The following is a 56,533-nucleotide window of genomic DNA, read 5'->3' on the forward strand; positions in this document are numbered from 1 at the left end:
TTCTCTCATTGACTCCATTATTATGTTTGTTAAAGGGATAGTTCACCCTTCAGAATGACTTCTTTTTTTTTTCGATTAGTCACCCCATGGAGACTTAAATGGAGATCTTTTTGGTTTTGTCGCATTCCTAAGCCAATAATTTGATGGCAGCTATGGTTTGATTTGATGGCTAATGTCATTAGCATCTTTCCGCCGGTCATCAACAAATGCCAGGTTAGTATCACACAACCCATTAACTGTATATTGTTGTCCTGAATTAAGCTCTTTTCTAAAACACCTTTACTGGATACACCAGGGGTCTTCAGTGAGTGTGAAGCTGATTTCCAGACATTTAACCATGCTCTAAAAACAATACTTAGTAAACCTGACCTTTCACTCTGTACTTAGTCTGCTCTTTTTTCCCCCTACACCAACCTACTTTGCCGAAAACAGCAGATCTACAAGCATCCTACAAGCACCTACAAACTTTAGCCAAAAAATAGCAGATCTACAAGCGTCCTACAAGCATCCTACAAGCACCTACAAACTTTAGCCAAAAATAGCAGATCTACCAGCGCACAACGCTTCGCAGCGCGAGGCGTTGTGTGCTTGTAGATCCGCTATTTTGGCGAAAGTTCTCCTCAGAATACGGATGCTTGGTTCAAGTGGTTAATGTAAAAATCACAAAGATTTGGCGGACCCCCTGTAGTAACTCTGAGGACCCCCTAGGGGTCCCGGACCCCCTGTTGAAGACCCCTGGGATACATATTTGTTTTCTTAAGCCCTAGGCGCTGGGGGCGTGTCTTCTCCTCCGCGTCATCAGTGCCCATACCCTAGGTGGGGTTGGTGAAAGGGCCTACTCTGTGTGGAGTTTGCATGTTCTCCCCGTGTCTCCTAGGGTAGTTAATACCCTCACAAAAACATGTAGTAATCCTGGTCGCTATACCGCCTCCCCATGATAGTATATAGTGTTCCAGTTCCAATTGTGTCTGCTCATTTCTTTATGTCATCACTTCCAATTTCACTTGTATCCTGACTGAGTTCTCTATCCTAATTGGATAAAATTGGTATCCAGATCTGATCATGCATTTTCTGTTTAATAAAGAGCTGAAGAGACATGGATACTCCTGTATACAACAAACATTCTATAGCAATGAGTATAGAGCTAGTTAACACTTATTTTAACCAAAGAAAATCACGTACCCTATCTTTTTGAAGTGAGTGCAATTATTATGATTAACTCATTTTGCTGGGGAGGCCCTAGAATCTGGAATCACCTCAAGGACCCCTGGTGGTCCCCGGACCCCACTTTGAGAAGCACTGCACTACAACTACAGTAGTCGGAGGATAACTATGTCAATATTGATGGTGCAGAAAGGTCATGGAACTCCCTGACCCATGGTTCTGTATTATGCCTATAGCTCCAGGCAACAGCCAGCCGCTACATAAGAATCAATACAAACCTTGTATCTCCATATTTTTTAATTTGTTATGCTTTTTTCATAAATGAATGCCCAACTTCTTCATATACAGTGTCACACAAGAGTAGCAAAAAATAGCCGATGTACAAGCTCAGTCATAATTAATATTATTATTAGTATTAATTAGTACCAAAAGTAAAAGCACTCATGCATTGCAGAACTTCCCATTTCAAGTTTTCAAATGTAAACAAATTATTTGAAAATAGCAGATCTACAAGCTCATTGTGAGCTTGTAGATCTGCTATTTTCAGATGGCTGAAATGTATATAGGGCTGAAGTGGTTAATGTATATTTTGTAATAATAATCCAAATCTACAAAGTAACTAGTAACTAAAGTTTTCAAATAATTGTAGTGGAGTACAAGTATAATATTTGCCTCTGAGATGTAGTGGAGTAGAAGTTAAAGTACTGAAAATTAGGCACTACTACATTTCAGATTGGGGTCTGCGGCCAAATTCATATCAATTTGCGGGTCCTTGACATGAAAATGTTTGAGAACCACTGTAGGCTATTGTTTGAAAGGGCAGCCATAAGGAAGCTTAATTATATGACCATTCACAGAGCTCCCGGCTTAAATTTCATTCCTTTTCCAGCCAACCAAAAAAATCCCCCTTCTTTTCCCTTCATTTTCCTTCCGCATTTCTTGCCAATGAAATTGGCCCCTCGTTTTCCTTCCGCATTTCTAGCCAATGAAATCTTCCCCTCTGCTCATTTGCCCATTAGCCAATGAAAACCCGACCCTCACCCCTTTCCCCAGCCAATCAATGTGATGTTTACCCGCCCCCTCCCTGCACTCTGAGCTCCTCAACGGCGGCCATTGTTGTTTACATGGAGGCTGAAACTCTATGCTACTCTAATATGCCACTAAATTAATTATAGGCACGGCAAGAAAATAATGACTGTCTCTTGGTGCCGGTTAGACCCCAATAACATTTCGATTTTATGTTTTATATGTTTTTGATGACATTAAGACCTGGATTTTTATCTGTCTCACTGACTGTGACAGCATAGGCCATTATGCTACAGTAGTCACACAGCACTAGCAGCAGCAGCATACAGGTAAAAGTGCCTTTTATTTTCCACAGAAACGCCACTAAACACATGTAACATTGTGTGTTAAAACTGCCTGATTTTTTTTGGTCAGCTTTCATCGGGGTGCTCCTTCCATTCCGATCGCGCCACTCCGACTAGTGGCTTCCGCGTGCGGTTAGGGTTAGGGTTAGGTATAGGGTTCGTTAACGTCGGAAAGGCGACATGTCGGAAAGGCGAAATGCACCCGCTTTCATCAAGGTAGGACCATGATAACGAAATTTAGTGCGTTAGCATCGTCTATTTAAATCAGGGTTTAAAGGCTCTGTGAGGCAGTTTATAACATGATAAAGCAAACAATTTTATGCTCAAATAACCTGGTGAGTTGGTGAATACAGTGGATTCGTTTTTAGATCGATCTGGGATTGTATAATTGTTTACTGGGCTGTCTGCAGCTTGGGCTTAAAGCTAACATCAGTTCATGCTAGACAAAATGTAATGATTCATAAATATTCTCACTGATCACTATCATGCTCCTTAGAGTGTTTAGCTTAGTTTAAGGGTATGATTTGTTGAAAATAGCTGATCAACAAGCTTGTAGATCAGCTATTTTCAAATAGCTGATGTATAGGGTTTATAGTAGTTGATGCTATATAAAACATAGAAAAATAAAGTCTGGGTCCCCGGACCCCAGTCTGAGAATAACTTTGCTATTGTATAGTCTAGTGTGATTACAGGTCAATCAGTAAACACCAAAGGAGAGCTGTGTTGATAAAGCCAGGTTATTCATATCTTTTCATACATTTCCATGCAAGTACAGTATGGACATATGGTGTCAACATGGCAAAAAAGCACTGGTAGTCGGTACTCCTGATTTCTGCTGGAAACAGGGTTCGATTCCCTGCAGCGCTGTGCTTACTGTTTCACCTTTGTCCTGGTGTGTATGTTTACATTAAATGTTAGCACTCAATTCATTGATTCTACCTGAATGCACTTTTATTATAATATATCAAGCAGATAGCCCTGTGATTACCTGTGATTACATCTTTAGCACATACTCCTATGTCATGGTGTATAGAGCGTGCCAAAAGTCCTGAAGGGGGTGTCAACAAGTGCCTTTTGGTAGCGGCGGACATCTTTGAGGGGTAAAAACCAGGTTGACTTAACATTGCCCAATGCCACGCCCCCCCCCCGTGGTGACGACACGTTGGCACGCTCTATTAGTCGGCACAGTGGATTAATATTTTGATCGATCTGGGATGTTAAAATTGTGCAAAACTGTGGTCAATGAATTGCCTTTTCAGCTAGATTAAACGGTAGTCACTGTTGAGACTCCTAGAGCTTAAAGCCGTGTTGACATGGATAGCTTAGTGTCTAATAACATCTCTGTGTTATAATGAATGGAGTATGAGAATTATGTCATACAGTGCAGATTGTAGATCGGCTCCATGTTCAAATCCCAGTCATTCTATGGTTCATTGCTTTTCAACTTTACTAACTGAAGGCTGACATATAAACACTTCAAGAGTACGAAGAGACATATGATGGGAGTGGCTGACAGATGGTGTAGTGGTCTAAAGATCAGACTCTCAGCGTTGAGATAACATGTTCAAGTCCCAGTCATTCGGATTTAACTTTCGTTTCGGTAGTGACAAACTTTCGTTTCGGTAGTGACACAATGGTGAAAAAAAAATGTTACACTACAAAGTACTACCAATCAACTCTAAATTGCCTGAAACGTACTCCTAACAGGTTTTTGGGGGGACGATTTTGGCATCCACACTTAGTGCTTTTTTCGGATTTAACTTTCGTTTCGGTAGTGACAAACTTTCGTTTCGGTAGTGACAAACTTTCGTTTCGGTAGTGACACAATGGTGAAAAAAAATGTTACACTACAAAGTACTACCAATCAACTCTAAATTGCCTGAAACGTACTCCTAACAGGTTTTTGGGGGGACGATTTTTTTTTTGGCCTCCACACTTAGTGCTTTTTTCGGATTTAACTTTCGTTTCGGTAGTGACAAACTTTCGTTTCGGTAGTGACGCAATGGTGAAAAAAAAAAAGTCACTACAAAGTACTACCAATCACCAGCATGACAAAAATGACATTTTTCGTCATTTTTCGTCACCAGCATTTTTCGTCACCAGCATTTTTCGTCATTTTTCGTCACCAGCATTTTTCGTCACCAGCATTTTTCGTCATTTTTCGTCACCAGCATTTTTTCGTCACCAGCATTTTTCGTCATTTTTCGTCACCAGCATTTTTCGTCACCAGCATTTTTCGTCACCAGCATTTTTCGGCATTTTTCGTCATTTTTTTTTTTCGTCACCAGCATTTTTTCGTCACCAGCATTTTTCGTCATTTTTCGTCACCAGCATTTTTCGTCATTTTTCGTCACCAGCATTTTTTCGTCACCAGCATTTTTCGTCATTTTTCGTCACCAGCATTTTTTCGTCACCAGCATTTTTCGTCACCAGCATTTTTTCGTCACCAGCATTTTTCGTCATTTTTCGTCACCAGCATTTTTCGTCACCAGCATTTTTCGTCACCAGCATTTTTCGTCACCAGCATTTTTCGTCACCAGCATTTTTCGTAATTTTTCGTCACCAGCATTTTTCGTCATTTTTCGTCACCAGCATTTTTTCGTCACCAGCATTTTTCGTCATTTTTCGTCACCAGCATTTTTTCGTCACCAGCATTTTTCGTCATTTTTCGTCACCAGCATTTTTCGTAATTTTTCGTCACCAGCATTTTTTCGTCACCAGCATTTTTCGGCATTTTTCGGCATTTTTTCGTCACCAGCATTTTTCGTCATTTTTCGTCACCAGCATATTTCGTCATTTTTCGTCACCAGCATTTTTCGGCATTTTTCGTCACCAGCATTTTTCGTAATTTTTCGTCACCAGCATTTTTTCGTCACCAGCATTTTTTCGTCACCAGCATTTTTCGTCATTTTTCGTCACCAGCATTTTTTCGTCACCAGCATTTTTCGTCATTTTTCGTCACCAGCATTTTTTCGTCACCAGCATTTTTCGTAATTTTTCGTCACCAGCATTTTTCGTCATTTTTCGTCACCAGCATTTTTTCGTCACCAGCATTTTTCGTCACCAGCATATTTCGTCATTTTTCGTCACCAGCATTTTCGGCATTTTTCGTCACCAGCATTTTTCGTCATTTTTCGTCACCAGCATTTTTCGTCATTTTTCGTCACCAGCATTTTTTCGTCACCAGCATTTTTCGTCATTTTTCGTCACCAGCATTTTTCGGCATTTTTCGTCACCAGCATTTTTCGTAATTTTTCGTCACCAGCATTTTTTCGTCACCAGCATTTTTCGTCATTTTTCGTCACCAGCATATTTCGTCATTTTTCGGCATTTTTCGTCACCAGCATTTTTCGTAATTTTTCGTCACCAGCATTTTTTCGTCACCAGCATTTTTCGTCATTTTTCGTCACCAGCATTTTTTCGTCACCAGCATTTTTCGTCATTTTTCGTCACCAGCATTTTTCGTCATTTTTCGTCACCAGCATTTTTTGTCACCATCATTTTTCGTCATTTTTCGTCATTTTTTCGTCACCAGCATTTTTCGTCATTTTTCGTCACCAGCATTTTTTCGTCACCAGCATTTTTCGTCATTTTTCGTCACCAGCATATTTCGTCATTTTCCGTCACCAGCATTTTTCGGCATTTTTCGTCACCAGCATTTTTCGTAATTTTTCGTCACCAGCATTTTTTCGTCACCAGCATTTTTCGTCATTTTCGTCACCAGCATTTTTTCGTCACCAGCATTTTTCGTCATTTTTCGTCACCAGCATTTTTTCGTCACCAGCATTTTTCGTCATTTTTCGTCACCAGCATTTTTCGTCATTTTTCGTCACCAGCATTTTTTCGTCACCAGCATTTTTCGGCATTTTTTTTTTTTCGTCACCAGCATTTTTTCGTCACCAGCATTTTTCGTCATTTTTCGTCACCAGCATTTTTTCGTCACCAGTATTTTTCGTCATTTTTCGTCACCAGCATTTTTCGTCATTTTTCGTCACCAGCATTTTTCGTCATTTTTCGTCACCAGCATTTTTTCGTCACCAGCATTTTTCGTCATTTTTCGTCACCAGCATTTTTCGTCACCAGCATTTTTCGTCACCAGCATTTTTCGTCACCAGCATTTTTCGTCACCAGCATTTTTCGTAATTTTTCGTCACCAGCATTTTTCGTAATTTTTCGTCACCAGCATTTTTTCGTCACCAGCATTTTTCGTCATTTTTCGTCATTTTTCGTCACCAGCATTTTTCGTAATTTTTCGTCACCAGCATTTTTTCGTCACCAGCATTTTTCGGCATTTTTCGGCATTTTTTCGTCACCAGCATTTTTCGTCATTTTTCGTCACCAGCATATTTCGTCATTTTTCGTCACCAGCATTTTTCGGCATTTTTCGTCACCAGCATTTTTCGTAATTTTTCGTCACCAGCATTTTTTCGTCACCAGCATTTTTTCGTCACCAGCATTTTTCGTCATTTTTCGTCACCAGCATTTTTTCGTCACCAGCATTTTTCGTCATTTTTCGTCACCAGCATTTTTTCGTCACCAGCATTTTTCGTCATTTTTCGTCACCAGCATTTTTCGTCATTTTTCGTCACCAGCATTTTTTCGTCACCAGCATTTTTCGTCACCAGCATATTTCGTCATTTTTCGTCACCAGCATTTTCGGCATTTTTCGTCACCAGCATTTTTCGTCATTTTTCGTCACCAGCATTTTTCGTCATTTTTCGTCACCAGCATTTTTTCGTCACCAGCATTTTTCGTCATTTTTCGTCACCAGCATTTTTCGGCATTTTTCGTCACCAGCATTTTTCGTAATTTTTCGTCACCAGCATTTTTTCGTCACCAGCATTTTTCGTCATTTTTCGTCACCAGCATATTTCGTCATTTTTCGGCATTTTTCGTCACCAGCATTTTTCGTAATTTTTCGTCACCAGCATTTTTTCGTCACCAGCATTTTTCGTCATTTTTCGTCACCAGCATTTTTTCGTCACCAGCATTTTTCGTCATTTTTCGTCACCAGCATTTTTCTAGGGGTGTCACGATTCACTTACCTCACGATTCGATTCAAAATCGATTCCTAGGGTGCCGATTCGATTAAAATTGCGATTCTGCGATTAATTGATATTCAATTCGATTCTGCGATTTATTGCGATTTTCTAGGGTGCCGATTCGATTAAAATTGCGATTCTGCGATTTATTGCGATTTTCTAGGGTGCCGATTCGATTAAAATTGCGATTCTGCGATTAATTGATATTCGATTCTGCGATTTATTGCGATTTTATAAAAAAAAAAAAAAAAAATTAAAAAAAAAAAAAAAAAAAAAAAATTAAAAAAAATTAAAAAAATCGATTTTAATATTTTGAATCGATTTTTAAAATCGTGGCATTAAGAATCGCGATTTATTCATGAATCGATTTTTTTTGACAGCCCTACATTTTTCGTCATTTTTCGTCACCAGCATTTTTTGTCACCATCATTTTTCGTCATTTTTCGGCATTTTTTCGTCACCAGCATTTTTCGTCATTTTTCGTCACCAGCATTTTTTCGTCACCAGCATTTTTCGTCATTTTTCGTCACCAGCATATTTCGTCATTTTCCGTCACCAGCATTTTTCGGCATTTTTCGTCACCAGCATTTTTCGTAATTTTTCGTCACCAGCATTTTTTCGTCACCAGCATTTTTCGTCATTTTCGTCACCAGCATTTTTTCGTCACCAGCATTTTTCGTCATTTTTCGTCACCAGCATTTTTTCGTCACCAGCATTTTTCGTCATTTTTCGTCACCAGCATTTTTCGTCATTTTTCGTCACCAGCATTTTTTCGTCACCAGCATTTTTCGGCATTTTTTTTTTTTCGTCACCAGCATTTTTTCGTCACCAGCATTTTTCGTCATTTTTCGTCACCAGCATTTTTTCGTCACCAGCATTTTTTCGTCACCAGCATTTTTCGTCATTTTTCGTCACCAGCATTTTTCGTCATTTTTCGTCACCAGCATTTTTTCGTCACCAGCATTTTTCGTCATTTTTCGTCACCAGCATTTTTCGTCATTTTTCGTCACCAGCATTTTTTCGTCACCAGCATTTTTCGTCATTTTTCGTCACCAGCATTTTTTCGTCACCAGCATTTTTCGTCATTTTTCGTCACCAGCATTTTTCGTCATTTTTCGTCACCAGCATTTATTTGTCACCAGCATTTTTCGTCATTTTTCTTCGTCACCAGCATTTTTCGACATTTTTCGTCACCAGCATTTTTTCGTCACCAGCATTTTTCGTCATTTTTCGTCACCAGCATTTTTCGTCACCAGCATTTTTTCGTCACCAGCATTTTTCGTAATTTTTCGTCACCAGCATTTTTTCGTCACCAGCATTTTTCGTCATTTTTCGTCACCAGCATTTTTCGTCATTTTTCGTCACCAGCATTTTTTCGTCACCAGCATTTTTCGTCATTTTTCGTCACCAGCATTTTTTCGTCACCAGCATTTTTCGTCATTTTTCGTCACCAGCATTTTTTCGTCACCAGCATTTTTCGTCATTTTTCGTCACCAGCATTTTTTCGTCACCAGCATTTTTCGTCATTTTTCGTCACCAGCATTTTTTCGTCACCAGCATTTTTCGTCATTTTTCGTCACCAGCATTTTTTCGTCACCAGCATTTTTCGTCATTTTTCGTCACCAGCATTTTTCGTCACCAGCATTTTTCGTCATTTTTCGTCACCAGCATTTTTTCGTCACCAGCATTTTTCGTCATTTTTCGTCACCAGCATTTTTCGTCACCAGCATTTTTTCGTCACCAGCATTTTTCGTCATTTTTCGTCACCAGCATTTTTTCGTCACCAGCATTTTTCGTCATTTTTCGTCACCAGCATTTTTTCGTCACCAGCATTTTTCGTCATTTTTCGTCACCAGCATTTTTTCGTCACCAGCATTTTTCGTCATTTTTCGTCACCAGCATTTTTTCGTCACCAGCATTTTTCGTCATTTTTCGTCACCAGCATTTTTTCGTCACCAGCATTTTTCGTCATTTTTCGTCACCAGCATTTTTCGTCATTTTTGGTCACCAGCATTTTTCGTCATTTTTCGTCACCAGCATTTTTTCGTCACCAGCATTTTTCGTCATTTTTCGTCACCAGCATTTTTCGTCATTTTTCGTCACCAGCATTTTTCGTCATTTTTCGTCACCAGCATTTTTTCGTCACCAGCATTTTTCGTCATTTTTCGTCACCAGCATTTTTCAACTCTAAATTGCCTGAAACGTACTCCTAACAAGTTTTTGGGGGGACGATTTTTTATTTTGGCCTCCACACTTAGTGATTTTTTCGGATTTAACTTCGTTTCGGTAGTGACACAATAGTGGTGACACAATAGTGTCACTACCGAAACGAAAAAAAAATTACTAAGTCCAGAGCTCAATGAATGTTAGGGACCAAAAAAAAAGTCACTACCAATCAACTTTAAATTGCCTGAAACGTACTCCTAACAGGTTTTTGGGGGAACATTTTTTTTTTTGGCCTCCACACTTAGTGATTTTTTCGGATTTAACTTTCGTTTCGGTTAGGGTTGTCCGATATTGGCTTTTTTACCGATAACCGATATACCGATATTGTCCAACTCTTAATTACCGATACCGATATCAACCGATACCGATATATGCGGGGATTATTGTGATTAGGGTAAGCTCAAATTTCATATCACACACACCATATACAGTAAGAACTCCTGTAACTTATTTATAAAGCAAAAAAAAAAAAAAAAAAAAAAAATTTTTTTTTTCAAAAACCGATACCGATATTTTCCCGATATCAATTTTTATGCTAATATCGGCCGATAATATCGGGAGGCCGATAAAATCGGACATCCCTAGTTTCGGTAGTGATACAATGGTGTCACTACCGAAACGAAAAAAAAATTACAAAGTCCAGAGCTCGATGAATGTTAGGGACCAAAAAAAAAGTCACTACCAATCAACTTTAAATTGCCTGAAACATACTCCTAACAGGTTTTTGGGGGAACAATTTTGGCCTCCACACTTAGTGATTTTTTCGGATTTAACTTCGTTTCGGTAGTGACACAATGGTGTCACTACTGAAACGAAAAAAAAATTACTAAGTCCAGAGCTCGATGAATGTTAGGAACCAAAAAAAAAGTCACTACCAATCAACTTTAAATTGCCTGAAACGTACTCCTAACAGGTTTTTGGGGGATTTTTTTTTTCTTTTCGTTTCGGTAGTGTCACTACCGAAACGGAAAAAAATGTACTAAGTCCAGAGCTCGATGAATGTTAGGGACCAAAAAAAAAGTCACTACCAATCAACTTTAAATTGCCTGAAACGTACTCCTAACAGGTTTTTGGGGGAACCATTTTTTTTTCGTTTCGGTAGTGTCACTACCGAAACGGAAAAATAATTACTAAGTCCAGAGCTCGATGAATGTTAGGGACCAAAAAAAAGTCACTACAAAGTACTACCAATCAACTCTAAATTGCCTGAAACGTACTCCTAACAGGTTTTTGGGGGGACGATTTTTTTTTTGGCCTCCACACTTAGTGCTTTTTTCGGATTTAACTTTCGTTTCGGTAGTGACAAACTTTCGTTTCGGTAGTGACACAATGGTGAAAAAAAATGTTACACTACAAAGTACTACCAATCAACTCTAAATTGCCTGAAACGTACTCCTAACAGGTTTTTGGGGGGACGATTTTGGCATCCACACTTAGTGCTTTTTTCGGATTTAACTTTCGTTTCGGTAGTGACAAACTTTCGTTTCGGTAGTGACACAATGGTGAAAAAAAATGTTACACTACACAGTACTACCAATCAACTCTAAATTGCCTGAAACGTACTCCTAACAGGTTTTTGGGGGGACGATTTTGGCCTCCACGCTTTTTTTGGATTTAACTTTTGTTTCGGTGGTGACCAACTTTCGTTTCGGTAGTTTGATTACAAAATGTAAGTTGTGTAAAAAATAATCTGACTATACTAAGTTGTTATTTGTTTGTTTAAGTCAGGCTATACTCTAGTCAGAGTCATAAGTTTACAAAATGTACTAAAGTACAGTGAACGTCTGTGCGGTTTGTCTTCATCACTGAAAATAACGTACATGTAAACTGATGTCATGTGCAGTTGGGGTGAAGAAACACAACCATTTCACTCCTAATAATACCTATTTGATTTGACATCCAGACTTGCTGCTGTAGCTGAGGCTTGAACCTGTTACCTGCGGCTCACTAGTCAGTGACTCTATCCATTCACCTACAGCTGTTTCCTTGGAATCTGCGGTTCTGAAACGTTTTGTTGTCAACCCCCCAAATTGACATGTATTTGGGCAGTGGACCCCAATGTGAATAGATGTAGTGTCAGGGCCCCCCATGAAAAAGATTTATATTTATGCTGTAACACATTTTTTTAAAGTTATTTGTCTTGTTTGTTGTTCAAGTCAAAGCACCAGGAAGGCTGTACTTGTCAGCCATCTGTTAGCTCAATGGGTTGAGACGCAGTATTCATGATCCAGAGGCCATGAGTTCAAATCCCATTGATGTCTTTCCTATGATTCTTTCTTTTGCAGACTGGCTTCCAGAAGATCAACTGAAAACTACCAGGAAGGCTAAATTTGTCATCCAACTGTTAGCTCAATGGGTTGAGACGCAGTATACATGATCCAGAGGCCATGAGTTCAAATCCCATTGATGTCTTTCCTATGATTCTTTCCTTTGCAGACTGGCTTCCAGAAGATCAACTGAAAACTACCAGGAAGGCTGTACTTGTCAGCCATCTGTTAGCTCAATGGGTTGAGACGCAGTATTCATGATCCAGAGGCCATGAGTTCAAATCCCATTGATGTCTTTCCTATGATTCTTTCCTTTGCAGACTGGCTTCCAGAAGATCAACTGAAAACTACCAGGAAGGCTGTACTTGTCAGCCATCTGTTAGCTCAATGGGTTGAGACGCAGTATTCATGATCCAGAGGCCATGAGTTCAAATCCCATTGATGTCTTTCCTATGATTCTTTCCTTTGCAGACTGGCTTCCAGAAGATCAACTGAAAACTACCAGGAAGGCTGTATTTGTCATCCAACTGTTAGCTCAATGGGTTGAGACGCAGTATACATGATCCAGAGGCCATGAGTTCAAATCCCATTGATGTCTTTCCTATGATTCTTTCCTTTGCAGACTGGCTTCCAGAAGATCAACTGAAAACTACCAGGAAGGCTGTACTTGTCAGCCATCTGTTAGCTCAATGGGTTGAGACGCAGTATTCATGATCCAGAGGCCATGAGTTCAAATCCCATTGATGTCTTTCCTTTGCAGACTGGCTTCCAGAAGATCAACTGAAAACTACCAGGAAGGCTGTACTTGTCAGCCATCTGTTAACTCAATGGGTTGAGACGCAGTATACATGATCCAGAGGCCATGAGTTCAAATCCCACTGGTGTCTTTACTGTGATGCTTCCCTTTGCAGACTAACTTCTAGAAAAACAAGTTAAAACCACCAGAAAACCTGTAACTCTCAGCCAACAGCATAGCTCAACTGGTAGAGCGTCTGTCCAATGACTTGACTTGACTTGAGTGGGTTCGATTCCCACTCCAGTCAAGTGTCCCCGGTAACTTGGGGCAACGGATAAATTGACTGATATCCTTAGTGATGCTTCCCTTTGCAGACTAACTTCTAGAAAAACAAGTTAAAACCACCAGGAAACCTGTAACTCTCAGCCAACAGAATAGCTCGACTGGTAGAGCGTCTGTCCAATAACATGACTTGACTTGACTTGACTTGAGTGGGTTCGATTCCCACTTGAGTCAAGTGTCCCAGGTAACTTGGGGCAACGGATAAATTGAGTGTGTGCTGGTTCAGTTTGCTGGTTCAAATCATTTGAACCAGCACGCTCCTACAAGTTATTCTACGGATATCAGTCAATTTATCCGTTGCCCCAAGTTACCTGGGACACTTGACTCGAGTGGGAATCGAACCCACTCAAGTCAAGTCAAGTCATGTTATTGGACAGACGCTCTACCAGTCGAGCTATTCTGTTGGCTGAGAGTTACAGGTTTCCTGGTGGTTTTAACTTGTTTTCTAGAAGTTAGTCTGCAAAGGGAAGCATCACTAAGGATATCAGTCAATTTATCCGTTGCCCCAAGATACCGGGGACACTTGACTCAAGTGGGAATCGAACCCACTCAAGTCAAGTCAAGTCAAGTCATGTTATTGGACAGACGCTCTACCAGTCGAGCTATGCTGTAGGCTGAGAGTTACAGGTTTCCTGGTGGTTTTAACTTGTTTTTCTAGAAGTTAGTCTGCAAAGGGAAGCATCACTAAGGATATCAGTCAATTTATCCGTTGCCCCAAGTTACCGGGGACACTTGACTGGAGTGGGAATCGAACCCACTCAAGTCAAGTCAAGTCATTGGACAGACGCTCTACCAGTTGAGCTATGCTGTTGGCTGAGAGTTACAGGTTTTCTGGTGGTTTTAACTTGTTTTTCTAGAAGTTAGTCTGCAAAGGGAAGCATCACAGTAAAGACACCAGTGGGATTTGAACTCATGGCCTCTGGATCATGTATACTGCGTCTCAACCCATTGAGTTAACAGATGGCTGACAAGTACAGCCTTCCTGGTAGTTTTCAGTTGATCTTCTGGAAGCCAGTCTGCAAAGGAAAGACATCAATGGGATTTGAACTCATGGCCTCTGGATCATGAATACTGCGTCTCAACCCATTGAGCTAACAGATGGCTGACAAGTACAGCCTTCCTGGTAGTTTTCAGTTGATCTTCTGGAAGCCAGTCTGCAAAGGAAAGAATCATAGGAAAGACATCAATGGGATTTGAACTCATGGCCTCTGGATCATGTATACTGCGTCTCAACCCATTGAGCTAACAGTTGGATGACAAATACAGCCTTCCTGGTAGTTTTCAGTTGATCTTCTGGAAGCCAGTCTGCAAAGGAAAGAATCATAGGAAAGACATCAATGGGATTTGAACTCATGGCCTCTGGATCATGAATACTGCGTCTCAACCCATTGAGCTAACAGATGGCTTACAAGTACAGCCTTCCTGGTAGTTTTCAGTTGATCTTCTGGAAGCCAGTCTGCAAAGGAAAGAATCATAGGAAAGACATCAATGGGATTTGAACTCATGGCCTCTGGATCATGAATACTGTGTCTCAACCCATTGAGCTAACAGATGGCTGACAAGTACAGCCTTCCTGGTAGTTTTCAGTTGATCTTCTGGAAGCCAGTCTGCAAAGGAAAGAATCATAGGAAAGACATCAATGGGATTTGAACTCATGGCCTCTGGATCATGTATACTGCGTCTCAACCCATTGAGCTAACAGTTGGATGACAAATATAGCCTTCCTGGTAGTTTTCAGTTGATCTTCTGGAAGCCAGTCTGCAAAGGAAAGAATCATAGGAAAGACATCAATGGGATTTGAACTCATGGCCTCTGGATCATGAATACTGCATCTCAACCCATTGAGCTAACAGATGGCTGACAAGTACAGCCTTCCTGGTGCTTTGACTTGAACAACAAACAAGACAAATAACTTTAAAAAAAATGTGTTACAGCATAAATATAAATCTTTTTCATGGGGGGCCCTGACACTACATCTTTTCACATTGGGGTCCACTGCCCAAATACATGTCAATTTGGGGGGTTGACAACAAAACGTTTCAGAACCGCAGATTCAGGAAACAGCTGTAGGTGTGTAGGTGAATGGATAGAGTCACTGACTAGTGAGCCGCAGGTAACAGGTTCAAGCCTCAGCTACAGCAGCAAGTCAGGATGTCAAATCAAATAGGTATTATTAGGAGTGAAATGGTTGTGTTTCTTCACCCCAACTGCACATGACATCAGTTTACATGTACGTTATTTTCAGTGATGAAGACAAACCGCACAGACGTTCACTGTACTTTAGTACATTTTGTAAACTTATGACTCTGAGTAGAGTATAGCCTGACTTAAACAAACAAATAACAACTTAGTAAAGTCAGACTATTTTTTACACAACTTACATTTTGTAATCAAACTACCGAAACGAAAGTTGGTCACCACCGAAACGAAAGTTAAATCCGAAATAATCAGTGTGGAGGCCAAAATCGTCCCCCCAAAAACCTGTTAGGAGTACGTTTCAGGCAATTTAGAGTTGATTGGTAGTACTTTGTAGTGACTTTTTTGGTCCCTAACACCACAAATGGTTTACATACTCTTTACGAATGTCTTACGCATCATTTGCTTAACATGAATGATAATTCTAGTAATTGTTTGGTGTCTGCATTCATGAAAGCCAGGTAGTTTGCAACAGGTAAGGAGAAAGTCCACATTAACAGACAGTCATAAATGATGAACTGTCTTCACTTTACTGTAGGGCACATAATAACATGTACAAAGGATTTATAGATATTTTAGGAATGTTTTACAAAGCATGTTAAACATGAACAAACACATTAACAGACAGTTGTAAATGATGAACTGTCTTCACTTTACTATAGGGCACATAATAACATGTACTAAGGATTTACAGATACTTTAGGAATGTTTAACAAAGCATATGTTAAACATGAACAAGCTACCAATAGCTTGTATATATTATGTAACATCAGTTACAAATGATTTAATAATCATTTACAGATATATTATACATGGCTTATTCATGAATAGTTACTAATACCTTTATAGATGATTTGTAACCGTAGTTATAAAGGTTTTAGTAATCATTTACGAATGTCAATAAACAGGTTGTTAATGATTTGTTAATAGTCTACAAACTGCTTATAAACGTTTATAAATGCTTTAGAATGGGTCGTTACAAATGATTTAATAATCTTTTACAGATGTATATAAATGGCTTATTCATGAATAGTTCACTACTTACTAATACTTTACAAATGATTTGTAACTGTAGTTATAAAGGTTTTAGTAATCATTTACGAATGTCAACAAACAGGTTGTTAATGATTTGTTAATAGTTTACAAACTACTTATAAACGTTTATAAATGCTTTATAACGGGTCATTATTGTAAAGTGCTACCGAATCGGTAAAATGTTGCATAGTTTTAGAATTGTACTCCTACGCGGATGGAAGGTGAGGTTAAGGGACCTCAAAAAAGCGTCCTTGCATAGTCTAAACCAGTTGTGCATGATTGGCCAATACGCTTGTGCAAGGACGCGCTGTGATTGGCCAGTAGCCACTTTGAGTGACAGTTGGGGCAAACGCTCTCACCAAAACATTATTTACTATTCTGTCCCAATCGGTACATAACTCGAACGGCGCTGAGTCGACTGGCAGACCATTGGCCGGTCGTCGCGGGCACTCGCGCCTGGAGGCGCTTGGGGGGGACTCCTCGGCCTCAAGGTCTGTATACTTTAACGGCGAAATAAAGCCCCAACTACATACAAAAAGGCTGTTCGCGTTGTAGGCAGAGGCACTTCCGCGTTGGCCACAGAAGGGGCCACGTTTATAGCACAACTGGTTTAGACTTTGTAATGTCGCCGAATTTGTGACAAGATGTAGATCTGTAGATCTGTTCATTTTGGTAGCCATAGCAAAAAAAAGGGTTATTTAGAATCAAACTAGCATATTATTTGCCAATTGCCAAATTAAGTAAATAAGTTTGGATGAATGTTGTCATGATAATAATAATAATAATAATAATAATAATAATAATACATGCTTGTTTTTATTATTATTATTATTATTATTATTATTATTATTATTATTATTATTACTACAAGGAGTGGAGCAGTCCAAATGTCCCATAGCCTATTTATATGGTATGTCCCACTCCCAGCCACCCCGCCCCCACCCCGGCCATAGCAAAACTAGCAGATCGACAACAAAAAAACAAGACTCTCCCGACTAAAATCGGCAAGACACACCATTGTGTGTGTGTGTGTGTGTGTGTGTGTGTGTGTGTGTGTGTGTGTGTGTGTGTGTGTGTGTGTGTGTGTGTGTGTGTGTGTGTGTGTGTGTGTGTGTGCGCGCGCGCGCGATGCACATGCTGGGGGGTAGGGGTTGCCAGTTAATTGAATGCCGGTTTGCATTACACAGATGACTGAGTTGTACCAGGCCTGATTGCTTTGCATTCATGGTGCACATACAGTACAGAACAGAACAGTACAGTGTGTATGCAGTACAACCTGCTAGATCATACATGTGCTGTACACTGTGTCGACATGAAAGGTTCATATGACCTAGGGGCGTAAGGTTTGCTCTTTGCTGTGAGGTAAGAATATAAAGAAGGGAGAAGGAGATGTCTTTATAACATATCGTTGCTGTTGGGCAGAAACCTCTTATCTCCACATTCCAACTTTTGGTGTTTTTTTGTAAATTAACGCGCGACTTGATCATACTACAGCGTCACACAAAGGCATCAAAAGTATCAGATCTAACAAGCGCGAAATGACACGTTTTGAGCTTGTAGATCTGCTACTTTTACCATTTTTGAATTTGAATCCTGAAAAGTTACCGTTTTGGAGATATGAGGTTTCCACCCGGCAGAGCAGTTTTAAAACCCTGAATTGTAATGTAACTCTGAGTGTAAAAATGGTACGTACAGGTCCATTTGGTTCCATTTGTACACTCTCAGAGTTACAGACCCATAAGGGTCCATTCGGTTCCCCTTGTATACTCTTTTTACTTTATGCTCACTGGACTAGTAAGTAAGTTGAAAAGATGGAAAAGTGTACAGTAATGTTTAATAAGATGTACAGTACACTGTATTATAGGTCATTGTGATGATTTGATACGTTTATTTGTCATTGTTTACATACAGTGCACACCAACAACCGATGCCATGTAAATAATGACAGGATAAGGACATTACCCGCATATTATCAAACATAAATAATACAATTCACATCCCTGGGGGGCTTTTTCATTATAACTAGATTGAGTATTTATATTGATAATAACCTTGCTGAATGAGATAAGCTGCACCGTTAGCAGTCGGTTTACTCCCTGTGCACATCTGAATTATACATTCAGGGACATTAAGGCTTAATTAATGTACCAGATGTGTGATGAATTTCCTCTTAATATGTAAATGTTAAAGCCAATATAATTAATTTGTAATTGCAATTGCCAATTTATGGTAATATGCCACGTGCTTGTTGCAGAATGTTGACACTGTAGAGAGGTAATTCTAGTTTGTACACAATGCCCTGGTAGCTAACAAACTAGTACAGTGGTCCTGTAACCAGTTTGATACTGGTTTGATACTGGTTTGAATACTGTCAAAATGTTCAAAGGTTCCTTATTTCCCTGACTCTCTTCTGTAAGGAATTACGCAGTTTGCAACCATGTCGTCCAGCTCTCAGAGCTAAATTTAACACTGAGCATTTTACTGTGACACAGTCCTGTCATGAATGCAAGAGAAATCCCCAAACATTCTTAGAAACACCATTGGATAAAGCAATCATTGGGAAAAACAACACAAAGCTAAAGATTAATGTACAAACGTATAGAACAAATATTTAAAAAAAAGGAAGTTCTCCCTGAATAGATGAATGAATGTAAACAGCTCTAACATTTTACATGGGAAGATTGTTATTATTGCATTGTCACAGACAGTGGTGGAAAGTAACTAAGTACATTTACTTAAGTGCTGTACTTAAGTACAATTTGGAGTTATTTGTACTTTCAAAAGATTTTGTATACATTTGAAAACTTGAAATGGGATATTCTGCATAATGAGTACTTGAATTTTGGTACTTTAAGTACATTTTGATGCCAATACTTTTGTACTTTTACTCAAGTACATTTTATATTCCGGAATTTTACTTGTACCAGAGTATTTCTATATTGCAGTATTGATACTTTTACTTGAGTAAGAATTTTCAGTACTTTTTCCACCACTGGTCACAGATTGGTGAAAGTCATCAATCCAGTGACATCAACCAGCACCCGGACTGTCGGACAGCATCGTGATTGGTCAAGGTTCTCCATGTGATGTCATCACCAGTCATCGACTGTTGCCTCCCACGATGTTCAAATGTTTCCGTCTTACAGTCTGGCAACGGAAGCTCTGAAAATGATCAGAGGATATAAGGCGGATGTGACGTCTAGTCCTCGGAGTCCTCGCTGCCTCCGTTTCGTCTTTACAGTTGCGCAAATTTGTCCTAATATAAATCGAAATGATCTAAGCTTGCAGTATATCTTGCTGCTTTGCCGAAATAAAAAGGCTAAAATAAAATGTAAAGATATTCAAAAGTATATTTTCGTGAACGGAAATGACGAGCAGATGACAACTTCCGTTCTCCGATTTCAGTGTACTGTACAATTTTGAGGTATTTTTTCTTTAGTATTTCAAATTGTCAGTACTTTTACTTCTACTCCACTACATCTCAGAGACAAATATAGTACTGTTACTCCACTACAATTATTTGAAAACTTTAGTTACTTTATAGATGTTGATAATTAGTACAAAACATACTGTACATTAACCACTTCAGCCCTGTTTAAACTTTGGCGGCTATTTAAAAATAGCCGATCTACAAGCTCACAACGTGTCGCATCGCAACGCGTTGCAAGCTTGTAGATCTGCTATTTTCAAACGATTTTGTATACATTTTAGTCATATAACTTCTGAAACGGGACATCCTGCATAATGAGTACTTTTACTTTTGGTACTTTGGTAAGTATATTTTGATACCTATACTTTTGCACTTTTACTGAAGTAAATTTTGATTACCAGACTTACTTGTATTGATACTTTTACTTAAAGAAAAAATCACACCCTGTGTGAAGAGAGTGGTGCCTTTGATGAGCCCCGTATTGATGTTGATATTGTCATCAATGTTTGTTTTTTGGACATACGGACGGACACACAGACAAAGTCAGATATAGGAGTGGTTGGCACCACTCAAAAAGTGTGAGTACCTTTTCCACCACTGGGTGTAGTCCCAGACTCTATATATATAGCATTCAGAGATTGTGTGGATAGTTGTCTGGCTACGCAAGACCACCGTTCGTCAGACACCGGTGGCCTCCATCATCATCTTCTCGTTCATTTCGGCGTCGCTCCTGGGCGACTTCTGCCGTCCCTTAAAGACGTTCACGTCACACAGGGTCAGGATGGGTCGGTGTGGCCACGCCTGACGCAGGTCACTGGATGGAGTGGTCATACCGTTAGGATTCTGAAAGAAAACCCAATCCTGTTAAAAAAAAACACTCAATGCGGGAAAGCATCTGTGTCATTTTAGCCATATATATATAAATAAATATATAAATATATAAATAAATAAATATTATCTATATATCTATATATATCTCTATATATATATATATATAAATAAATATATAAATATATAAATAAATAAATATTATCTATATATCTATATATATATATATATATATATATATCTATATATATATATATATATATATATATATAGCAACATACGTTTTTCAGAAAACTCAAAAATAGAAGAAGAAAAAAAAGTTTGAGAATCACTGATTTAGAAGACATTTTGTAGAATCGGCCTCAGGTCTTAAAGGTAATAATAACAAAACAACACATACTGCGCGCGCACACACACACACACACACACACGCACACGCACACGCACACGCACACACGCACACGCACACACGCACACGCACACAAATTGAAATTCAGCACTGGGACGGCTACCAACTTGTCATATTGTGATGCTTGCTCAGGTACATTTGGAGTCTGAATGGGATGCCCTTTCACGTCTCAGGTCGGCGAGGACAGAATAAGAGTGGGAATCACTTGGGGGGGGGGGGGGGGGCACCTCTCTCAAGCCGGCATCTGACGGCGTGCCTTCCTTTCAAAGTTTTTAACTTGTTTTCAAAGTTGTTAATGGCAACATTGCCCTTTTCTTGATAGGGTTGCGTATTGTTTGTTTTTACTCAATACTTTTATTCGATAATGTAGCGATAGTGGTCTCCAGTGGGGGTGTGTTAAAACCCATTTAGACCTGGAACACCAGGTAACTATACCTTTCAATCCGGGAACCCCTTTTGGTGTAGTTGTCGCTGTATACAGTATATAACAACATAATTTCTTTTTTTAATTTGAATACAATTTTTTTTTTAAACAGAAAGCTTAAGTCAGGATTTAGAAGGCGTTTGTAGAATTGGTCTCAGGTCTAAATGGGTTAACCCATTAAGAATTAAAACACTTTCGCAATTTTTTCAAAAATGTTCAAAAATAGCAGATGTACAAGCTTGCAGCTTGCAGTTCTATTTTTGATCTAAATCCTAAGAGTTTTTTTTTTTTTAAACTTATGTTGCTATGCATAGCTAAAATCTAAAATGACACGGATGCTTTCCCGATTTGAATGGGTTTTAAACTGTGCAGTAGCATCATTTAAAGTGAGGTTCACTCACCCGCCACAGCGCTACAAATATATATATAGGGATGCACATCAAGGGGACGATGATGAGGATGGAGCAGAGCGAGGTGGTGAAGACCCCGGGGACGTAGTCGTACACCGTCAGAGGTTGTTGGATCGCCAGGTCATACATCATGGTCACCTATACAGGGAACAGAGGTCATACATCATGGTCATACGTACATCAGGGTCACCTACTGTATACAGGGAACCAGTGGTGGAAAGTAACTAAGTACATTGTACTTTACTTGAGTATTTCCAATTTCCAATACTTTTACTTCTACTCCACTACATCTCAGAGGCAAATATTGGTACTTTTACTCCACTACAATTATTTGAACATTTTAGTTACTAGTTACTTTTCAGATATAAACTATGATATAATGAAAAATACATTAACCATTTTAGCCCTCTTTTATACAGGCTATTTGAAAATAGCAGATCTACAAGCTCACAACGCGACGCGTTGTGAGCTTGTAGATCGGCTATTTTCAAATATTTAGTACTTTTACTTTTGGTAACTTAAGTACATTTTGATGCCAATACTTTTGTACTTTTACTCAAGTCAATTTTTAATTTTCGACTTTTACTTGTAACAGAGTATTTTTATGTTGCAGTATTGGTACTTTTACTTAAGTAAAGAATTTGAGTACTTTTTCCACCACAGGGAACAGAGGACAGTCATGTTGACAGGCATTTGGCAGACGCTCTTATCCAGAGCGACTTACAGTAAGCAAGGTAAATGATCACATGCATAGAGTTAGTGCCACAGGAAACTATAGGAAGACGGGTAAACCAAGAACCTATATAGCATCAGTATAAGTAAGTACTGTATATACAGTATACGGCTTAATCCATTAAGACCGGGAACGCATCTGTGTCATTTTAGATGTATTTCTATTCAAAAATAGCAGATATACAAGCTCATACGGTAGCTACGAGCTTGTAGATCTGCATTTTTTATTTTATTTTATCGTGAACAAATCTTTCAATATAAACTCAAATTGAACTCAAATCTTTGCTTCTGGGGGGGGTCCCTGGAACATGTCATGGGTTCCTGGACATGAAAAAAGTTTCTGGGGGGGGGCGGGGTTGCAACACGGGTCTATTCTACAAAGTATGTCGGATGGAAACCTCATTATGTCAAAAACTGTTACTTTTCAGGATTCAAATTCAAAAACAGCCAAAGCAGCAGATCTGTAAGCTCGAAAAACGTGCTACTTTTCGAGCTCGTAGATGTGCTACTTTTGATGCTTTTTGTGCGACGCAGTAGTATGATCAAGTAGGGCATCGGTACTCAAAGTGGGGTCCGGGGTCCAGGGGTACTAACGGGTCCATTTGGTTCCATTTGTACACTATCAGAGTTAAATTAACATTGATTTTACAATATAAATTGGGGTCCCAGGGATAGAAATGCCATTAAATGAGGATCCGTAGCCTAATGCATGTCAAACTGGGGGTCCTTGAAACTAAAATGGTTGAGAATCACTGCTAGAGAGCCGTAAAAATCTTCTCTTATGGGGGTCCCTGGCATATCTTTTCGAATGGGGGTCCGCGGGCTAATAAGTGTCAATTTGGGGGTCCTTGACATGAAAAAGTTTGAGAACCACTGAAGTAGGGCGTTAAAAATATGGAGATAGGAGGTTTCTGCCCAACAGCAACGATAGAAGGTTTAAGTGGTTGACCCCCCCCCCCCCCCTTCTCTTTCTCTTACTGTCATTTTTCTCTCTGTTTCTCTCCTCTGGCCACTCCCACATTCTTTGTCCACCAGCCAGAGAGAAGGTAGAGATGAAAAGCAAAATGTCCATATACTTTATGGTCTCAAATCCACACGGGAGCAGTGGTGGAAAGTAACTAAGTACATTTACTTAAGTACTGTACTTTTTGAGGTATTTGTACTTTACTGGAGTATTTCCAATTTCCAATACTTTTACTTCTACTCCACTACATCTCAGAGGCAAATATTGTACTTTTACTCCACTACAATTATTTGAAAACTTTAGTTACTAGTTACTTTTCAGATATAAATTATTATATTATAAAACATGCATTAACCACGTTAGCCCTATTTTATACCTACAGTAGGCTATTTGAAAATAGCAGATCTACAAGCTCACAACGCGTCGCAGCGCGACGCGTTGTGAGCTTGTAGATCGGCTATTTTCAAATATTTAGTACTTTTACTTTTGGTACTTTAAGTACATTTTGATGCCAATACTTTTGTAATTTTACTCAAGTAATTTTTTAATTCTGGACTTTTACTTGTAACAGAGTATTTTCATATTGCAGTATTGGTACTTTTACTTAAGTAAAGAATTTGAGTACTTTTTCCACCACTGCACGGGAGGTTAGGAAAGTGCTCCACCTTGCAGTCAGCAGAAGTACTGCACACCAGTGTTGCAAGATTTTGCAAGAGAAACAACTAACCACCAGGTCTTTGAAAACGAGTCCAAAAGAAGCTACCACAGGCCACAATGAGCATTCGCTTATTATTTGAAATAGCCGATCAACAAGCTCACAATTGTGACATGAAAATATGAGAGAATCACTGGTTCAAACAAAATAAGGAAACAATCCCAAATAAGCATTTGGAACTTTGGAAACAAGCCCCAAAGACCGCGACTTAACAGAAAAACAAGCCCAAAGTCGCTTTTAATAAGCAGACATGGCAACACTGCTGGACATCCATGTTCCCGTTGCATCATTGTGTATTATAGCAGTTAACATTGTTTATTGGACATGTCCTCAGTTTCTACAAATAACATAACATCTGCAATCTGGCAATACAGACTGATCACAGAATGTACACAGGATCTGAAAACAAACGATGTTCACATGGGATAGACCTCGCCCAATTCGGAGACCGTCACTACTTAGTAAACTTGACCTTTCACTCTGCACTTGGTGTGATCTTTTTTCCCTCTGCACCAAACCAAATCTACAAGCTTGTAGATCTGCTATTCTCAGCGATGCGACGCGTTGTGAGCTTGTAGATCTGCTATTTTCAAAAGATAAATGTTATACATACAGTATAATACCTTGTGAAACGGGACATTCTGCATAATGAGCACTTTTACTTTTGGTACTTCAAGTATTGATATTTTGATGCCAATACTGTGTTTCTACATGGCAATATTGATACTTTTACTTAAGTAAAAAAAAAAAGAAAAGCACTTTTTCCATCACTAATAATAATAAATAATAATAACACATCAGATTTATATAGCGCTTTTCTTAGTACTCAACGTCGCTTTACAACAAAACAAAACAAAATAAACAAACTGCGTTTGAGTCCAGCTCTCCTGAAGCACAACGTGACTCGTAGTTAGAGCAGCACTAATTAAGATTTGGCGAAGAGACGGGTGAATCTGACTTGATCCAAATGAGATAGGCTCCTTCATTGGTCCGACGCCCACCGCGGTAGAGAGCCGGTCAAATTACTGGAAGCATGAACGGGTCAGGAAATCAATGGTGGAGTCAGTAAATGAGTGAGCCTGCACAGAGTTTCGACAACAATGCATCCTTCAGGGCTTAATGAAACAGAGAGAGAGAGGAACTGGCAAACAGAGTTCAGAGCAGTAAAGAACACTATACTTTCCACCCCAAGTCTTTAACTTAGAGACGATAATCACTGACGTGGCATGATGCCATACACTCAGCATGTCTGAAGAAAAACTAGAAAATAGAAGGTTTGGAAGAGATGTGTAGGCCTACGTGAGGAGATTAAAAAGTCTCCTTTAGACTTTGCAAGAATTAGATACAGTACAAAAGATGTGCCACAAAACAAATCCCACTTAAAAAAAAAAAAAAAAGTAAAAATGTTATTAATAGGCTACTTATCGCAGTATACAATATTTCCTAGTTGAATATATCCGCACTAAACCGTAAGAAAAAGAAAAGGTGACATTTTTTAAGTTTGAATCACGTTTCTAGCTCAAACTATGTGTGGTCACAAAAACAATTGGTCAGAATAAATAAATAATACAAAACAAAGATAACGAGTGTTAGTGAGAGAAAAGGGGGGGAGGGTACAAATGAACTCAGAAAAGAGGAGAACAGTCAGTCAGTGTGTGTATGTGTGTGTGTGTGTGTGTGTGTGTGTGTGTGTGTGTGTGTGTGTGTGTGTGTGTGTGTGTGTGTGTGTGTGTGTGTGTGTGTGTGTGTGTGTGTGTGCGCGTGTGCGTGCGTGCCTCACCCCACAGATGAGCGGTGTGACAAACAGCCAGCAGTACTTCAGCACGGGGAACGGCCGGTACCCTATCATGTCCTCGATGTTGTCATAGAAACGGTCCGCGCCTGTGAAGTCACCACCACAACGTTTAGACATCACACAGTCAATCTGTCTATTTTCATATAGGGCATAGGGCCCCCTAGATTGGCTAAAGTGGTTAAACGTCTGAAAATACACATTGACATGAATCCAACAGTGCCGACAGTGCTGTCAAACAAGTCTATGAAGCTACGGTATCTATGAAATCTATGAAAAAGTTCTTCAACACAATGTCATACAATATGTTGTGGGGGTCCCTGCTTCATCTCTCTCTCAGCTAAGGGGTCCTTGGCCTGAAAAACGTTGCGGACCCCTGGGTTAGATCACTCAGTCAATGTGTCTATTTTCATACTGTATAGGGAACACCCTCAAACTGATGGACAGATGCTCTGGGACGGTCAGTGGTGTGCACAGACATTTTGAGGGGCAGGTGCTCAAGTAAATGATACTTTTTTTTGTTGACTTGGTCTGCTCTTTTTTCCCTCTACACCTATACCTCTTTGCCAAAAATAGCCGATCTACAAGCCCACAACGCCTCGCAGCGCGAGGCGTTGTGGGCTTGTAGATCTGCTATTTTTGGCTAAAGTTCTCCTCAGAACTAGGTTTCGAGTGGTGATGGTAAAAAGAAAAATCATATCACATAAAGAATTGGCGGACCCCCTGTAGTAACTCTGAGGACCCCCTAGGGGTCCCGGACCCCCTGTTGAAGACCCCTGCTGTAAACTGGAGGAAAAAAACGTTTTTTTCTCCTTTTTTTCAAAAGGGCACTTCTGGTCAAGAGGGCAAAGGGCAGTAGCTCTAACACCACCTAGAGTCTATCTGTGCACGTCCCTGGGGCCGGTGGTACAAAGGTCCTGAATTCTCTCCTGCTGTGGCAGAGACGTGATCTCAGTGTTGTGAATTGCCAATGAGCGTATATATATATATATATCTGCAGTACTGATTTGTCTGTGGCTTTCCTGGTTGGAGTGTTTCTCTGCAAATTGGACTGTTGAGGATTGGCCCTGCTGCTGCGTTCACACTGCAGCTACAAAAGATACAAAGCTACAAAACAAAGCAGCATAATGTGTCGCAGAGTCGCTGTTTATTTGTTGCTCAACAAGCTCGTTGACGTCATCAAGACCATTAAACCAGAAATGCCCCCCCACACCCAACTGTTTACTGTACATATATGTTTTATTGCTACTAGTGTTGATGATGTCTTTTGAGATGTAGTGGAGTAGAAGTAAAAGTATAGAAAATGGGAAATGCTCCAGTAAAGTAAAAGTACCTCAAAATTGTACTTAAGTACAGTACTTGAGTGCATAATTAATTTCCACCACTGCCAATGTACTTCGGGAAAAATGTCTGTGGGACTAATGGAACAGCACCTTGTTGACTGACTGACTGCAGAGTACACAAACAGCCATATTAAATTACTGTAGAAACTGATTCCTTGAATATTGCTCCATGATACTTAATCCCTTTTTTGTTGATTTTCACTCCTTTGGTATTTCCTTTGGGAAAGTAAACCTGGAATGTTGAGAGGAAACGGAAATCCCTTAATACCAACAGAACTCTAAACTAAACTAGCCCCGGCTTATCCAAGATCCACTTTGGGGATCTTGGCCAATACTATACTCTCAACTAAAACGTACATAATGTGGCTTCAAATGATAAGAAAAGCCATTGTTTACAATTTATATATTAATATTATTTCTAATATTAATAAATATTTGTTTAACTCCTCAAGTGGCTTGCCATAATGCCTCTATCCTAGCTCTATTTAAAGGACAACTTTGTTTTTGTTTTTACAACAAGGGTTATTTTATGAGTTTATAATAACAAAGAAATGAGAGTTAAAATGTATTCATCTATTGATTTTGGGTAATTGGTAAATATGTCATTTTTTTACACAATAAGCCGGCTATTTTTGTATGAAATATGAAACATCTGACAGCCCCGTCTTGATCACATGACTACAGAGATAATGTGTAGCGATTTGCATGATGTTAGGATAAAATCTGCCCTGGCCTCCATGCCTTTGGCCTCGCAAAGACAAAAATAGCCAGCTATTTATAAATAAAACGGCATATTTACCAATTTACCAATAAATTAATACATTTTAACACATCTTTTAATTATTAACATTACAAAAAAAAAAAAAAGTTGTCCTTTGTCTACTCTTTCTAGAACTTCTAACTGCTGAGTAACTTGTCTGACAGTAAAAAAACAGTCAGTCTGTCTGTCTGTCTGTCTGTCTGTCTGTCTGTCTGTCTGTCTGTCTGTCTGGCGGATGTTTTCCTGCTGCCAGCTGAAAAGAACAAATATTGAATTGGTTTACAAACCACTGGAGGGTTACAAACTGGAGGGGGAAGTCGGCTACACCACGTGTGTTGCAGTCAGTGAGTGCCAGTGGTGGAAAGTAACAAAGTACATTTACTCAAGTGCTGTACGTAAGTACACTTTTGAGGTATTTTTACCGGAGTATTTACTTACTACAAATTGACTAATTATTAGTCAATTTGTAGATTTTGATTATTATTACAAAACATGCATTAACCACTTAAACCCTATATATACTCCGGCTATTTGAAAATCACCAAGCTCACAACGCGTCCCAAGGCGGTGCATTGTGAGCTTGTAGATTTTCAAAAGACTTTATACTTTTTGAAAACTTGTGAAATGGGTCATTATGCATAATGAGTACTTCGGTAGGAGACTCAAATGCAGGTCAATTGAGTCACTCCGCCGGTCATCAAATTATTGGCTTAGGAATGCGACAAAAACAAAAAAATCTCTATGAATTAAAGGCTTCATGGGATGTGCAATTGATACAAAATAAGTCATTTTTTGGGTGAACTACACCTTTAAGTATATTTTGATGCCAATACGTTTGTACTTTTACTCAAGTAAAATTTGAATACCGGACTTTCACTTGTAACATCGTTTCTACATTGCAGTATTGATACTTTTACTTAAGTCAAATATTTGAGTACTTCTTCCATCACTGCTCATTCAGCAGAGGGAAGTAGGCTACACCACAGTGTTGCAGTCAGTGAGTGCAGTGAAAAAAGAAAAGAAGAGGGAGTGTATAACAGCCGGTGGTGACAGAACGTACCGTACACCCAGGCGATGACGACAGTCTCAAAACAGGCTATGAAGAGCAGGCTGGTTCCACTGGGACCGTAGGTGTCAATCAGAGAAAAGATCAGAATCCCGCCCTATAACAGACAGACACACAGAGGCATAGAACTGAATGAGCAAACCCTGGGTGGGAATTTAAATCTGTTGGTACATACAAATACATACTGTTTGGCAGATGGAAAGTGGATTGTAACTGTCTTAACCACTTGAATTTATATACCCAGGTATATATTGACCTGGGTCTCCAAAGGTTCCTACTCTCAATACTTTATACTTCTACTGCACTACATCTCAAAGGCAAATATGTACTTTTACTCCAACATAATTATTTGAAAACTTTAATTATTAGTTCCCCTCCTTTTTTCTCTCAACACAAATTGCACCAAAGCTGATCTACAGGTTCACAACGCGTACATCGGCTATTTTTGCCTTTTTATTATGACCAACAGTGGCCAAAAACATATTAATTCTGGGGTCCTTGACATGAAAAGGTTTGAGAACCAGTGGTCTATACTGTATAAAGTGTCTTCCCAGATATCTCACAACCGTTCGCCTGTTGCCTTGACTTTAATGACTTTAAACATCCCGTAATGTTTGTTGAGTAGTGCTTAAACCCTTCTTCTTCCTCTCTGTCTATAGAGACCAATTATTTGTTTACCAACATTGAGACTGGACGCACAGGTGATTGTTTCATGCAATCAATTCCCAGCATATTGTTTCGGGGTGCGCTGGTTTCAGTACATTCAACCTCCTCTTGTGTGTTGGCTAGTGGGGTGCGCCCTAGCAAGACATGACAAAATGGGTTTCATTTGGTGCCGGCCTGCGAGTGCATACTGGTTCTTATCAGTGTGACGTTGTCTGTTAAAGGAAGACTTCACCGATTTTCAACCTATCTTCATATAATTGGTCCTCACTAATACTCATGATAAAATGGTACCATTTTTTTCTACTTGGTCTGTGTCTCATAGGAGGGCTGTGGACAGTCCAAAAACCCGTCTGCCAGTGACATCATCGTTAGGCATGATTTATTTTTCCAACAAGATTTCACATTTATTATTTAGATTTTTATTAACACGAGAACAATGGCTTCTTTTATTAAATTGCAACTTTCCAGGAATAGAAAGCCTGCAGTTTCTATTAGCTTGGATTCCCCATTGATGATGTCACTGGTAGACGGGACTCTGACTGTCCACAGCCCTCCTCTGAGACGCAGACCAAGTAGAAAAAAATTGTACCATTTTATCATGAGTATTAGTGAGGACCAATTTTATGAAGATAGGTTGAAAATCGGTGAAGTCGTCTTTTAAGGGGTCTAATTGTACCCATGCTGGGGCAAGACCTAGCCGGTTGAGTGTCTAAACAGAAGTACCGGAATTTGCCGGAAGTCCCGCCCAAGGAAATTCAATACAATACGTTGACGCTTCACAAAACTGTTTACATTCCCTGTGAATGAAACGAGTCTTGTGATTGGTCGAAATAGATCGTTTCCGGGGAAATACATGCGACGGGAGTCCCGCCCCTAATAGACACTCTCTACATTATGTCGTGACCAGGCTTTTCTCTTCACAGATGAGTAAGGCTGGGAACGAGGCTAATGTGTTACCAGTGGTGGAAAGTAACTAAGCACATTTACTCAAGTACTGTACTTAATTACAATTTTGAGGTATTTGTACTTTACTTTATTTCCAATTTCCAATACTTTTACTTCTACTCTACTACATCTCAGAGGCAAATATTGTACTTTTACTCCACTACAATTATTTGACAACTTTAGTTACTAGTTACTTTTCAGATATAAATTATGATATTATGAAACATACATTAACCACTTTAGCCCTATTTTATACATAGGCAATTTGAAAATAGCAGATCTACGATCACAACGCGTCGCATCGCGACGCGTTGTGAGCTTGTAGATCTGCTATTTTCAAATATGTTAGTACTTTTACTTTTGGTACTTTAAGTACATTTTGATGCCAATACTTCTGTACTTTTACTCAAGTCAATTTTGAATTCTGGACTTTTACTTGTAACAGAGTATTTTTATATTGCAGTACTGGTACTTTTACTTAAGTAAAGAATTTGAGTACTTTTTCCACCACTGTGTGTTACCTGGCTGACGAGGGGCAGCCCCACCAGGAAGCATGACACGGCGATGGCGAGCACCAGGAGCTCTCTGCGTCCGGGTCCCCGCAGCACGGCTGGGAACATGTCTGTGACGGCGGTCGCAAAGCTCTCCACGCACACAAACTGACGGAAGGAAACAGCAGCGTTCATGTTATTATTATGTAGCAAGCTTCAGGTGACGTAAAAATATATATATTGATACACATGACCCTAACGGGGACTTTAACGAGTTGTTCAACCTGGTGTCCCTGTGTTGGTGCATGCCATTATATCATAACATTTTCAGATTTTTTGAACGAATGTCAAAATAATTCTAAAATAATTCTAAACTTTTCAAAAATGTTCAAAAGTTTCAGAATTTTCAAAAATAGCAGATCTAATAAGCTCACAATTTCAACATGCTGCATCTCAACGTGCTGTGAACACACGCATGCACGCGTGCGCACACACGCACGCACGCACGCGCACGGACACGCACACACACACACACACACACACACACACACACACACACACACACACACACACACACACACACACACACACACACACACACACACACACACACACACACACACACACACACACACACACACCTGGCTGTCCAGGCCCAGCAGAACGAGCATGAAGAAGAAGAGGACAGCCCAGAAGTTGGCACCAGGCAGCATGGACAGAACCCTTGGGTAGGCGATGAAGGCCAGCCCGGTCCCTGTGGTCAGGAGACACAGTGAACACAATCCCATCAAGACTACAAATGTCTTCTAAATACAGTTTCCTGAAAACTCTACAAGCTCATAGCGCGGCACGAAGTGACGCACTATGTATATCTGCTATTTGTGAATAGCCAACGTCTCCAATCTAAAATGACACAGGCGCTTTCCCGGTTTTAATGGGTTAACGGTTAACCCATTAAGACCTGAAGCCAATTCTCCTAAATCTCAACAGTATTCTGAAAAACGTATGTTTCTATATCAGTGGTGCTCAATCTTTTTGATGTCAAGGACCCCCAAAATGATATGTATTTGGCCGCGGACCCCCATCAAAATATTTTGTTCCAGGGACCCCCAGAAGCAACGATTTGAGTTAAAAATGTTCGCTTTAAAAAAAAATATATATATGCAAAGATTTGCACGCATTTTCACCGTACTCGGTGCCGCGCTATGAGCTTGTAGATATGCTATTTTTGAATAGCCCAAAGTGTAAAATAATGCTTTTTAGCTCAAATCTAAAAATGACACACTTCCAGGTCTTAATGGGTTAAGATCTGAGGCCGATGCTACACTTTTGGGAATATTATATATATATATATAAATATATATATATATATATTCTCTGTGTTCCCACAATTCCCATGATGCTTTTCATGGACAAACACCGGCAGAGCACGCTACAGTTACACCCCACTTTCCATCTGCCATACGGTATTTGTTTGTATGTACCAACAGAGTTCAGTTCCTACCCATGCAGGGTTTGCTCATTCAGTTCTATGCCTCTGTGTTTCTGTTATAGGGCGGGGCTCTGATCTTTACTCTGATTGACACCTACGGTCCCAGTGGAACCAGGCCGCCATTATATTACATTACATCACAATTCATATCTTCTAAAGCAGGGGTCTTCAACAGGGGATCCGGGACCCCTAGGGGGTCCTCAGAGTTACTACAGGGGGTCCGCCAAATCTTTGTGTGATTTTTACATTAACCACTTTAACCAAGCATCCCTATTCTGAGGAGAACTTTCGCCAAAAAAGCGCACAACGCGAGGCGTTGTGCGCTTGTAAATCTGCTATTTTTGGCTAAAGTTTGTAGGTGCTTGTAGGATGCTTGTAGATCTGCTATTTTCGGCAAAGTAGTTTGGTGTAGGGGGAAAAAAGAGCAGACTAAGTACAGAGTGAAAGGTCAGGTTTACTAAGTATTGTTTTTAGAGCATGGTTAAATGTCTGGAAATACACATTAACATGAATCCAACATGATAGTGCTGTGAAACAAGTCTATGAAGTTGCCGATGAAATCTATGAACAAATAAATATTTTATACAATATATAGTGGGGGTCCCTGATTTATCGCGCTCTCAGCCAAGGGGTCCTTGGCCTGAAAACGTTGAAGACCCCTGTTCTAAAGTCAAGACCGCTTTGTTTGTTGTTGCCATAAACAGCGAACGAGGACGATGTCACAACCACCAAGGGTATGTGCTACAAACTTGTGTTGTAGTTTTCACATTCATGGATTATGTAACCTGCGGGCTGGTATTAATGATTCAACACAAATTAACTCTACCATAAATATATATAGATAATGGTGAGAATCATAATAGCTTTCGTTCAAACAGACACTAGAGTATTAAAACACGTGTGAATAATATTGGCACTAAATCATCTCCATACTAGAGAGCAAGTAAAACGTATGTGCTAAACTGTGTACATGAGGTGCCATCTGCTGGACATTGGTTGACATAGCAGTTGCACTTATTGCCCATACAGAATGCATGCAAGTGAGATGAGAAAGAAAGAAATTAATTAATTTAGAACACACAAGTGCTACAGCATATAGTTACCTTTAAAGCTGTGTAATCTTGTCATTGTAACCTCGGAGTGACAAATACAGCAGTAAAAAAGTCAACACTTTGTAAACACAAAAGTCTTGTGTTGTGATGCAAGGACCCATGCCTTTAAATCGTGAACATTTGCTCAAATCTTTCGATACATATATGTTTTAAAGCAAAAATGTTTTACTCTGATCTTTTGGGGGTCCCTGGAACAACATATTTTGAGATGGGGGTCCGCGGCCAAATACATATCATTTTGGGGGTCCTTGACATGGAAAAGTTGGAGAAAAGTTGGAGCACCACCGATATAGCAACATACTGTTAGTATTTAGAAAACATGTTTAGATAATATGTATTTGACCCCCCCATCTCAAAATGTGTTGTTCCAGGGACCCCCGCCCACCCACCCAGAAGAAAAGATTTGAGTTACAAATGTTCGCTTTAAGAAAATATACATTCAAAGATTTGCAAAAATGTTCACGATCAGAAAAAAAAAATAGAAGATCTACAAGCTCACTCAGTGCCACGCTATGAGCTTGTATATCTGCTATGAATGAATATTTAAGTGACACAGATGCGTTCCCGAATTGAATGGGCTAAGTCAGGGGTCTTCAACCTTTTGAGGCCAAGGACCCCCTAGCTGAGAGAGAGATAAAGCAGGGACCCCAACTCTATATTGTATAAAATTGTGTTTCAGATTATTTTCATTTGTTTTACTTAGTCCGCCCTTTTTTCCCTCTACGCCTATAGCCTCTTTGCCAAAAAATAGCCGATCTACAAGCTCTCAACGCCTCGCAGCGCGAGGCGTTGAGAGCTTGTAGATCGGCTATTTTTGGCAAAAAGTCCTCCTCAGAAAAGGGTATGCTAGGGTTCAGAGCGGTTAATGTAAAAAAAAAAAGAAATATCACAAAAAGATTTGGCGGACCCCCCCTGTAGTAGCTCTGAGGACCCCCTAGGGGTCCCGGACCCCCTGTTGAAGACCCCCGGGCTAAGTAGAGAAGGAAAGAAACTCACCAGAAGATGCGACGTCATGAACCTCCACGCCCAGCTCATGAGCCATGTATCCCAGAGCAGAGAACACGGCGAAACCGGCAAAGATGCTGGTGGCGCTGTTCAGGCAGCACAGCGCTACACAGTCCCTGCAACCGCGAAACAAGTCGTCTCTGTCATTTGTACACCTCATTATGTCCAAAACTGTTACTTTTCCAGGGTTCAAATTCAAAAGTAGCAGAAAGACAAGCTCAAAACGCGTCGCTTGCGTCGCACGTTCTAACAAAAAGTTAGAATATGGAGATAAGAGGTTTCTGCCCGACACTGTACCGTAAGTCATCACACAGGTGTGTGTGTGTGTGTGTGTGTGGGGGGGGGCGGTTGCTACCACTGACCTATAGCAGTTGTTGTTGTATTTGTTGTAACTTCCCAGGGCTGTTAACACTCCCTGACAGACCGCGTAGGAGAAGAACACCTGAGTCCCTGCATCACGCCATATCTAGAGAGAGGCAGAGAGAGGCAGAGAGAGGCAGAGAGAGAGAGAGAGAGAGAGAGAGAGAGAGAGAGAGAGAGAGAGAGAGAGAGAGAGAGAGAGAGAGAGAGAGAGAGAGAGAGAGAGAGAGAGAGAGAGAGAGAGAGAGAGAGAGAGAGAGAGAGAGAGAGAGAGAGAGAGAGAGGGAGAGGCAAATAGACAAGAGATAAAAGACATTTTAAGATTTCAAAGCCAACAGTCCCACACTGGGAGAGTGAAACGTTTCGCCTGGTGAGGAGGATAAACGGTAACCTGGAAACCAGACAAATCTGCCATTGCAAAAAAGAGTTGCCCTAATATCTACTCAGTGATATTAGTCAGGCCATGCCAGGCTAGATAAACGGCAGCATCTGGTTGCCATTAAGTTATTTTCTTCTAATAAAAAGCCATTAGTCTCATGTCAACAGCACCATTAAATAAAGCCTGCTTCATGCCAACATAAACAATCACACTTCCCCCTGCTCTGCTGTGTGTGTGTGTGTGTGTGTGTGTGTGTGTGTGTGTGTGTGTGTGTGTGTGTGTGTGTGTGTGTGTGTGTGTGTGTGTGTGTGTGTGTGTGTGTGTGTGTGTGTGTGTGTGAATTGGGTAGCACTATTCGTGTTCGTAGTAAAATCCTCATTGTTTAATTAACATGTGTAGAAATGTAACCACGTGGATCCTTTATGGATAACATCTGTACACTCAGAAATCCAGTACATTAACACTAAGGTGTGTGTGTGTGTGTGTGTGTGTGTGTGTGTGTGTGTGTGTGTGTGTGTGTGTGTGTGTGTGTGTGTGTGTGTGTGTGTGTGTGTGTGTGTGTGTGTGTGTGTGTGTGTGTGTGTGTGTGTGTGTATGTGTGTGTGTGTGTGTGTGTGTATGTGTGTGCGTGTGTTTAGGTGTTGCTGGGTGGTTCCTTTTGGTTTGAAGGTGTTTGTCTACAGACTTTTGGCAGCATCTGGTTAACATTAGCAAAGCACCGGAGCACCCTGTGGTGCTAGACCCCACATAAGGTGGTAAGTAACTAAGTACATTTACTCAAGTACAATTTTGAGGTACTTTTACTTTACTGGAGTATTTCCAATTTTAAATACTTTTACTTCTACTCCACTACATCTCAGAGACAAATATTGTACTTTTACTCCACTACAATTATTTGAAAATAAACAATTTAGCTTGTAGATTTTGATTAATATTACAAAACATACATTGCCCACTTCAGCCCTATATACATTTCGGCATTTGAAAATAGCCGATCTACAAGCTCATATAACATATAAATGGATAAGGTTGTTAAAATGATTGTGATGCTATATTAACTACTTTAGCTGGGGACCCCCTGGAACAACCCCCCCGCCCCCCCCCCCCACTTTGAGATCCGCTGATCCAGACAACACAAGAAGCAGATTGTTCCGACTCAGATTTGAGTTTTTTGATTTTGAGCAGAGCTGTCCCAAATCCATCTCCCCACACACACAAAGTAACCCCTTTCAACCGGACTAGAGCCCACTTCCTTTGAAAAGAAAATAAAGACACTAGCACGCTCTCAGTCTCATTTGAACCAGATTTGAACTGCAGTGCCTGGGCATTACGTAACCTTGACCTGTGACCCCCACAGCTGCTTTCACTGTGAACTTTTTCCCCCAAGCAAAAACAAAAAGAAGACATTCTCACAACTTCCTGACTGTGTGCTCATCTGGCTTATAATTGCAGCAGAGCTGCTACACTCCTCGCCAGTGTTGCCCTGTCTTTTTATTGTAAGCGACGTTGGGCTTGTTTTTCTGTGAAGTTGCTGGTAAATATTGGTAGTTGTGGGTTGCGGTTTTTGGGCTTGTTTCTAAAGTGTAGTTGCTTTTCTGGTCGTGTCTCCCAAATGTTATTTAAACCAGTGGTTCTCAAAAATGTTCTGGTGAAGGACACCCCAAATGAATATGTATTCCCCCCCCCAAAATTAATATGTATTCCATATTAATCTACAAGCTCACAACGCGTCACGGTGCGACACGTTGTGAACTTGTAGATCGGCTATTTTCAAATAGCCAATGTATATAGGTTTAAAGTGCCTATAGTTGCTTCTTTTGGGCTTGTTTTCATAGACCTGGATACTTATTTCTCTCATAAAATCTGGCAACACTGGTCCTCGCACCCTCGTGTAGTAGAGGAAACGCATTCCCAAGATGCTTCAGAGCAGTTCTCTGACTGCCCCCTTTGTTCAAAGATACAATGCATCTTTATTGACTTAAAGAGTAAAAAAAAAATGTGATGATCGGCGTAGCCTCCGGTAGGAGACTTGCAGAGTCTCCTATTGACCATTGACCCGGTCATCAAATTCAAGGCTTCATGGGGTGTGCAATTGATAGAAAATAAGTCATTTTTGGGGGTGAATTACTCCTCTAAGACTGCAGCAGCCAGAATGAATCTTCCACTAAAATGTAAGTCAGATTAATAGATTCCTCAGATATTCGAGTTGTTTTGAAAAAGGCAGTCATGTACCCCGCAGCCCCGCTCTTAAAACACACAAATCCTATAGTTCAGTGGTTCTCAAACTTTTTCATGTCAAGGACCCCCAAATTGATATGTACGTGGACCCCCATCTCAAAAATAGTTTGTGCCAGCGACCTACAGAAGATGATGTGTCTGCTGTGAGGAGACAGACAGACAGACAGACAGACAGACAGACAGACAGACAGACAGACAGACACTTGTATTACTGTCAAAAAATATTTGAATATCTAATTATATTATTAATATATTTAATAAATAAAATGTTTTTGCGGTTTTCATATTGTTTGACACAGAATCAGAGCCTGCCCTCGACGGCTTGGTTCCAGGCTTAAAATAATTAATATAAATATCTGTGGGAAAAATGACCAGCTTTCTATCTGTGGAACGACACAATGGCCAGCACTGCTACAGTATGCCCTATTAATCCCAGAAGAGCGAATCTGTGAATCTCTCTCCAACTTAACTCAACTAGCTAAATGTTGTCCCCATGTCACCATGTTGTTTCAGACACCGCGGAGAGAGCTGCTTTTATTAAGGTGTTGATGTTATGGGGACCCTCACAGGGGCCAAGCTTCCTTTCATAAACTCTGTTACTGAAAAAAAGGTTCCTGGTTTGTTTTTCTTTGTAAGACTGCAGTGCCCCCCCCCCCCCCCCCCCCCTCGGGGAATCTGGAAACCAGTGTTGCCAGATTTTGTGAGAGAAATAAGCAACCAGTTCTATAGGGAAACAATCCCAAAAGAAGCGACCAGGCCACATGAGCACTTTAAACCTATATGCATTTGATATTTGAAAACAGCCGATCTACAAGCTCACAACGCGTCGCAATATTGAAATATTGGAAAATTTTAACAACAAAAATCTTGTATGGGAGGTCCCTGGCACAAGATATTTTCAGATGGGGGGGTGGTCCGTGGACAATTACATATTAAAACAATGTAGGAACAACTGGTTTAAACAACATTTAGGAAGCAAGCCCAAATAAGTACTGTAACAACACTTTAGAAACAAGCCCCAAAAAAACGCAACCAATATTTACAAGCAACTTTACAGAAAAACAAGCCCAAAGTTGCTTATAATAAGCAGACATGGCAACACTGCTGGAGACAGCTATAGAGAGAAGACAAGGAGAGGGTCTTATCTTCACAGAATGTGAGGCTAATAAACTCAAGTTCTGTGAGAAAATACAGATAATGGAGGTTGAGGCTGAGTGGGAGTCAGGAGCATGCAGTGGTGGAAAAAGTACTCAAAAGTATCAATACCATCATGTAAAAATACTCTGTTACAAGTAAAAGTCCAGTATTCAAAATGTAGTTAAGTAAAAGTACAGAAATATGGGCATAAAGATATACTTATAGTATCAAAAGTGAAAGTACACATTATGCAGAATGACAGGACGTTTTTTAAATGTATGAAAATCCTTTGAAAATAGCAGATCTACAAGTTCACAACGCGTGCTGAAGTGGTTAATGTATGTTTTGTAATGTTAATCAAAATCTACAAAGTAACTAGTAACTAAAGTTTTCAAATAATTGTAGTGGAGTAAAAGGTACAATATTTGCCTCTGAGATGTAGTGGAGTAGAAGTAAAAGTATTGAAATGTTTAAATACTCCAGTAAAGTAAAAAGACATGGAAAGTGTACTTAAGTACAGTACTTGAGTACATGTACTTGGTTACTTTCCACTGCTGGTCGGGAGTTGTTCAATCATTTCCACTGGCAGAGTATCAACTCTTTCAGCCGCTTGTTTACTTTGGTTACACAATCACTTTAACTCTAAAACTTTGAAATAGCACCAACATATATGACTTGCCTATTCTTTATAGTTGTCTATTATGTCTCCGATCTAATCCAAATTAGTATTACTTATTGAGGGCCCTCTAAACTTAATAGCAATAAAACAGCAGTGGGTCTCAAACTCTTTCATGTCAAGGACCTCCAAAATCATATGTATTGGCTACAGCATATCTAGAAGCTCAAAGCGCGGCACGAAGTGACGCGCTATGAGCTTGTAGATCTGCTATTTTTGAATAGCCGAAGTACAAAATATTGTTAAAGTGGTTAAAATGATTGTGACGCTATATAACTAATTTTGCTGGGGACCCCCTGGTACCCCCCCAAGGATCCCTGGGGGGTCCCCGGACCCCACTTTGAGAAAGAATGCTCTACAGCACACACCCAGCTGCATTTGCCCATAGGTGGCACCACAAATGCGAAATGTTGAACTGTATGTATACTAACCATTGTGTTTCCTGCACTGCATCTGTACAGAGTAGACCTCTGACATAGACCTACTGCACATGTAAGCGGAGCTAATAGTCTACCTTTAAACACATTTTAAATCGGAGGCTTTTTTTGTATACTATTTAAATAGTTTTGGGACAAATGTTGCCTATTGTCCCAAAAGTGACAGCAAAAGATTGCTGCTATTTGTTTCAAAAAGCTTTATACCCTGTATATAACATGTATATAACATGTATATAATGTAACATAGCTCTGTTTAACACAATGCTGTACGCCCACCAACTGTATATACGGTACTTTACTTATTTTTTTCTGAAGTTGTTTTTATTATGTTTTGACACTTGCTTTGGCAACGTAAACGTAAGTTTTTTCATGCCAATAAAGCTCCTTTGAATTGAAAAATCACACCCTGTGTGAAGGTAACGGCGCCTTTGATACATTTTGTCATCGATATGTGTTTATAATGTGTTTATAGCCACGTGTCACGTGAAGCTTGACCAATCACTTTGTTGACGTGTCTGACCAATCAGAGCGTTGACGTGTCTGACCAATCAGAGCGTTGACGTGTCTGACCAATCAGAACCTCGACGGGCCTGACCAATCAGAACGTTGACGGACCTGACCAATCAGAACCTTGGCGGGCCTGACCAATCAGAACGTTGACAGACCTGACCAATCAGAACGTTGACGGAAAAGCCAGGTATAGAGCAGGACCAGCGCCAGCGCCGCTAAAAATGTAATTGAATGTATGTCGTAGAGATGCTGCCTCCAACCCCCCCCCCCCCCGCAGCTTCCTCTTGTTCTGATGGCTGCACCCCTCGACTGACACAGCCCTGGTTAGGCCGCCTGGCCTGGCGGAGATCTGCTCTCCTCAGAATGCCCCTGTTGTAGTTCATTGAATTCTCTCTTATCTCCTCAAACTCTGGTTAATTTAGCGCAAGGATGGTCTTACCGTGGGGTCGGCGATCTTGGAGAGGTCAGGGTAGAGGTAGTATTTGAGGCCCATGGCTGCTCCAGGAAGTGTCACCCCACGGATGAAAAGGATGAACAGCATGAGGTACGGGAACGTCGCCGTGAAATACACCACCTGGAAACCCACGCACGCACGCACAAAATGTACATTAAAATAATGTCATGATACACAGTGGTGTAAAGTACATTTACTCAAGTACTGCACTTAAGTACAATTTTGGGGTATATTTTACTCTACTTCCACTCTCAGAGACATTTTTTTTACTTTTACTCCAATACAATTATTTGAAAACTTTAGTTCCTAGTTACTTTGTAGATTTTCATTATTATTACAAAACATACACATTAACCTCTTCAGCCATATGCACTCCGACTATTTGAGAATAGACAATCTACAAGCTCACAACACGTTGCATCGCAATGCGTTGTGACTTGTGAGCTTAGTCACAACATCTAAATATCTAAAAGTAAATCTATTTTCAAAAGATTTGTATACATTTTGAAAACTTAAAATGGAACATTCTGCATATTAGGAGAACTTTTACATTTGGTACTTTAAGTACAAACTTCAGTTGTAACAGACCATTTCTACAATTGGGTATGGGGATACTTTTACTTAAGTAAAACATGTGAGTACCTCCTTTCTATGGGAATAGAACACTCCCCTTGTGGTCTCTTGGTAGAATATTTTTCAGGACAATTTTGAAAGAAATGGATGGTGTCCTCACCTTGCCTGTGGACTTGATTCCCTTCCAGATACAGAAGTAACATATGACCCACGCTATGGCCAGACAGATGGCCAGGTCCCAGTGGATGTACCCAATAGACATGTCGTCTGACATCCTCAACACACGGCGCCTGAAGAGGAGGAGGAAGAGGAGAAGGAGAAGAAAAATAAACTTGTTTTGAACACCACCTTCCATATCGTCGCTGTCGGGCACAAACCTCCTATCTCCACTCTAACTTTTGTTTTGTTTTTTTCATAAATGAACGCCCCTACTTGATCATACTACAGCATCACACGAAAGAGCTTGTGGATCTGCTATTTTTGATACTTTTGAATTTGAATCCTGTGAAAAGTAACAGTTTTGGACATTTCCACGTTTCCACCCGACAGAGACAATATGCAAAATACAGTGCACAGTGAGTACTGTACGTACTGTAGAAACACTATGGGGGACAAGGCCTTCTGCTCAGCTGCTCCTCGGCTCCTCGGCTGTGGAATGCCCTCCCTGACCATCTGAGAGCACCACAGGCCATTGACGCTTTTAAAAGGGGACTAAAAACCTTTCTTTTTAACAAGGCATGTGCCTAGATGGACGTATTGATGCCTTGTGTGTTTTATTCGCTGTGTATAGTTGACCATTGATCTGAATTTGATTCATTTCACTGTTTATTTTATTTATTTATTTATTTATTTATTTATTTCTCTTGCTATGTAGCACTTTGAGATTTGGTTCAAATACAAAGTGCGTTACAAATAACATTCAACAGGTCATGTGTTAAAGGCACATGACGCTCCCTGACTAACATGGAATTCTGTACCAGTTGCAGTATGTAGGATCAGTACACTTTCAGAGTTAAATTAGCACTCTACACCAGTGGTTCAGGCTGTGACCCCCCCAAAATAATCATAATTGAACTGGAGCCCCCGCCCCCCACTCACACACACACCCTGACAAGCACTTGGAGTTGAAGCATTAACATTTAGTTTGCCTCGGTTCCACAGATAAATATTGTGAAAATACAATCTCACAACGCCTTGCAACGCATTGTGTCCAGGGGCAAACGTCTAATTTCTCTGGGAAAACCGCTCTACGCTGTAAAATAAAAATCAAAAAGATTTTCTTCTGCAACATACAGCACAAAATAAATCTAACATTCTACAAATCCATCATAGCAAGACAGCATGGCGGGGGGGGCATATTCAAACCATTTTCCCCTTTCATTGTGTCCATATGGACTCCCTCCTCAAATGCAGAAAGTGTCCGCAAACATCTGCACCATCTGCACCATAAATACAGATGTTTCTGTCCGCCTACAGTTTACTTTAGCCAGCTTCAGTTTAAACTTTAAGAGCTGAGAGAGAGAGAGAGAGAGAGAGAGAGAGAGAGAGAGAGAGAGAGAGAGAGAGAGAGAGAGAGAGAGAAAGAACACATATTGTTCTCATCTGTAATGGGCAGCGCAGAGTAAAGTTCTCCTCTGATTTCCCAACATCTGAGCCTCAAAAGAAACCAGGAATTCATTACGTGGAGAGTATGCACCCAACGTTACAAAAGCCCCCTGACATTTTGATCCTGTCAAGTTCAAACCTGATGGAATTTGCATAATATTGCACTGTAATGGAGATGTTTTGGGACTCCCTCTGGTGCCGAAACAGAATAATCTTGATGTTGTTTTGCAGTGATTGTGAGATGTAAACGAGAAGAAACCCCTGTTGTTGTGTGGGAAACATCACTGAAGAAGATTGCTTCCATGAACCAATGATCCGGCAGCACCAGCTACACCACTGGGGCTGAGAGTATTGAACTGTGATTCATGAGGGGACTCCCTCTTCCTTTGGTGTGGCGCCCAGATGGCGCCTAAACCCTAACCTTTAACTTTACAAAAACTATGCCTAAACCTAACCTTAAGCCTAACCTTACAAAACACTATACCTAACCCTAACCTTAACCTCACAAACACTATGCCTAAACCTTAACTTATCCATAACCTCACAGAAACTATGCCTAAACCTAGCCTAACCTAACAAACACTATGCCTAAACCTTAACTTAACCATAACCTCACAGAAACTATGCCTAAACCTAACCCTAACCTAACAAACACTATGCCTAAACCTTAACTTATCCATAACCTCACAGAAACTATGCCTAAACCTAACCCTAACCCTAACCTAACAAACACTATGCCTAAACCTTAACTTAACCATAACCTCACAGAAACTATGCCTAAACCTAACCCTAACCCTAACCTCAAAAACACTATGCCTAACCCTAACCTTAACCTTAACCCTAAGCCAACAGAAACTATGCCTAAACCTAACCCTAACCCTAACCTCAAAAACACTATGCCTAACCCTAACCTTAACCTTAACCCTAAGCCAACAGAAACCATGCCTAAAACCACGTTGACCTGGGCGAAACACCGGGAAAAGACAGAATCCGGACTTATGAGCCTGTTGAGCATGCGTGTGAGCGTGTGTGCGTACATACGTGCGTGGGTGTGCGTTGTCACTTACATCCAAAACTCCTCCTCGGGAGACGTGGTCGCGTTGGTCGGGTTGCTGAAAAATATTAAAACAATTTGTTATATATATATATCGCTGTTGTCGGGCAGAAACCTCTTATCTCCACATTTTAATTAACACCCAAATACTTTATCATACTACAGCGTCACACAAAAGTATCAAAAGTAGCAGATCCACCGTTTTGTTCCGCGGCACAAAATCTTTTCAGATGGGAGTCCGCGGCCAAATACACATTCATTTAGCGGTCCTTGAAATGAAAAAGTTTGAGAACTGGTGTAGGCAAGCACCTGTTGCAGGCTACGCACAATGTTTATATGGTAAAAATTGCTGATATTTCAGTTCCTTATGAATCTTTCTCAGTTCTCTGTCTGCTGGAAAGGTCTAGACAAAATGATTTGTGGTTTGTCAGAAAGTGCCTTTCCACGTTCCCTTTCTTCACCATCACTGCATAGTTGTTGCGCAAATAATTAGTTTTAAGGGAGTAGTTCACCCACCAAAGAATTACTTATTTTCTATCAATTACACACCCCATGAAGCCTTGAATTCATGGAGATTTGTTTTGTTTTGGCGCATTCCTAAGCCAATAATTTGATGAGCGGCGGAGTCTCCGGTACGAGACTTAATACAATCTTAACCAGACCTGACAGGGTTACTGGGGAATAATCTTACTGATTTAACAAGTGTTATTGTTAATCTTTCCCACGCACAGGCCTGTAGCCTTCATTACAGAAGGTCAGAAAATGACCTCTTCCTCCTAAATCAACATAATGGGTGTGTGAGAATATACGCAGACCAGTACAAATGCTTAATTTCTTGTAATACCCACAAATCACGACCTATCCACAAACCTTTCAACACGACCTAGCAATCCAACACACGCAGCAGGTCAGGTCACTATGTGCAGCAGCACCATTAGATCCATGTATCATGTTTAATTCCTCTTTAACTGCTACAGATGAATGTTGAAACCACTTAAAGCTGCAATGCATAACTTCTTTTTAATGTTATTTGTTAATGAATCAACATGTTAGAGTGAGTTAATTCATTAAAACCGGGAAAGCTGCTATATTTTTCAGAAAACTCTGAGGATTTAGAACAGTGGTTTAGATTTAGAACAGTGGCTCAAAAAAAATTGCAGATATACAAGCTCACAGCAAGTCACTTGTACATCTTCAATTTTTGAACATTTTTGAAAAATCTTGAAAGTGTTTTGAAAGATTTTGAATAATTTTGGCACAAAACATTTTCAAATTGGGGTTCCGCAGACAAATACAGCTCAATCGGTCTCAGGTCTTAATGGGTTTATAGGCCTGTTACAACTGTGGTGGTTGTACTTGGTCTACATGCTCTTCTATTGAGACATTAGATCCTAATAGGAACCCTATTGGTTGACAAGAGGTATCAATGAAAATCGAAGGGAAATATCTCACCTTCCCAAACAGGCTCTCCGTTACAGCTCAGTTTTCAACGGTTTTGCACTGCGAAAATAGTCGATCTACAAGCTCAGAGCAATTTTTTGCTATTCTTCAAATATTTGGAAGTGTTTGGAGATTTTCGCCTATAACAACATGCCCAAATAGGGGTGCCAGGTTGAAGACAGTGTTGCCAAATCCGCGTATTATAAGCGACTTTCGGCTTGGTTTTTTTAGGGGGCTTTTGTTGACAAAGTGTAGTTGCTTATTTGGGCTTGCTGTCTAATGTTGTTTAAACAAGTGGTTCTCAAACATTTTTATGTCAAATTAATATGTATAAACGTGAGCCCTAATCACAGCTGGTCTTACATGTCACTGAAGTCATCAGAGTCGTAGTACCACGGCGTGGTGTTGTTGCTTAGGAAGGACCAGCTGGAGTCTGTGCTGAACATGTGGGGGTTGGCGTAGGCGCTCGGTCGGTTGTGGCACATCTCTGAAGAACAGAGAGGAAACACATGCTGTATCGTTGATGCCGGGCAGAAACCTCTTATCTCCATATTCATAACTTTGTTTCTTCTTTCTTTGATGTTCCAATTGTATCTTGTTTGAATTGTCTGCTAAATATTTTTGTCTTAATGTATGCACTGCATCTTGTAATTTGCAGACCCCCTTGAAAACGATATGGTTCGTCTCAAGGGGTTATTCCCAAAAAAGAATTTCAGACTACAGCGTCACACGAAAGCATCAAAAGTAGCAGATTCACAAGCGACACGTTTTGAGCTTGTAGATCTGCTACTTTTGAATTAGAACCCTGAAAAGTCACAGTTTTGGACATAATGAGGTTTCCACCCGACAGAGACAATACACATAGAGTGGCAGGTCAGCTTCTATTACACGACACATTTTGTTATTTTATATTATTATTAGCAATGCAATGAGAAGGAATCACTTTCATGGTATGTGATGTAACAAAGTTTCCAGAGTAAGTTCAGGTTTTCTTTTTAGGTTAGGGTAGGAAGGGCTGTAGTTGGTTTTAGGTGAGTTTAAATATAATGTCTTTTCTGAAATATATTGTTTATTTATTGTACATTTTACATGACTTATGTTATGAGATGTATACTTGTTATGTGTAAGAGGACCACAATGGAAATACGTCCTGGACTTTATTGTGTTATAACCTCTTTATTGTTTTAACTCGTGTTATGACTTTTCAAATAAACTAAACTTAACTAAAGTGCCTGTAAAAGCAGCACTATGTACTTTTTTTAATGAATAAAATGTAATCGTGTGGAATTTCTGGGGGGGTCCCTGGAACACAACATTTTGAGATGGGGGGTTCCGCGGCCAAACGTTTTTAGGAATTTATCAAAAAATATTTTCTAAATCCTAGTATGTTGCTATATCAGTGGTGCTCCAACTTTTCCATGTCAAGGAACCCCAAATGTATTTGGCCGTGGACGCCACATCTCAAAATATGTTGTTCCAGGGACCCCCAGAAGTACATATCGGAGTTAAAAACTGTTCGCTTTAAAACATATATCCATATTCAAAGATTTGCACAAATGTTCCATGATTTAAAATAAAACAGTTAAAGAAATCTTAAAATGACACAGATGCGTTCCCGGTCTTAACGGATTAACCATAAAACAACCGTCTTTCTTGTTTAGGACCAGGAACATGAGGTCCTCACATCTTACCAGTGTTCCAGTAGTTGTCGCAGGAGGCCCAGGGCAGAGGGTACTTGAAGGAGTTGTACAGGTAGAACAGAGCCCAGGCCAGGATCACAATGTAGTAGATGTTCAGATACATGACGATCACCTGGGAGGCGATCCCGATCCCTGCAGGACACAAAGCACATGTCAGACACATGTCTTATGTTTGCTTTCCATTTCAAATATCATTTGTGTCTGTGTGGACTGGACTGGAGAGAGAGTCACGTAGTCTTCCAGATGCTGTTATTGTTCAAGTTTCAAGTTCAGGTTTTATTTATTTACAGTGCAAAATCACACAAATGTCTCTCGATAGCGGTAGAGCCTGGGGAGGCACAAGCCGATAAGCGTTTGTGTTTTTTTTAATGTCTGTAGCCAAATATAATAAAGGCCTTTTACCTACAAAATGCTGGACCTGGATTTTTTCATCCTTTTTGACCCAATTGTCCCTCTATCCTGAACACTTAACAACGTATATCCACACAATATACAACAAAATAAATACAACAATAAAATCAACATTTAGAAACAATAAGATCGTGGACACAAGCCGAGATTATGATCGATTAGTTGAACAATTTTATTAAAAATAATCGTTTAGATTATTGTGTCCAATAAACTTTGTTTTTAAGCAGACTTTTAGATATAATTTGTGTTGTCTGTTGTATTGTACTATGTACATTCATCGTTTCAGGCAAATGAAATCGAGCGGTTGTGATTTCTCATACTGACGTAGCTATTTATTTATCAAACTTTAGTATTGGGAGAACGTTCTCTGACTGATCCAGAACATTCACTGAGATGATAGAAGATACAAATGCTTTGCCAAGGATAAGTCATGACTGTCAGAACCAAAGAAAACTATAAATCAATTGTTTAAAAATAAACCCTTTCAAAGATGTTAAGATACTGTCAACCTAGAAGCTCACAAAGTCACTTTGATCATGTCAAAGGACACCTGCTAACTCATTCCTTCCACATTTTGTGATCGATGCCAGATTCAACACTTGGCAAAGCGTCCAATAGTAGTTAATTGTATCGAACACAAAAAATAATCACATAGGAAAGTGTTACTAAAATCCTTACAGCACAAAGATATTGTTTACGGCGCGGCTCTGTAAAAAAACAGTGACGAAATGTCTAGAAGTGTGTGTGAGTGTGAGTGTGAGTGTGAGTGTGTGTGTGTGTGTGTGTGTGTGTGTGTGTGTGTGTGTGTGTGTGTGTGTGTGTGTGTGTGTGTGTGTGTGTGTGTGTGTGTGTGTGTGTGTGTGTGTCTGTGTCTGTCCATCCCGGGGCTAATTTTGCAAACCGCTGTAACGATCATTGCCATATTTCTCGTGCACACTGCCAGTAGGCCAAGGAAGTACCTCCATGCATTTCCTTTCCACATATGTTTTAAATCTTTGTTTTGACATTTTTCACTTCCATTTTACAATGGAAGACATTGGGTGTGTCGGATGTGGCTGAAACCTTGCCCAAAGATGTCATGGATACATATGTCATAGGAAGATGACTAGTGTCATAGATACGTATGTCATAGGAAGATGACTGGTGTCATAGATACGTATGTCATAGGAAGATGACTGATGTCATAGGCTGGCCTCATGACATCAGAGATCCATATGAATGCCACGCCGTTATTAGGCTTTGTCTTGTTGTTTAAAGCAGAGGTTCTCAAACATTTTCATGTCAAGGACCCCAAAATATATTGCATTTGGCCGCAGACCCCCATCCGAAAATATTTTGTCCCATGGGTGGTGGACCTCTATACAACATTTGTGTTGTTAAAATGTTTCAAAAAATATTCCAAATGTTCCCGTTTTCTTTTCTTTTTTTGCAAATCTACAAGCTCATAACGAGTCACATTGGTGGTTAAAAGTGGTTAAAACTGATTATGATGCTATATTAACTTATTTAGCTGGGGATCCCCTGGAACCCCCCTCAAGGACCCCTGGGGGTCCCTGGACCCCACTTTGAGAATCACTGGTTTTAAATGTAAAGAACAGCTGATCTGGGTAGACTGCTTTGATGTCATGACATTTTTTAGATTTTTATGGGGCCAGGCTTCCAGCATGGACCCGTATTGTTATTCGCATTATTCCATTTCTTCTTCTTCTTCTGCCGTTTTTGCCAGTTCTGGCTGAACCGTGCATACGCTTTTTATGAAACTCGGCCATATGATAGATGGTCATGAAAAACGATCAAAAAATAAATCTCACAATCTTTCGTCAAAAGGTGGCGCTATAGCACTCAGTTGAAAATGCCAACTTTGAACAGGTACAACTCATGCCCTGTTTTACCTGCAGCCATAAAACTTCAATACACACATGCGTCTCCTCATGATGAACAACTTTCACCCTCTGACTTTTGACCTCTGACCCTTAGATCTCCCACCATTTCGAATTATATGAAAAACAGTTAAAACCTATCTCCTCCTGGGATTTTTGAGTAATCTGCACGAAACTTTTTACACATGAACTTTGGACCTATACCAAAAAACGTTTGCAAAATATCTTCCATAAGTGAAAAAATGAAGCTTTAATGAGCCAATGCATATTGCAGTTTTATGACAATTATTCATCTGCCCCTAACACATACATGCAGACTTACCATTCTTTGAAACTTTGCAGAAATGTAAAGGGCCATTCCAAATATCACTGAAACCAATCTTACTCCAATTGGTCAAACGGGGGCGCTATAGCAATTTTTTGAAAATTGAAACTTTAAACAGGCAAAAGTCATGCCTCGTTTGGCCGACAGCCATTAGACCTGCTTACACATGTGCCTTGACTAATGAGGAACACATCTATCACGTTAACCAGTAAGCACCGCCCTTATATTGTCCGCAATCTTGAGCAGTTTGAAAAACACTTAAACCCAGGATTTTTCAGCTATTTGCGTGAAACTGTATCATCTGTGTGATCTCCTTTCACAGGTTCTTGTCTGTTGGTGGCTTCTCGCTTAAATGTGTGCCCCACAACCTGAAGGTCACCAGTTCAAGCCTCACTTGGTGCAGACTTCATCTAAGTTGCATTTCACACAACATGACTATCAATGAATATATCTGCAATTGTTAAAGATAACATGAAATACTTAATTGAGTGTTTTTTACATACTTCATTGTGAAAATAGCTGATCTACAATCTCACAACTTTTCAGATAGCAATGAGAGTATGTTTTTTCAATGTATAACATACTTCATTGTGAAAATAGCCGATGTACAATCTGACAACTTTTAATGGTTTGTGAGCTTGTAGATCGGCTACTTTCACTAGTTTTGGTTCTGAGGAGATGTACAATTTCTTCATTGGTAAATGGTTTGTGAACGAGTGATCTTTGTGTTAGTGAAACAGGGGCTTGGGTCATGACAGAAGGCAAGAGTTTGTCATCCTCAACAGACAATATCAGCCTAGACAAAGCTATAGCACTATAGGTAGTGTTGCAGCTACCTAAGAGTACCTCACGATCGCAAGGTTTCCGGTTCAAGCCTCACTTGATGCAGACTCATTTAAGTTGAATTGCAAAAAACATGACTCAATCTATTCCGTTTCCATGGCTCTCTCTCTCTTCAATCTATTCCGTTTCTATCTTCAATCTATTCCGTTTCCATGTCTCTCTCTCTGTCTCTTCAATCTATTCCGTCTCTCTCTCTCTCTCTCTCTCTCTCTCTCTCTCTCTCTCTCTCTCTCTCTCTCTCTCTCTCTCTCTCTCTCTCTCTCTCTCTCTCTCTCTCTCTCTCTCTCTCTCTCTCTCTCTCTCTCTCTCTCTCTCTCTCTCTCTCTCTCTCTCTCTCTCTCTCTCTCTCTCTCAGGGTCGGCCATAGCTGAGTGGTTAGGGAGCCAGAGGCTCTGGTTGACCCAGGTACGATTCCAGGCAAGGTCAGCAAATGTGTCGATGAAATTTGTCCCTGAGCAAGACTCTTAACCCCTAATTGCTCACAGGCCCTCATTGGAAACAAGACCGCAAGGACTTTCATGAACTGACCTGTTAAAGGAATTATCATTTCTCTTTCTCTCTCCTGGCCCCGTATTATCGCTGCTTGCAGCTATATTTTGTATTGTTTTCCTTTTTCAAAAAATACCCTTACTCAACTTTATGGATGACAATGCCAACGATATGAGATGAATGTAAGCCTTGTTTAGTTTTTTACCCTCAAACATGGGGCAGATCTTCCTCCAGGCCGTCACCCCGCCCTGGCTGGTGTACTGGCCCAACGCCGTCTCCAGGAAGAACACAGGAATACCACAGAAGAAGAGGAACACAAAGTAAGGAATGAAGAAGACCCCTGTTGAACACACACACACACACACACACACACACACACACACACACACACACACACACACACACACACACACACACACACACACACACACAGAAGAGTGAATAGTCTCATATAGGTTCGATTAAAAGGTTATACCCTGTTATACACCATATCGTCGCTGTCGGGCAGAAACCTCTTATCTCCATATTCTAACGTTTTGTGTTACTGTTTTTCCCTAAATTAACACGCTACTTGATCATACTACAGCGTCACACAAAAGCATCAAAAGTAGAAGATCTACAAGCGCGAAGCCAAGCGTTTGAGAACCACTGGTGACCAATTGTGACCAATTGTACATCAATTGTGACCAATTGTACATCAAGCGTGACCAATAATTGTACATCACAGAATGATACTGTATCGTTACGCAATATCCAGGGGGGAATATCGGACCATTACTCCAATGATGTTTTGTCGCTTAAGAGCAGTGGTTCTCAACGTGAGGTCCGGGGATCCCCAGGGGTCCTTGGGGGGGGGGGGTTCCAGGGGGTCCGCCAGCAAAAGTACATTTCGGGGTTCCTTGGCACAAACAAGTTTGAGAACCACTGTCCCAGGACTTTGAAAGGAAACCCTTTTAATAAAGTGAATACAGAGTGCCATTGAGACCGTTATGAAGGGAAATGCGTTGACATGGCTGATAGCCTTCTAAAGCCCCGCCCACTGCGTGCAGACATGAGTTCATGTCTGCCTGCCTGCGGCTGCTCTCTAACACTCTTCTCTTTCTCACGATCAATCTCTTGGAATCTCTCTCATCGTTCATTCCTCTCACAAATACCCCCTCCCATTCATACATACACACACACACACACGAATACTATAGGGGTTGCACAATACATCGTTTCAGCATCGAACAATCGCAATGTACAGACATGTGCAACAGTGACAATGCAATGGAGGCAAATTGATCCTGTGCAGTGACATTGCACTAAAACGATTTTCATTACGATAGCCTAATGTATATAGCAATATAGGTTTTTCAGAAAACTGTTAGGATTTAGAAGACATTAAGTAGAATCGGCCTCATGTCTTAATGGGTTAAAGAAAGTTTTGGCATTTTTCATGACAAACCTGGGAGAAAAACTCTGCCGTCCCATCTGATAAATAACATCATTTAATTTAAATACTTCTTGGTTAACGGATCTTGCACGCACATTTCTGCGTTCAGAGGTGTCATGTCGAGTCAACCAGAATATTAAACTGCCTCATTTCACCGCTTAAAATGACCATAATCATTGCTAGAGTCATAAATCATTTCCAAATGGAGGAATCCTCTTTCCTTCCTTTCTGTGTAGCCTTTGTTTTGTGCTCATTGTCCATATCTTCTGGAGGGCAACAGTGGTGAAGAAATACTCAGAGTCAGTAATACCACAATATGAAAAAATACTTTACAAGTAACAAGTAGACAAGTAAATGGCTGCCCTGTATTCAACATTTCTCTGGAGTAAAAGTAGAAAAGTATTGGCATCAATACTTACGCAACCAAAGTAAAAGTACTCAAATTTGACTCATTTTAAAAACAAAATATATATAGCAGATCTACAAGCTCACAACTTGTGAGTTTGTGATTAACCACCAAGTGGTTACCAAGAAGTATTTAAATCGTTATGTTATTTATTGGAAGGGATTGCACAGTTTTTCTCCCACATTTGTCATGAAAAATGCAAAACTTGCCACAAAGTGGTTAGTCTATGTTTTGTATTAATAATTTAAATCCGCAAAGCAAGGAGTAAAATGCACAACATCTGAGTTGTAGTTTGTATAGTTTCTTTTTATATATTATACTGTTTAGACCGATGATTCACTGTTTTAGATGACTCTTGGTTTACCTATGATCCTAGATTACTATTTCTATGCATTTTGATGTATTACCTTGTGTTGACTGGTTGACATGGTTACTGTAAATCGCTCTGGATTAAGAGCGTCTGCTAAATGCCTAAATTGTAAAGTATTTTTGTACTCATAAAGTAATAAGCACCTGGAAATTGCTCTTAAGTACCGGACTTGAGTAACTTCCCCACTACTGCAGGGCAGTAGATTAGACCAGGGGTCTTCAAAAGGGGGTCCGGGACCCCTAGAGGGTCCTCAGAGTTACTACAGGGGGTCCGCCAAATCTTTGTGTGATGGGATTTGTTTTTTTTAACTTAACCACTTGAACCTTAGCAGCATCCCTTTTCTGAGGAGAACTTTTGCCAAAAAATAGCAGATCTACAAGCTCACAACGCCTCGCAGCAGCTATTTTTTGGCAAAGAGGTGTTTGGTGTAGAGGGAAAAAAAGAGCAGACCAAGTAAACAAAAACAGTTAAATCTGAAACACAATTTGTATACAATATAGAGGGGGTCCCTGCTTCATCTCTCTCTCTCAGCTAGGGGGTCCTTGGCCTGAAAACGTTGAAGACCCCTGGAGTAGACTATGAATTCCAGGCTGGTTTCTATAGAGACAAACCATCATCATCATCATCCCCATCCATCATAACTTCTTCAAACATCACTCCATCATCATGTCTCACCTCCTCCGTTCTTGTAGCAGAGATAAGGGAACCGCCAGACGTTTCCCAGGCCGATGATCTCCCCGGCCATGGACAGCAGGAACTCCGTCTTGTTGGCCCACTTTCCCCTCGCCTCATGGACCCCGTCCCCGACCTCGGGGTCTGCTTTGTGGGGCCCCGTGTCCTCTGCTGCTACGATCCCCCCAGGAGGGGCCCCACTTGTTGTCTCCTCAGCCATGCTCTCTCGCTCTCTCCTGATCGACACCCACTTCTTCTCTCTGTTGTTTGTAGACAAGCATATTGTTGCTGAGAAACCTCTTATCTCCATATTCTAACTTTAACTTTTTTTGGTAAATTAACGCCCTACTTCAATAGGGCGTCACATAAAAGCATCAAAATTGGCAGACCTGCAAGCTCGAAGCGCTGTGCAAAGCGACACGTTTTGAGCTTGTAGATCTGATACTTTTGCTATTTTGCTATACTTTTCATTTGAATCCTGAAAAGTAACAGTTTTGGAGGTTTCCATAGGCTCTATATAAAAACATAAATAATAGTAATAATATATATATATATATATATATATATATATATATATATATATATATATATATATATATATATATATATATATATATATATATATGTATATGTATATGTATATAGTCTTTTTTATATAAACTTTTCATTTGTTTTAAATTAATTATTAGTTCACTGTGAAATGCATTCACAAACTAGATTATACAATAGGCTACACTCAATATTTAACATGCAGATTATCCTCAACAGTCACACCAATGCATTTAGGAACTCTTTAATACCTCCCATGTGCTAAAGAGGTGCCCAAATAACAAATAATTCACAAAAGGAAAACTAACATCATGATTCAGTAAATGGTCAAACTACCCCATCCCCAAGACAAGAGCAATAGCAATACGTATTAACCTGCTGATAATAAAAGTAACTCTGAATGTTTATGGTATTTTATAATGGAGTGGACTTGCAGCCGGTGCCTATTTCGTTGTGTTTTGCAATGACAATATATGCATCTATAATATCCAAAAGCTAAGCATGAAGCTAGAAGAAAAACTATAGGGATTACATTACATTGTTTAACCTTACAGAACCCAAGATTGAGCCTCAATAGCTCATCAAAATGTTAAAAAATAATAATTAACAATCTAAATAAGAAAATATCCAATTGGCGTGGCCGCGTGGATATGCAACAACTCACCAGAGGCTTTGTGTTCTGAGAAAAACAGAACCTCTTGGACCGACTGACTGATTGACTGCAACTGATTGGAACCGAGAGTTTAAAGAATAGAAGTTTTATTCTACAGGGAGGGAGGGAGGGGGCGGGGCCCGTTCTGTCTGCATGCTCCTATCAGCAGGCGGATGAAAAAGCCTGGTTTGTACTTCCTCCCACGACGGTGTCGCGCCGGGAAATTAACAACGTCTGTTGTAATGTAGGGGATCTTTTTGTATTTGAAACTTTACATTTCTCTAAATATTATAAACTTTCACGACAGCCTAAGTACAAATATTATTTATGAAAAGGCTCAGCAATATCTATATTCAGCTATTTGAAAATAGCCGATCTACAATCTCGCAATGGTTGTTAGCTTGTAGATCGGCTATTTTCAAAACAATATTGTGGAATAAAGTGATTTAATTTTTTTATATAAAAAAAACAACATTTCAACACAAATCTGGGTCCCTGGCAGAACACATTTTTCAGATGGGGGTCCGTCCGTGTGGAAAAATACATATTAATTTGGGGGTCCTTGACATGACAAAGTTTGAAAGCCACAGCCACTGGTTTAAAATAACATTAGGAAACAAGCCCAAATATCCACAACCACCAATATTTACAAGCAACTTTGCAGAACAAGCCCAAGGTCGCTTATAATAAGCGGACATGGCAACGCTACTACAAACACAACTTCATTCATACTGGTCTGCGTCTGTCTGTAAAGAGCCTAATTTATCATCTGTCGCACCACGGTGTCGCGCACCCAAAATAGCAGACCTACAAGCTCACATGGCGTATCCTCCGCGACGCCGTGTGAGCTTGTAGGTCTGCTATTTTAGACACGACACACACACACACACACACACACACACACACACACACACACACACACACACACACACACACACACACACACACACACACACACACACACACACACACACAC

General features: G+C 40.1%; 1 protein-coding gene across 1 annotated transcript; it reads right to left on the reverse strand.

The window, feature by feature from the left end:
- Positions 1 to 20,044: 20,044 nt before the first annotated feature.
- LOC311039464 (sodium- and chloride-dependent betaine transporter-like) lies at positions 20,045 to 54,572 on the reverse strand. The gene is made up of 15 exons (XM_084049357.1): positions 54,360 to 54,572; positions 51,679 to 51,813; positions 47,517 to 47,657; positions 46,189 to 46,312; positions 44,399 to 44,443; positions 41,887 to 42,016; positions 41,139 to 41,273; positions 35,325 to 35,428; positions 34,954 to 35,078; positions 31,995 to 32,107; positions 31,384 to 31,521; positions 29,246 to 29,348; positions 26,071 to 26,171; positions 21,871 to 22,017; positions 20,045 to 20,651 (listed from the first exon to the last, which is right to left on the reverse strand). Exons 1-15 carry the CDS (start codon positions 54,427 to 54,429, stop codon positions 20,487 to 20,489), a joined length of 1,776 nt encoding a protein of 591 aa, XP_083905483.1. The 5' UTR covers positions 54,430 to 54,572; the 3' UTR covers positions 20,045 to 20,486.
- Positions 54,573 to 56,533: the final 1,961 nt, after the last annotated feature.

The sequence above is a fragment of the Gymnoscopelus microlampas genome (assembly GCF_963454915.1).
Source record: "Gymnoscopelus microlampas genome assembly, chromosome: 23".
Classification (NCBI taxonomy): domain Eukaryota; kingdom Metazoa; phylum Chordata; class Actinopteri; order Myctophiformes; family Myctophidae; genus Gymnoscopelus; species Gymnoscopelus microlampas.

Bases quoted from the DNA above. Each gene is read 5' to 3' on its own strand.
- LOC311039464 (XM_084049357.1), bottom strand. From the start codon at position 54,429: ATGGCCGGGGAGATCATCGGCCTGGGAAACGTCTGGCGGTTCCCTTAT. The intron at 44,444-46,188 runs GTAAGACCAGCT...AATATTTTTCAG, and splicing joins TCTGATGACTTCAGTGACAT to CAACCCGACCAACGCGACCA. The intron at 41,274-41,886 runs GTGAGGACACCA...GTGGGTTTCCAG, and splicing joins GAATCAAGTCCACAGGCAAG to GTGGTGTATTTCACGGCGAC.